This window comes from Dromaius novaehollandiae, chromosome 38 (genome assembly GCF_036370855.1).
Source record: "Dromaius novaehollandiae isolate bDroNov1 chromosome 38, bDroNov1.hap1, whole genome shotgun sequence".
Taxonomy (NCBI): domain Eukaryota; kingdom Metazoa; phylum Chordata; class Aves; order Casuariiformes; family Dromaiidae; genus Dromaius; species Dromaius novaehollandiae.
Genome location: NC_088137.1, coordinates 1 through 65,268, shown reverse-complemented (window position 1 = coordinate 65,268; position 65,268 = coordinate 1). Strand labels below are relative to the sequence as shown.

General features: G+C 60.0%; 4 protein-coding genes and 4 long non-coding RNA genes across 10 annotated transcripts in view; 7 read left to right on the top strand and 1 right to left on the bottom strand.

Moving 5' to 3' along the window:
• Positions 1-305, top strand: part of NECTIN2 (nectin cell adhesion molecule 2) — a 7,918-nt gene extending 7,613 nt beyond the window's left edge. For both annotated transcript variants that reach the window (XM_064503519.1, XM_064503518.1), the window contains one exon: positions 1-305. This exon is cut by the window's left edge and continues 594 nt beyond it. The gene's annotated coding sequence lies outside the window, so the exon portion shown is untranslated.
• Positions 306-1,320: 1,015 nt separating this feature from the next.
• Positions 1,321-5,469, top strand: TOMM40 (translocase of outer mitochondrial membrane 40). 2 transcript variants are annotated; one of them, XM_064503531.1, is made up of 10 exons: positions 1,321-1,401; positions 1,945-2,168; positions 2,743-2,810; positions 3,071-3,163; positions 3,618-3,719; positions 3,797-3,902; positions 3,979-4,101; positions 4,188-4,264; positions 4,362-4,464; positions 5,006-5,469. In XM_064503531.1, the coding sequence occupies exons 2-10, from the start codon at positions 1,964-1,966 to the stop codon at positions 5,143-5,145; spliced, it is 1,017 nt and encodes a 338-aa protein (XP_064359601.1). In that variant the 5' UTR covers positions 1,321-1,401; positions 1,945-1,963; the 3' UTR covers positions 5,146-5,469. The 2 variants fall into 2 exon arrangements, with proteins under 2 accessions (XP_064359601.1, XP_064359600.1); XM_064503530.1 differs by having other exon boundaries at positions 2,650-2,810.
• A 1,428-nt stretch (positions 5,470-6,897) lies between these two features.
• APOE (apolipoprotein E) lies at positions 6,898-8,843 on the top strand. The gene is made up of 4 exons (XM_064503517.1): positions 6,898-7,039; positions 7,289-7,345; positions 7,736-7,883; positions 8,236-8,843. The coding sequence occupies exons 2-4, from the start codon at positions 7,303-7,305 to the stop codon at positions 8,777-8,779; spliced, it is 735 nt and encodes a 244-aa protein (XP_064359587.1). The 5' UTR covers positions 6,898-7,039; positions 7,289-7,302; the 3' UTR covers positions 8,780-8,843.
• Positions 8,844-14,008: 5,165 nt separating this feature from the next.
• On the bottom strand, positions 14,009-17,131 carry CXCR3 (C-X-C motif chemokine receptor 3). Its single transcript, XM_064503532.1, has 2 exons — positions 17,105-17,131; positions 14,009-15,136 (listed from the first exon to the last, which is right to left on the bottom strand). The coding sequence occupies exons 1-2, from the start codon at positions 17,129-17,131 to the stop codon at positions 14,009-14,011; spliced, it is 1,155 nt and encodes a 384-aa protein (XP_064359602.1).
• A 5,187-nt stretch (positions 17,132-22,318) lies between these two features.
• Positions 22,319-29,159, top strand: LOC112997039 (uncharacterized). Its single transcript, XR_010386425.1, has 4 exons — positions 22,319-23,993; positions 24,444-24,544; positions 24,654-25,643; positions 27,863-29,159. It is a non-coding gene; the product is annotated as an uncharacterized LOC112997039 (long non-coding RNA).
• Positions 29,160-32,262: 3,103 nt separating this feature from the next.
• Positions 32,263-49,803, top strand: LOC135325448 (uncharacterized). The gene is made up of 3 exons (XR_010386428.1): positions 32,263-32,402; positions 48,936-49,652; positions 49,751-49,803. It is a non-coding gene; the product is annotated as an uncharacterized LOC135325448 (long non-coding RNA).
• A 3,461-nt stretch (positions 49,804-53,264) lies between these two features.
• Positions 53,265-53,884, top strand: LOC135325463 (uncharacterized). Its single transcript, XR_010386430.1, has 3 exons — positions 53,265-53,447; positions 53,531-53,575; positions 53,675-53,884. It is a non-coding gene; the product is annotated as an uncharacterized LOC135325463 (long non-coding RNA).
• Positions 53,885-54,457: 573 nt separating this feature from the next.
• LOC135325462 (uncharacterized) lies at positions 54,458-55,303 on the top strand. Its single transcript, XR_010386429.1, has 4 exons — positions 54,458-54,734; positions 54,826-54,866; positions 54,950-54,994; positions 55,094-55,303. It is a non-coding gene; the product is annotated as an uncharacterized LOC135325462 (long non-coding RNA).
• Positions 55,304-65,268: the final 9,965 nt, after the last annotated feature.

The following is a 65,268-nucleotide window of genomic DNA, read 5'->3' as shown; positions in this document are numbered from 1 at the left end:
CAGGTTCGGGCCCCACGGCTAGTTGTGGCCCCACGGCCGGTGGTGACTCTGGCACGCTGGACCCCGCCAGCGCTGTGGGGCCGGGTCGGAGTTTGGGATCCGGCCATGGGGTTGGGACAGGGGAGGGCTTGAGCCAGGTTTGGGGTTGGACTTTGGGTTGGGGGCCAGGTTTGAGGGGTTGGGGCTGGGTTTGGGGCTGGGTTTGAGCTCAGATTTGGGGGGGCTTGGGCTCAGGTTTGGGCTCAGGCTTGGGGCTCTCGCGGTTCCTCCCAATAAAGTTCTTGACGGCGCTGCCGCGTCTGGGATGTCAGCGTGAGGTGCCTCCCTCGTCAGCCGGGGACCCTGTGGGGCCCTATAGGCGCTATGTGCGTTTTGGGGGGGGGGGGGGGGGGGGCTGTGGCGTGGGAACGGGGCTCTCTTGTGCTGCTATATGAGGCCTTATGGGGCCCCCCTATAGTGTGTGGGGGGGGTCACAAGTGTCCCCTATAGGGCTGTATAGGGTCACAGGGGCTCCATAAGGCCATGGGGGATTCCCTGTACAATCCATAGGGGTGCGTGTGTGTTTGGGGGGGTCCCTATACACCACCCATAGGGCTGAGTGTGATGCCTTGTTGACACCCCATAGGGCCGGGGGAGGGCCCTATAGACACACTATAGGGCCAAGTATCCCTATAGACACCCTATAGGGCTGGGGGGGTGTCTCCTATAGACACCCTATAGGGTCAGGGTCCCCTATAGATCCCCCCATAGAGCCAAGGGGAGCCCCTACAGACGCCCTATAGGGTCGGGGGTCCCTATAGACGCCCCATAGAGCCGGGGCGGGCCGTTGCCATGGAGAGATGCGCCCGCTGGGGGCGGAGCCTGCTCCCCCGCCGCCCCAATATGGCGGCGCCCGGGGCGGCCACTCTGGCCCCGGCGCCCTTGCCGTCTCTATGGCCGCGCGGCGCGCGCCGGCGCCCTGACCTTGCGCGCCTCGCAACCGAACCTGCTGCGGGCGCCGGCCCCGCTCCGCCCCCGGCGTCCCTGGCCAATGGGAGCAGGGCTGGCGCGCTAGGGGGCGGGGCGCTGTCAAAGAGTAGCCAGTAGCAACGCGGAGCCAGGGACAGGGCGGAGTCTGGCCAATGAAACTCTCAATAAGGGGGTGGGGTTCGTGGTGACGACAGCCAATAGGGGCCCGGCAGCGGCCGGAAGGGGCGGGCCCGGAGGGTGCTGCGGCACGGGCGGGAGTGCGCCCCGCGGAAGTGGGCGGTGCTCGGCGCGGCAGCCGCCAATAGCGGCGCGCGGCGGGCCGAACGGGGGCGGGGCGGGCGCCGCGCCGTCCAATAGGCCCGCGGGGGGCGGGCCCGAGGCAGCAGGCGGGTTCGGGTGTGCCCCGGCTCCTGGCGCTGCCGCCGCCGCCGCGTGAGTGCGGCGTGGGGGGGGGGGGGAACGACATGTCGCGACAGGCGGGGGGAGGGAGGGGGGAGCAGAGCTGGGGGGCGGCGGGAGCGGGGCCCGGGGCAGTTATGCGGCGGGAGCGGGGCCTGGGGGGCAGTTGTGGGGCGGGAGCGGGGCCTGAGGCAGTTATGAGGAGGCAGCGGGGCCCGGGGAGCAGTTATGGGGCGGGAGCAGGGCTGGGGGCCCTTATGGGGGGCAGGAGCGGGGCCCGGGGCAGTTATGGGGGGCGGGAAAGGGGCCTGGGGGCCATTATGGGGTGGGCAGGAGCGGGGCCCGGGGCAGTTATGGGGGGCGGGAAAGGGGCCTGGGGGCAGCTCTGGAGGGCAGGAGCGGGGCCCGGGGGCAGTTAGGGGGTGGGAGAGGGGCTCTAGGGTAGTTATGGGAGGCAGCTATGGGTCAGGGTCAGTAACGGGCAGCTGTGCGGCCCGGGGCAGTTATCGGGGACAGCTATGGGGCAGGGGCAGTTCTGGAGGCAGTTGCAGGAGACGCCGCATCGCTGCCCCACAGCCGCCGCTCCACAGCCGCCATGGGGAACGCGCTGGCCGCCAGCTCCCCGCCGCCCCCCGGCCCCGGGCTGCTGCCAGCACCCCCGGGGCTGCCGCTGCCCCCCGGCAGCACCCCGCTGCGCCCCCCGGCCCTGCCCCCCGGCACCCCCGCCGCATCCCCCGGCGCCGCTGCCGAGCCGCTGCCCAACCCCGGCACCTTCGAGGAGTGCCACCGCCGCTGCAAAGGTGGGGACACGGGGGGGACACGGCAGGTTGGGGGGGACAGCGGTGCCCCACGGCACTGCCCCACAGCGCTGCCTAACCTGGCGCCTTTGAGGAGTGCCACCGCCACTGCAAAGGGGGGTCACGGCGGGGGGGACATGGGGGGACACTGGTGCCCCACGACGCCCCACAGGCCTGTGCTGTGCCCCACAGCCCTATTCTGCATCCCATGGGCCCCATGGTCTTGCTCTGTGCCCCACGGCCCCGCTGTGTGCCCCACAGCCCTGCCCTGCGCCCCGCGGCCCCATGCTGCACCCGCTCTGTGCCCCACGGCCCCACACTACACCCCTCAGCCCTGCCCTGCGCACCATGGCCCCATGCTGCACCCACTCTGTGCCCCACGGCCCCACGCTACGCCCCACAGCCCTGCCCTGCGCCCCATGGCCCCATGCTGCACCCACTCTGTGCCCCACGGCCCCACGCTACGCCCCACAGCGCCCCACAGTGCCCCATGGTCCCCCTGCCTTGTTGTGCATCCCACCACGCCGTGAGGCTTGCTGTGGGGCTCGCCATGGGGCTGACACCGCGCTGCCCGCAGAGCTGTTCCCGGTGCAGATGGAGGGGGTGAAGCTGACGGTCAACAAGGGGCTCAGCAATCACTTCCAGGTGGGGACGCGGCGTGTGGGGATGGGGGGATGTGGCACCGTGGCAACAGGGACGGGGGACACATCCCCTCCTCGTTGCCCATCCCTGTGGCGTTGGGGACCGGGGGGACGTGGCACCATGGCATGGGGGGGATGGGGGACACATCCCCTCCTCGTTGCCCGTCCCCGTGGCGTTGGGGACCGGGGGGACGTGGCACCATGGCATGGGGGGGGATGGGGGACACGTCCCCTCCTCGCTGCCCGTGCCGCTGCCCTCCCCAGGTGAACCACACCGTGGCACTCAGCACCGTCGGCGACTCCAACTACCACTTCGGGGCCACCTACGTAGGCACCAAGCAGCTCAGCCCCACGGAGGTGAGTGTGGGGTGGCCCGGGGGGGCACCGCTCCTCCTCCCCACGTCCCCCTGTCCCCACATCCTCTGTTTGCGCATCCCCATTCCCTCATGTCCCTGTATCCTCGTGTCCTCATATTCCTGTGTCCCTTTGTTCCTGTGTCCCTGCATCCCCATATCCCCCCCTCCCCGTGTCCCTCTGTCCCTGTGTCCACTGTCCCCTCATCCCTGCATCCCCACATTCCCCCATATCCCCCACATGCCCCCCATCCCCGTGTCCCTCCGTCCTCGTGTCCCCATGCTCCCATGTCCTCGGGTCCCTCTGTACTCATGTCCTTGTGTCTCCGTGCCCCATGTCCCCCCCCCATCCCCACATCCTTGTGTCTCCCTGTCCCCCATCCCTCTGTCCTCCTGTCCCCGTGTTCCCCCTGCCCCCACATCCCCACATCCTTGTGTCCCCTGCATCCCCCCTCCAGGCCTTCCCGGTGCTGGTCGGCGACATGGACAACAGCGGTAGCCTCAACGCCCAGGTCATCCACCAGCTCACAGCGCGCCTCCGCTCCAAGGTGGCCTTCCAGGTGGGTCTGCGCGCGCCGGGGGGGGCCTGGTGCCAGGGCGGCCCCCCCGCCCACCCGTCCCCTCCGTGTCCCCGCAGACGCAGCAGGCCAAGTTCGTGAACTGGCAGGTGGACGGCGAGTACCGGGGCGCCGACTTCACGGCCGCCGTGACGCTGGGCAACCCTGACGTGCTGGTGGGCTCCGGTGAGACCCTGCCCGGCCCCGGGGCGCCGCCGTGGCCCCGCGCGCCCCTCACGTCCCCTCGCGTCCCCTCTCGCAGGCATCCTGGTGGCCCACTACCTGCAGAGCGTCACGCCAGCCCTGGCACTGGGCGGCGAGCTGGTCTACCACCGCCGGCCAGGGGAGGAGGGCACCGTCGTCTCCTTGGCCGGGAAATACACAGGTACCGGGGACACGGGGGCGTGGATGGGGACACAGAGGGGGACAGGGGGCCCAGCTGTGACGCTCAGCTCTGCCACTGCCCCACAGCGCCCAACTGGATCGGGACCCTGACGGTGGGGCAGGCGGGAGCCCACGCCACCTACTACCACAAGGCCAACGAGCAGGTAGGGCCGGCGCGGGGCTGGCGCGAGGGGTCGGGGGCCGGGGCTTGTCCTCGGGGCGTCCCGCCGGAGTGCCGCCTCCCACCGCCCCCTCCCGCAGCTCCAGGTGGGCGTCGAGTTCGAGGCCAGCACCCGCATGCAGGACACCAGCGTCTCCTTCGGCTACCAGCTTGACCTGCCCAAGGCCAACCTGCTCTTCAGAGGTGGGCACCGGCCCCGCGGTGGCCCCAGTGTCCCCTGCAACATCCCCACGGTGTCCCCGACATCCCCACGGCACCCCCATGGTGTCCTCTGCAGCATCCCCCGTGATGTCCCCCACGACGTCCCTACAGCATCCCCTGCGGCGTCCTCCACGGCCTCCCCTGTGCCGTCCCTGACCGTCCCCCGCAACATCCCCACCACGTCCCCATGGCGTCCCCAACCTCCCCACCACGTCCCCCACGACGTCCCTACAGCATCCCCTGCGGCGTCCTCCATGGCCTCCCCTGTGGCGTCCCTGGTGGCCCCATGGCGTCGCTGATGTCCCCCACAACATCCCCACGGTGTCCTCGACATCTCCGCAATGTCCCCCATGACGTCCCCCAGTGTCCCCCACAGCGTCCCCATGGTGTGTCCCTGACATCCTCCATGGCATCCCCCATGGTGTCCCTGATGACATTCTCACAGCGTCCCCCACGACGTCCCCCCCAGTGTCCCTGATGTCCCCCGCGGTGGCGTTCCCGACGTCCCCGCTCTGCCCCACAGGCTCGGTGGACAGTAACTGGGTCGTGGGCGCCGTGCTGGAGAAGAAGCTGCTGCCGCTGCCACTGACGCTGGCCATGGGCGCCTTCCTCAACCACCGCAAGAACAAGTTCCAATGCGGCTTCGGCCTCACCATCGGCTAGAGCTGCTTCCTCTTCCGCCGCCTCCTCCTCCTCCTGCTGCTGCTGCTGCTGCTCCCCGGCCCGGCCTCGGCGTGAGACCCAGCTCCTCCTGCCCAGCCCCACAGGGCGGCTTGGGGGTCAGAGCCCCGGGGGGCACCCGGCACTGCCCCGGGGGCCGTGGGCGTGCGTGGCCTCGCGCGCGGGGCGGGATGCGCTGCCGGAGGGGGCCGGACCCCCGCTCCCGCCCCGGCTCCCGGGACCCAGAGCCGCCCCGCGGGGGGGGCGGCCGGAAGCCCCGCGCTGTCCCCCTCGCCGCTCTCCGCCGAATAAACAGCCGGCAGCGGGCCCACGCCTGGTCCTTCCCCGCGCGTCCAGCCATCTGTCCGTCCGGCCCCCTCATCTCCCCCGCGTGCGGCAGCGGGGCCAGTCTCGACCGCGCGCCCGGGCCGGGCTGCCCAGAGGTGACCCCGCCGCGCTGCCGCCCCATGCCTGTGGGGCTGGGAATCACCGCTGGCAGGGAAAGGGGAAGTGCCGGGGCTGCGGGGAGCCCGGCCCGGGGCTGCTGGAGCCTCCGACGCCGGCCTGCCCAGCGATGCTGGGGCCCCCAACGCCAGCCTGCCCAGTGGCCCTGGGCCCCAACTCTGACCCACTGAGGAGGCCAGGGCCCCCAGCACCAATGCAACCTGCCTGGGGACGCCGGGGCCCTGAGCCGGCCTGGCTCCTGCCCCCAGGCCCAGCCGTGGCAGAACAAAGCGGCGCCGCCGCGGTGCCCCAGCCGGTGCGGCCGGTGCGGCCGGTGCGGCTGGTCGGGGCCTTCGGCACCGCCGCCGGCCCCGCAGCCCAAACAGGGTCAGGTGCCCCCAAAGCAGGGTCCCACGGCCTCAAAACAGCCCCAAAAGGGCCTCATGTACCCCAAACCGGCCTCACGCGCCCCAGAACCGGCACTGCGGCCCCGAGCTGGCTCACGCAGCCCAGAAGCGGCACCGCGGCCCTGAACCAGCGCCATGGCCGAGTCCCTGGTCCCCAGCCCGGCTGGGACGGGTTTCTCCTGGTGGTGGCCCTGGGGATGGGGATGAGTTTGGGGACACGGGGCTGGTGACAGTCCCAGTCCCAGCTCCAGGGGGGCACTGGGAATGGGGACAAGTTTAGAAACATGGATGAATTTGGGGACACGGAGCCGGCAGTGGTGGAGCCCTGATGGGGATGAGTCTGGGCACGCAGGCGAGTCTGGGGGCATGGATGAGTTTGGGGGACACAGGGCTGGTGGTGGCAGAGCTGGAATGGGGATGAGTTTGGGGACACGGGGCTGGCGGAGGTGGGACAGGGATGAGTTTGGGGACACGGGGCAGGCGGCAACCTCGGCTCCAGGCAGGCGTTGGGACCCTGGGTGCCTGCGGCATCCCCGTCCCCGCGGCACAGGCATGGACGAGGGCATGGCAGGACGTGGTGCGACACAGACGCGGCCAGGACTGACGTCCCCGCAGCCGCCTGGACTTTCCCCCCGCCGCCAACCCGGTCCCCGGGAGCGGGGCCAAGTCCGCGGGGCCGCGCCGCGCTGGCACCGCCGGGGACGAGGACGAGGACGGGGCTGCGCCGGGGATGGGGACAGCAGCCGGGGGGGGGGGGGGGACGCGGTGCCCTGGGTGGGGGGAGGGAGCGCAGGGGATTTTTGCGCCGTTGGGGGGTTTTGCGGGCGCGGGGATGCGGGTGCCATGTGCCGTGTCCCGTGTCCCGGCATGACGGCGCGCCGCAGCCGCCGGGGCGGGGGGGACCTTTGCCCCAGCCCAGCCCCGGCCCCGGGGTATTTACGGCCCCGCGCAGAGCCGCCACCGCCAAACATCCCCGACCGTCCCCGAGCGACACCGTCCCTGTCCCCGACCGTCCCCGACGCCGACGCCATCCCAACGCCCTGCAGGTGCCGGGATGGGGCAGCTTTGGGGACAGAAGGGGCAGTTTTGGGGCCGGGCAGATGGGGGACAGGGGCAGTTTTGGGGACAGAAGGAGCAGTTTGGGGGCAGTTTGGGGGCCAAGTAGACTGGGGATGGGGCAGTTTGGGGTGGTTTTGAGACTGGGCAGATGAGGGATGGGGCAGGGTTGGGATGCCGGGGGGGGGTACTGGGGGGGGGCAGGTGCTGTCACCCCGTTTCACCCTTTTTCACTCCAGGTGAAGGCACCGCCATGAAGCTCTGGGTTGCGCTGCTGGGAGCTGCCCTGCTTGCGGGTGAGCGCCAAACCCTGTGCAAACCCCCCCCCCCGGGGTAAATCCCCGTGCAAATACCCCCCCCACTGGAAAATCCCCGTGCAAACACACCCCTGGGGCAAATCCCTGTGCAAACACCCCCCCCTCCCCAAAAATCCCTGTGCAAATACCCACGCCCGGGGCAAATCTCCATGCAAACACCCCTCCCGGGGCAAATCCCCATGCAGCCCCCCCCCCGAGGCATATCTCTGTGCACCCCCACACACACTTGGGGCAAGTCCTCCTGCCAACCCCCCCCCGCCAAGCAAATACCCCCCCCCGTGTGAATCCCTGTGCATGGGGGTGGGGTGCGGGTGGCCAGGACCCACGGGTGCACAAGGGGCCGAGACCCACGCGGCTGGGCCGCCGCAGGCTGCAGGGCTGAGCAGGGCCCCGAGGAGCCGCGGGCCGGGTGGGAAGCGGCCGTCGACAGCTTCTGGGAGTACGTGGCCCAGCTGGGGCAGGCGGTGGAGAACGGCACCGCACGCGTGAAGAGCTCCGAGATCGGCCGCCAGCTCGAGTGAGTGCGGGGCGCTGGCGCTGCGCAGGGCATGGGGCTGCGTTGCTCCCGGGGCGGGGGGGGGGGGGGTGAGGGCTGCATTGCACCCCAGGGCGGGTGCAGGGGCTGCATTGCACCAAAGGGGCGGGGGGGACGTGGGGGCTGCATTGCACCCAAGAGGGGACGTGGGGGGGGGGGTTAGACACAGACTGCATTGCACCCCAGGGCAGGCGCAGGGGCTGCATTGCACCCCGGGGGGGGGGGGGGGATGTGGGGGTTGCATTGCACCAAAGGGGGGGGGGGAGTGGAGGCTGCGTTGCACCCACGGGGGTGCTCCGCAGCCCTGGCGGTAGCATGCATCCCCGCCCCGCAGCGGCCTCATCGCAGAGACCATGGAGGAGCTGGAGGCGCAGGTGGCAGAGCTGCAGGCCAAGCTGGGCCCCAGCGGCGAGGCGGGCGCGGGGCTGCGTCGCGACGTGGAGGAGCTGGGCGGGCGGCTGCGGGCCGAGCTGGTGGAGGCACGGGGCCGGGCAGCGCAGTACGGGGCCGAGGCGCGGGCCGTGCTGCAGCAGGGCGCCGAGGACCTGCGGAGCCGCCTGGCCGCCTACGCCCGCAAGCTGCGCAAGCGCCTGGCCAAGGACGCCGAGGAGCTGCGGAGCCGCCTGGCCGCCGCGGCCGGCGAGGTGCGGGCCCGGGCGGCGGCGCTGCACGAGGGGCTGCCGGTGCTGCGGGCGCCGCCGCGGCTGGCGGCGCTGGGACAGGCGCTGGGCGAGCAGGGCCGCCGGGTGCAGCGGGGGCTGCGGGAGGCGGTGCAGGAGCTGTGGGCCTCGGTGGACGGCGTCCTGCAGGGGCTCCTGGGCTGGCTGACGATGCTGCTGCCCAGCTCCCCAGCACTGCGCGACGCCCCCAAGCCTTGAGCCGTGCCCCACACGGGGCATGAGCTGCAAACCCCCCCCCCCCAATAAACCGCTTTGGGCATCGCTGGCACGTGCCTGTCTGCTGCATGGGTTCAGTTATGCCGGCGCTGCCGGGTGCCCGGCCAGCGGGGTTTGGGGGCACTGCGGCTGGCTGCAGAGTTGGGTTGGGGGGGGGCACAGTGTGTGCAGCACCACCGGGTGCAAGCCACGATGCTGCAACAGGCTGCAAAGCTCAGCACTGCAGTGGGCTGCAACGCTCCATGCATGAGGCATCTGCACTGCAGCCAGCTGCAAAGCTCAGCGCTGTGACAGGCTGCAAAATGGGGTACTGCAGCTTGTGCCCCACCGCCAGGTGCGATCCATGCAGAGCCCAGCACCATGGCCGGCTGCGAGCTCAGCACCACGACGGGACGCAAAGCTCAGCAGCTCACACACCATAGCCAGCTGCAGAGCTCAGCACCGTGACGGGATGCAAAGCCTGGGGCTGTGTCCCCGTGCCGCATCCCTGTGCGCCTGTGTCCCGTCCAGGGACAGGGCCCGCAGCGGGCCTCCTCGGGCTGGCGGGGAGCGGTGGCAGCAGAATCCACTGCAGCCCAGCGGCTCCAGGCCTTGCTGGCACTTGCTGCAGGGGTCCCGGCTGCGTGGTGCGCTCAGGCCGTGGTGGGGGGGAAGCGGGGGGAAGCGGGGGGGGGGGGGGTCGCGGGGTCACTCCCGGGCGCCCCAGGCCCAGCTGGGCCCCGGCGGCGAAGGGTTACTGCCGGGCACCCGGCCCCGCCCATTCGGCCCCGCCCCCGCCCCGCCCAACGGGCGCGGCCCCGCCCACCAGCGAGCGGCACCCCGGGAGCCCCCGCCCCGCCCCCCGGCCCCGCCCCCTCAGCGCGAGGTTACTCCCGGGCGCCCCCGGCCTGGCCCCGCCCCCTCGGTCCAGCCCCGCCCCCCGTCGCGGTCACTCGCGGTCGCGGCGGCCCCTCCGCCCCCCCCCCGCAGCCGCAGCTGAGGCCGGAGCCCCCCCGCGAGGGGGGGGGCCAGGGCGGGGGAGTCCGGGGGGGGCGGGCGGGGGCGGCCGTTTATACCCGCGCGGCCGCGGGCGGCTCCAGCAGCCCGTGGTGGAGCGTGAGGCTGGTAGGGGCGGGGGGGTCCCCTGGGCTGGGGGGTGTTTGCTCCGAGGGGTCCCTGTGCCGGGGGGGGGCCCTATGGCGTGGGGGAGGGGATGTTCTTGCACCAAGGAGGAGTCCCTGCCCCGGTGGGGGGGGGGGCCATGCGGGGGGGGGTCCTTTCACCGGGAGGTTTCCCATGCTGGGGGGGGGGGGTCCTTGCACCGGGGGGTCCCCATGCTGGGGGGGGGGGGTCCCTGCAGTGCGGGGGTCCCCGTGGCGAGGGGGGCCCCTGTGCCGTGGGGGTCCCATGCTGCCCCGCAGGGCCGGGGGCCGGGTGAGTGCGGCGGCTCCTCACAGCCGCCGTCCCGCGGCCCCGCAAGCAGCGCCCGTCGGGGCGGGGCGGCCCCCGGTGGCCCTGGCGACGCCGGTCGTGCTGGCGGGTGGGGGCTGCGGGGGGGTCTGGAGCCATCGGCGGGGGCCGGGCGGGGCCGGGCGCACCGGGGGCGGGTGGAGGCGGGGGGCTGCCCGCCCCCGCGGCGCGGAGGAGGCGGTGGCGCCGGGGCTGCTGCAGCGGCCGGAGGGGCTCCAGGGCCGGGCGCAGGCCCGAGCCGAGCGCCTGGAGCGGCGCCCCGGAGCCGCCCTCGCCGGGCTGCGCGGCAGCGAGCTGGGCACCGAGGCTGGGTGAGGCGCTGGCACCGCCGGCACGGGGCTCGTGGCGAGCGGCTGCTGTGGGATGGGTAAATGCAGGTGGCCACGATGGGGCAGGTTAATGGCGGCAGCTGCAGTGGGGAAGGTTGATGCAGGTGGCTGCAATGAGGCGGCTGCAATAGGGTAATTGCTGTGGGGCAGTTGGCAACAGGTGGCTGCAATGGTGCAGGTTAATGCAGATGGCTGCAGTAGGCAGCCGCTGTGGGGCGGTTGCTGCGGGGTGGTTTGCAACAGGCGGCTGCCGTGGGGCAGGCTGCAGTGGGGCAGCTGCAGTGGGGCGATGCGGTAGTGCATTGGTCGGCCTATCCCCAGGGGCCGTGGCTGGGCGTGTGTGGGAGTGCTGGCACTGGCACCGTGGGTCGCAGCCACCCCCTTCCCCCTCCCCGTTGTCCCCAGGAGCTGGCTGATGGAGCACATGGAGATGCTGAAGCAGAAGTTCCGCGGTGCCGAGACGTTCCCCAAGGAGCCGGTGACCCGAGCGGGCGGGACGCCCTGCTGCTTTGCTCCCTGTCGCCCGCAGCCACGGCACCTGCGCTGCCTCCCCGCTGCAGCCCAGCTCTGTCGCTGCCCCCCCTCCCCGGTGCAGTATCCCCCAGTGACTGTGTGGGGTTTGGCACCTGTAGCCGTCCGGACCCCTCGGAGTGCGTGTGAGAGCATGCCGGCGTGCGTGTGTTGTGGGTGTGCAAGCACACACCTGTGTGTGCCTGTGAGCGTGCAGGCCTCCACGTGTGGGGCCATGTGAGGGTGTGCACGTGAGTGTGCAGGCGTGCGTGAGTGCACAGGAGCGTGCAGGAGTGCACACGTATGTGCATGGGTTTGCAGATGAACTGCAGATGTGCATGTGCAAGTGAGCCTGCAGGCACGCACATACGTGTGCATGCATGTGAGTGCATGTGCACGAGCATGCTGGCATCCGCGCGTGGCTGCGCACGTGAGCACACGGGTGTCCATGTGGCTGCACCCGTGAGCGTGCAGGCCTCCACGTGAGCGTGCAGGCCCGTGCTTGCCTGGGAGCGTGTTGACACCCCTGGCAATGTGGTGGTGGCCGATTCCTGCTCGCAAACATTGCGACAGCTGCGGCCCCGCACCCGGCCCGGGGGCAAACAGACCTTTGGCTCCAGCGCTGTGGGGAGAGAGGCAGCGCTGGGGGGGGGACAGCGTCCACCTGGATCAGGGTGGCGGGGGACCCCTGCTCCCCCTGGGGGCCCCAGACATGCACCATGTGCTCATGGGTGTGTGCGCTTGTGCAGGGGGCCGTGTGGGCAGGTGCTTTTGGGTGCCTGTGCACCGGGGCCATGTGAATGGGTGCTTGCAGAGTTGCAGCAAGCGTGCGCCGGGCGCGCCTTGCAAGCAGGGTTGGTCAGGCTGTGTGCACGCGCATGGATGTGCAGGTGTGTGCGTGCATACGCGTGTGCAGCTGCCCCTTGGCCGCGCACCCGGGCTCCACTCGGCTCCTGGGGCTGCAGCGTCCCGCTGCCTCAGTCCGGCTGCCGGGGTTCAGGTGCTGGGTGTAGGCGCTGCGTTAGGGTACCACGTCTGGGTGACGGGGCTGGGTGATGTGTCTGTGTGCCGTCCCCGTGTGCCCCCGGGGGCGGGAGCTGCGGCGCCGAGGGCGCTCGGTGCGGTCAGGGCGGTCAGGGCCGCGGCAGCTCGGCTCTGTTTGCCTGGACTTCGCCCGGGTGCGGGGGCCACGCAGCCGCGCCGCCCCAGGATCCGGCCCCATAAAGCGGCAGTCCAGCCGGGCGCGAGGGAGCCGCCGGCACCAGTGTGAGTCTGGGGATGGGGACAGGGGATGGGATGGGGATGGGGACAGCTGGGCAGCCAGGTCCCCACTCTGCTCCTGCCGTGGCAGGTTCTCTGCGTCCCAGCTGTGAGCGGAGCCGAGCGGAGCGGCGCCGGGCCCAGCCGTCCCGCAGAAGCATGGCCAGGGCGGGTGCCTGGGCGATGGCGGCAGCGCTGCTGCTGCTGCTGCTCTGTGCAGGTGAGTGGTGCCGTCCGGCCCCGCTGCGCTCCGGCCCTGCGGCACCAGCCAGCCCCGCAGCGTTCCCCGGGCATCCAGGGAACGTGGAGCTGCCTTCCCACACGTGCCTGCGGGCTTTGCCCATGCCTGTGTGTGTGTGCGTGTAAGCGTGCAGGTGCATGTGCATATACCTGTGCATGTGCATATAGATGCATGCGTAGTGCTCGTGCATATGCACGCAGGCATATGGGCATGTGTGTGCGCACGCTCACGTGCCCGCTCAGGCAGCCTCTCTGTTGGCAGAGGCCGCCAGCCACCGCCTGCGGAAGCGCGACACCTCGGACGCGTCCCAGCCGCAGACCAAGCCCATGAGCTACGTGGGGAAGGCCAGCTCCATCGCCCAGGAGTGGCTGGAGAAGATCAGCGTCCCCGCCGTGCGGGAGAAAATCAGGTGAGGGGGCAGCGGGGGGCTCGGGGCCGGGGCGGCCGTGGGCCCCGGGCTGTGCCAGCGCTGCAGGGTCACCTTGCTGCCTCCTACAGCAAGAGCTCGGATGTGGTGGTGACCTACATGGGGATCTTCGCGGACCAGCTCTACCACTGGTGGTGCGGGGAGCAGTGAGCGTCCAGCACCCTGTCCCCAATAAATCCAAGGTGCTGCCGCAGCCGCTGCTTGTGCCGCTCCCTGCGCCCCACGGTGCCCGTGCCCCGGCTCTGCCGCCGCCGTCAGGCTCTGGCTGGGAAACCTGCTCAGCTCTGGAGGTGGGAGCAGGTGGTGCCCAGGTCTGCCCCGGTGCAGCGTGTGCGTGTCCACCTGTGTGCACCGTGCGGGGTGCGTGTCCATCCGTCTCTGCCCTGCGCACCGTGCAGCATGTGCACGTCTGTCTGCGTCCACCCCTGTGCAGCGTGTGCATGTCCACCCGTGTGCCTACGTGCACCGTGTGGCACGTGCGTGTGCTCCCACGTGCACGGCGCGGTGTGTGCGTGTCTGTGCCTGCCTGCGGCGTGTGCGCGTCCCCCGCACGGGGGGCTCCCGGGCCGTGTGCTGCGTGCAGTGGACGCCCATGTTATTTTTGCTGCAGCGGCCCCAGGATGTTGCAGGGTTATTTTAGTCCTCGTCCCCGTGCTTCGTTTTCTTTTTTGTTTCTTTTGCAAACCACCGCTCTGCTGGTCCGGGCCCGGGGGGAGCCGCGGCAGCGCCGTGTCCGGGCGGGCGGGGAGGAAGGGAAAGGCCGGGGGCGCTGGAGAGTGGAGAGAGCCGGTGGAGCGGGGCCCCCCGGTGCCTTTATTGGAGGGGAAACGGGGCCCCGGGGCTTCTCCGGGGGGGGCGGGGGGCGATGGGGTGCGGCGAGGCCGGGTCGGTCCCCGGGGAGGGGGGCGGTGGGTGCGGTGCGTCCCGGCCTGGTGCAGCCCCTCGGCGCGGCGCGGCTCGGCTCGGCTCCAGTGCAGCCCCGCGCCGCCGCCGCCCTAGAGCCCGGTGTAGGTGGCCTCGGTGCTGTCGGAGCCGCCGCCGCCGCCGCCCCCTGCGCCGCCGCGGCGCCGCGCGCACCCCGAGCCCGCGCCCGCGGCGGCCCCGGCCCCGGCGGCGGCGCCGCGCAGCATCTCGCGCAGGCGGCGGCGGAAGCGCACCCCGACGAAGCCGTAGAGCAGCGGGTTGAGGCAGCAGTGGAAGTAGCCCAGCGCCGTGGCCGCCGCCGTGGCCGCCGCCAGCCGCTCCTCGGCGGCGCAGTCGCGCGGCAGCAGCCCCGCGTCGCGCAGCGCCGCCGCCAGCAGCGCCCCGTGCAGCGGCGCCCAGCACAGCGCGAAGGCGCCCAGCACGCAGCCCACCAGCCGCGCCGCCCGCAGCCGCCGCGGCCCGCCGCGCGCCCGCAGCAGCGCCCGCGCCACGCCGCCGTAGCCCGCCAGCAGCGCGGCCAGCGGCGCCGCGAAGCCCAGCGCCAGCTGCGCCGCCGCCAGCGGCGCCCGCCAGCGCCGCCCGCGCGCGCACAGCACCGCGCCGGCCCGCGCGTCGCCGCGCGCCTCCAGCGCCAGCGCCTCGGGCGCCGCCAGCGCCAGCCCCGCGGCCCAGGCGGCGGCGCAGGCGGCGGCGACGCGGCGGCGGCGGCGGCGGGGGCCGCTGCCCGCGGCGGCGGCGGCGCGGGCCAGCGCGCGGCGGCGCTCGGCGGCGATGCCGGCCAGAAGGAAGAGCCCCGCGTAGAAGTTGAGCCGCAGCAGCGGCCCGAGCAGGCGGCAGGCGGCGGCGCCGAAGACCCAGCCGCGGGCCGCCTGCACGGCCCAGAAGGGCAGCGTCAGCACCAGCAGCCCGTCGGCCGCCGCCAGGTTGAGGGCGAAGAGGTCGGTGGCCGAGAGGCGGCGGCGCGCCCGCAGCAGCACGGCCAGCACCGCGCCGTTGCCCGCCAGCCCCAGCACGAAGGCGACGCCGTAGAGCGCCGGCAGCAGCTGCCGCTCCAGCGCCCGCGCCGCCCCGGGCGTGCACGGCGCCGCGGCGCAGCACGGCTCCGAGCCGTTGTAGTCGCCGCCGTAGCCGTAGCCCGAGCCGTTCTCCAGCAGCGGCGACAGCTCCGGCAGCTCCAGCACCACGTGGCTCGGCAGCTCCTGCGGGGCGGGGGCGTCTCCACCGGCCCCCCCCGCGGCGGGCCCCTGCCTTCTGCCCGCGCCGGGCCCCTGGGCGGGACCCGATCCGCTGCCGCCCCCGACGGGGCGCTGGGCGCGACCCCGAGGTGCCCCCCCGGACTCACCGGGCGGGACCCCCCCCCCAGGTAAGGTGCTGGGTGCAAGTGCGGTCCCTCGCCCGGACCCCCCCCCCTTCGGCAGGACCCTGGTTCCTACCCCGCAACCCCCCCCGGCGGGACCCCCCCCCCCCCCAGGTAAGGTGCTGGGTGCAAGTGCGGTCCCTTCCCCGGCAGGACCCCCTCCCGGTGGGACCCTGGTTCCTCCCCGGAACCTCCCCCGGCAGGACACCCCCCCCCAGGTAAGGTGCTGGGTGCAAGTGCGGTCCCTCGCCCGGACCCCCCCCCTTCGGCAGGACCCTAGTTCCTACCCCGGAACCCCCCCCCCCAGGTAAGGTGCTGGGTGCAAGTGCGGTCCCTACCCCGGAACCCCCCCCCCCCCCCCGGCAGGACCCTGGTTCCTCCCCTGGACCCCCCCGGCAGGACCCCCCCCCCCCCGGGTAAGGTGCTGGGTGCAAGTGCGGTCCCTCCCCCGGACCCCCCCCCCCCTCGGCAGGACCCTGGTTCCTTCCCTGGACCCCCCCGGCGGGACCCCCCTCCAGGTAAGGTGCTGGGTGCAAGTGCGGTCCCTCGCCCGGACCCCCCCCCCTTCGGCAGGACCCTGGTTCCTACCCCGCAACCCCCCCCGGCGGGACCCCCCCCCCCAGGTAAGGTGCTGGGTGCAAGTGCGGTCCCTCGCCCGGACCCCCCCCCTTCGGCAGGACCCTAGTTCCTACCCCGGAACCCCCCCCCCCCCAGGTAAGGTGCTGGGTGCAAGTGCGGTCCCTACCCCGGAACCCCCCCCCCCCGGCAGGACCCTGGTTCCTCCCCTGGACCCCCCCGGCAGGACCCCCCCCCCCCAGGTAAGGTGCTGGGTGCAAGTGCGGTCCCTCCCCCGGACCCCCCCCCCCTCGGCAGGACCCTGGTTCCTTCCCTGGACCCCCCCGGCGGGACCCCCCTCCAGGTAAGGTGCTGGGTGCAAGTGCAGTCCCTTCCCCGGCAGGACCCCCTCCCGGTGGGACCCTGGTTCCTCCCCGGAACCTCCCCCGGCGGGACCCCCCCCCCCCAGTTAAGATGCTGGGTGCAAGTGCGGTCCCTACCCCGGAACCCCCGCCCCCGGCAGGACCCTGGTTCCTCCCCTGGACCCCCCCGGCAGGACCCCCCCCCCAGGTAAGGTGCTGGGTGCAAGTGTGGTCCCTCCCCTGGACCCCCCCCCAGCGGGACCCTGGTTACTCCCCTGGACCCCCCCGGCGGGACCCCCCCCCAGGTAAGGTGCTGGGTGCAAGTGTGGTCCCTCGCCTGGACCCGCCCCCCTCGGCGGGACCCTGGTTCCTCCCCTGGACCCCCCCGGCGGGACCCCCCCCCCCCCAGTTAAGATGCTGGGTGCAAGTGTGGTCCCTCCCCCAGCAGGACCCCCTCCTGGCGGGACCCTGGTTCCTACCTGGGAACCCCCCTGGCAGGACACCCCCCCCCGGTAGGGCGCTGGGTGCAACTCCAAGGTGTCCCCCCCGCCCCCCCCAGCAGGACCTGGTCCCTGCCAGGCCCCCCCCCCCGGCGGGACACCCCCCCACGTAAGGCTTTGGTCGTGACCCCCAGGTGAGAGCCCCCCCCCCGCCCCGTGAAAGCCCTTTCCTGATCCCCTCCCTGCTGAGACCCCTCGGAGTGACCCCTGCGTGTCTCACTGCAGGTGTCCCCCCCCCCCCGCTGTGAGACCCCACCCCAGTGTGACCCCCCCCCAGCATCCCTTTCCCTGGCTCCCACTTGCTGGGGGGTTCCTGGGGCTGAGTCACGGGGTGCAGGGTGAGCGGAGCCTCCCCGGGGCGGGCTGGCAGGGACCCTCTCCGGGGACGCTCACCTCCAGGTTGAAGCCTCCCGGAGCCATGGTGCGGAGCTCAGTGCCGGGTGGCCGTGGCGAGGCTCCGGCACGGGGGCAGCACTGGGCGACTCCGTCACCGGTGCAGCTCCGGGCGGCTGCGACGGGGCTCCGGTGCAGGTGCAGCTCCGGGCGGCTGCGGCGAGGCTCCGGTGCGGGTGCAGCTCCACGTGGCTGTGGCGAGGCTCCGGCACGGGTGCAGCTCCGGGTGGCTGCGGCAGGGCTCCGGTGTGAGCGCAGCTCTTGGTGGCAACAAGGCTCCGGCACGGCCGCAGCGCGGGTGCAGCTCCGGCACGGTGCAGCACGGGGCGGCCGCAGCGCGGGTGCAGCTCCGGCACAGGTGCAGCACGGGGCGGCCGCAGCGCGGGTGCAGCTCCGGCACGGTGCAGCACGGGGCGGCCGCAGCGCGGGTGCCGCTCCGGCACGGTGCAGCACGGGGCGGCGGCGGCGAGGCTCTGGTGCAGGTGCAGCGCCGTGCTCAGGTCTCTGTGGTTTCGGTGGCGTGGAGGGGAAGCGGGGGGGCCCCGCCAGTCGGGGCTGCAGCAGACCCGTTCCCGTCTCCTCCCCGGCACCTGGGGGGCCGGGCCAGGTTTGGGGAACCGAGCGCTGCCGCGCGATGACGGCAAGCAGTGAAACTCGGGCAGAGGAGAAGTGAAATGCCATCCCGGCGAGTGCCGGTTCCTGGCCCTGCTGGCGCGAGGCTCTGTTTGAGTCAGGGCTGGCCCCGGGTTTCTCCCACCCGAGCTCCATGGAGCCGAGAGGGTCCTGTGCTGGCACAGCTGGGACGCCGCAGGGGTGGGAGTGACCCGCCGCAGGATGCTGCCAGCGCTTGCCGCCGGCTTGGCCAGCGGCTTTCCCGGCCCCAGGAGGTAAATGCACGGGAGACGAGGACATGGGAGACGAGGATGTAGGAGATGAGACTGTGGGCGATGAGGTCACAGGTGATGAAAACTCAGGTGATGAGGGGGGAGATGAGATTGTGGGAGACGAGGACATGGGCGATGAGGACGTGGGTGAGGATGCAGGCCGTGAGGACATAGGCGATAACGTGGGTGATGACATGGGAGATGATGCGGATGACGACGCGGGTGATGAGGACACGGGCGATGGTGATGACGTGGACAGTGAGGACACGGGTGATGGTGATGAGGATGCGGGTGTTGGTGAGGACATGGGCAGTGAGGATGCAGGAGATGGTGAGGATGCAGGTGATGGTGACGAGGAGGCGGGAGACGACCCAGCTAGACAAGGAGGTGGGAGACAAGCATGTGGGAGACGAGGGTGCAGGTGATGGGGACACTGGCGGCAGGCACCGTGGGAGCAGGAGTGGACAGAGCGGGACAGCCGCAGTGCTCTTGGGCGCAGGGGGGACAGTGCTGTGTCCCTGCCGGGCGCTGGGATGTCCCGTGGGGACGGGGCCGCTGCGGCAGCGTGGACGCCGCTCAGGCACAGCGGTGCTCAAAAGGGGGTTCCTTTTTCTTTTTCTTTTTTCTTTTTCTTCTTCTGCCATTTCCCGGAGCTGGGGCTGCGGGTGGTGCTGGGGGCGGGTGTGAGTTTCGGGTTGACAGGGGCTGCCGCGCCACGCCGCGCCTCCCCGCACCGTGCGGCTTCCAGGAATCCTGCGCGCGCCTGATCAAAGGGGAGATTTATTTTTACTTCCCTGCCGGCGCGGCAGGTTATCGGCCCATCTCAGTGCTGGGCTCGCTCTTGCTCTCGGTGGCCGCCCGGCAGGAAAGGTGCCGAGGGCGGCACCGGGCCCCATTTTCACACCTTTTGTGCCGACGCAGCGGCAGAGCGGCGCTTTTCCTCCCTGCGGTCTGTGCACAGCAAGCGCGCAGGGGCCAGGTGCCAGCGGGACGGGGCTGGGAGGGGGATGGGGCCGGGGGGGGACAGCATGGACGGGATGGGACGGATGGGGATGGGACATACGGGAGGGGACAGATGGGACAGGGTTAGGGATGGGGACGGGCCAGCTGCCTCTGGGGCTGCTGCTGGCATTTTTGCAAGCAAGAGGAGAGGCCGGCCCTGGTGCAAGGGACATGCGGTCGTGGGGGCTGTGCGGCCATGGGGGCCAGTGGGGCTGTGGAGGCCGTGGGGCCGTGGGGGCCATTGGGTTGTGGAGGCTTTGGGGGCCGAGGGGGCCATAGGGCCAGTGGGGCTGCTGGGGAATGGGACTGTGGGGCTATAGGGCTGTGGGAGTTGTGGGGCACTGGGACCCCCTCCAATCCTCCAGCCCCCCCCCCCCAAATGTGGCTTTGGGGCAAAAATTCCTGTTTTGCATCATGAAAAACCCAGCGCCTCCCGTTCCCTGGCGGCAGCAGTGCTTCCACGCTCGCGCCCTGCCAGCAGCGTGGCTGAACCCGAGGCTGCGAGCGGCTTCCCGCGCCGGGGCACCGCCTCCGAGCCCCGCTGCTGCTCACCCGGGTGGGGGGCTGCTCCCGTAGAGCCTGGCCACGAGCATCCCCCCCCATTATTTTTATCACTCGGTTTGCTGCTCAGGATCTCGCGCATGGGCGTTACGGTTTGTTTATTTTGTGGGGCTCAGTCTGCATCGGTTTGCTCATTTAGCGATCAGGGTGCAGGATCTAAAATCCAGCCTCGGCTGAAAATTTTGAAGCCCCAGCAACTATTTGGTCGCCAAGATTTGTGTTTTGTTGCTTATGGCTTGCTGATAAGCAAAAAGGGCTAGAAAGAGGGCAAAAAGCAACATGGTGGGCCGCTCTGCGCCCTGCTTCATGGAGGGCGGCAGCAGGCACCGCCCGTCCCCCCCCAGGCCAGCCAGTGCTGCCACCGTGGCGACTCTCTGGGTGAGGGGAGCATGCTGGCACCGCACGCCACGGCGGGCTCACTCCCCGACGGAGCGTCTGTGCAGTGAAATAACAAACGTTTGCTTTATTTTTTGCACTCGTGTCTGTGGTTGCTGCCATTCCTCCCAGGGGAGGAGGTTACGCATTGCATCTGGGGGTGGGAGCTGGTCCGCAAGTCCCTGGGACCTTGGGGTCCCTGCGGTTCCCCACGGGGCTGTGGGGGATTCGCCTGGCATGGCCGGGACCTTTGGGGCTGCCAGTGGCCTTTGCCGTCACCCTAGGGGCAGCAAGGTCCCCTCCAGGGCTGTGCGAGGTCCCCAGGCTGCTACCGGGTTTGCTCTCTGCAGCCCGCGATGTCACTTGCGTGCCTGGGGCCAGGAGACAGGGTCTGCATGGGGATGGGGGAGCCCACAGACACCTTCCCGCCAGCCGCGTGGGGCCCTGCGGTGTGCCTCGCAGTCCCTTTAGTGCCCCAACGCCCTTCGTCTGCATTTTGGTGCCCCCTGAGACCCTCTGTCTGCATTTTGGTGCTCCTCCAGACCCTTCGCCTGTGTTCTGGGGCGCCCCCAGACCCCTCCTCTGCATTTTAGGAGGCCTCGAGGCCCAGCGTCCCTCCGGGGGCGGCTCGGAGCCGCCCGGTTCCGGCGCAGACTCCCGCCCCTGCTGCCGGCTGCAGGGTCCGTGGCGGCTTCTCGGTCTCGGGGGCGGGGTGCGACAGCGACGTACGGCAAGTGCGAACGGCTAAACCTCACCGAGGGCGGCGGCCCGAGGCATGCCGGGAGCTGCAGTCCAAGCCAGCCGTCCTCCGGGCGGCCATTTTGGGCGTGGGACCTTGATGATCTGCAGAGCATGCCGGGACCTGGAGTCTTCCGGAACCGGGCTTCTGGGCAGCCATTTTGTTCTCAGAGCACGCCGGGAGGTGTAGTCTGTCTGTGCCGCAAATCTTGCGGCCATGTTGAACGGTAGTCTTTCGGCGCTGCGTTCAGGAAAGTACGGGAGTGTAACGGCCTGGGCTGGGACCTCAGGGACGTGTACCGGGCTCTATAGGCTCATATGGCCCTCTGCGGGCTCATGCAGCACTCTACGGGCTTGCGCAGGCCTCTGCGGGCTCCTACGGGCTTGCACGGGCTTGTACAGGGTTGTGCGGTGCTCTATGGGTTCGTACAGGTTTGCGCAGGCTTGTACAGGGTTGTGCGGTCCTCTACGGGCTCGTATAGGTTTGCACGGGCTTGTACAGGGTTGTGCTGTGCTCTACGGGCTCGTATAGGTTTGCACGGGCTTGTACAGGGTTGCGCGGTGCTCTACAGGCTGGCGTGGGCTCGCATGTGCACTGCATCCCCGTGGGCTCACGGCTGCTGTCGCGTGTCGAAAGGGCAGTGCTGCAGCCACCCCCGCATGCGAAGAACAGTGCAGGCAGCCGTTGCACACACGTGCAGTGCCGGTCGCCATGTTCGCCGCTACTCTGCGCTCTCTCGGGGACGGGTAGGCGAGGGGGCCGCGCTCGTGCCCCCTGCCCGGTGCTCACGGACCGGGAGCGCTTTTCCCGAGAGGGCTTTTCCTTCTCGGTGCTTCCTGGGGGCGTGGGGAAGTCTCGGAGCTGCTCCACGGCACTCTCTCCCCGGGGCAGCCCCAGCGCCTGCTCGCTGATGCCCGCCGCTCTCTCGGGCGCGGGCAGAGCAGCCTCGGGGCGCTCGCTGCTCGGCCTGAGCGCCGGGGTGGCGCGGCGGGCTGCGGTTCGCGCGCGGGAGCCGGCCGGCTGCAGCGCCGCGCTGCGACCACGCGAGGGCGCCATTGCGGGTCTGGCCTGCCTCCCGCTCCCCCTGGTGCACCCGCCTGTCCCGCGCAGTCCGCGGCCGGCGCATGCGCGGTGCTCGAGCGCCGGCCCCGCCCACTGCGGCCGCGCGCACTTCTCGGGCGGCGCATGCGCAGCGGCGGGGAGCAAGATGGCGGCGAGCAGGGAGGGCGTTTTCGCTCGGCGGCGGCGAGTGAGGGCTGAGGCCGCTGGAGTCGAGCTATGGGGGGGCTCCGGTGAGGCGAGGCGAGGCGAGCGCGTGCCTTCGGGTGGCCGCGGGCGTGGGGCTGTGTCCTGGCCGGTGGGGCCGTCCCTGCTTGGCGGTGGCGGTGCGGGGCGAGGGGAGGGGAGGGGAGGGGGGGCTCGGGCTCGGGCCCGGGCCCGGGCCCGGCGCCCGGCGCCGCGCCGGGAGCACGGGGCAGGGTCTGCCGGAGCGCGGGTCTGACTCTCCCTTTTCCGTGTGTCGCCTGTAGGGCCCCGGTTCCTCCCCAGCGCGGGCTGGGGTGTGCGCTCGCCCCTGCGGGCACAGCCTGGAGGAGTGGGGGGGGGGGGGCGGAGGGGGGACAGGCGGGCCCCGGAGCGGGATTGGGGCACGGTGTCGGTGGGGGGACGGCTCCTGTTGCGGCAGGCGTGCCCGGGCGTGCTGGTAAGTCACGAGGAAGTTTAAAATCCCAAGGACCAAACAGGGTTAAGGTTAACTTGAGTCGGGTACGATTAGTGCAGCCCTAAGTTATTTACTTGAGAACTGCGGCTAGGTGAGCAAGAAGATGGATAGAAGGCAGACACTCCCAGGCAGCGTGAGGCCTGCCCCACCCGCGGGCACAGACTGCGGGCACCAGCTGACCCAAGCACCAACTGATCGAACCCCCCGCTGAGCCCTGCTCCCTCCTGTACAGCTGCCCCAAAGCCATGGGCTTCCCTGGTGCAGCATGTGTCGATGGGTCCTCCGTTGCCTCTGACGTCTCCCCAGGCACTTGTATGCTGCGCAGGGGTCTGGATGTGTCCAGCAGCGGCACAGCAGCCGGATGCCTCCTCTTGTCTGGGACACGGGGTCCTTCGCAGCTCTTCTGGGATGCGGGGCCCTTGGTGAGTTCCCTGCCGCCTCTTCTGGCGTTCCCTGTGAGCTTGTAGATCGCTCCTCCTCCTGCTCTCCTCTGGTGGGGTGGGAGACCAGTGGCTCCCTGCGCAAAGCTGACGGCCACGTGCGGCACTCCTATGCACTTACTGTGCATCTGGGATGGCACCCCTGCCCTGAGGGCCCTGCAGAGTCCCACCTTTCCTGCAGCCACCCCCCCCCAAAGCCATTAAGACACCCACAAATCCTGCCCCAACAGCCCCAGAGGCCCCAAAATGCCTCCAAACCCTGCTGCAACATTGTCACTGACTCTAGACCTTCCCCTAAACTCTGTCCAAAGCCCCAAACATTCATAAAACCACTCCCAGACGCGGTTCCTGCAGCAGTGAGGCATTTTAACAAAGATGGGGTGTGATCTGCATCTCTGCCTCGACTCAGTCCCACTTTAGAGAAACGGGAGCTTACAGCACTTCCTGGTGAAGAGTGTTGACGGGTGGATGCGCAGATGACAAAGAGATTTTCTCTCTTTTTTTCTGAGGCGCCTCTCAGAAGCCTCTGTACGTGCGAGATGTGGCTGGTCTGGGATAATCATGCTGTGCGCAGTGCTTAAGGAGAACATTACCGTAAAATGGCGGGCTAAGGAATAGCCTAAAAAACCTAAAAGGCTTGGGAAAAGCTTAAGAGAACACCGATGGGCTCTGGGAAGCCCCAGTGATGCTACAGAAAACAGTGTGACTTTTAGGCACCTCCTCAGAGCAGCAGCAGTCTTTCTCCAGCCTATAGGGCAAGGGATACTATTAATTACCACCTTTAATTACTGAGCGTCGTGAAAGCAGAAGGAACTCGAGGGGATGCATGGCAGGTCATGGACTATACGTAAAGTTTAAACAAGCAACAATCCCCTTTTCAAATAGAAACCGTTTAGTCCTAAGTAATAGATGAAGGTAGCTTTGAGTAACGTGGAGAGAAGCGGTTATGTCAGTCACCCTGAAAGCCTCGGAGAAGCGGTCCAAAAATCTGATAACCTCGCGGCCTCAGCAGTCTTTGGTTTGTTTGGCAGGGTAGCTCACTGAAAGGGGACGTCTTGAAGAGAAGCAGCTAGACCTAGGGATCCGGTTGTTCCTTTTGGTCATCACCTGTGAGGCCAGCATCCAAGCATAAGAGGAATCTAGGAGTTGTGCCAAAAAGAGTGTCACGGTGAGTGCTAATCTTAATGAGGGAGGGGTTACTGTGCAAGCGTTACAAGAAGTGGATCTTCTTGTGCATGTCTGAATTGACTGAGGGGCAAAGCATGGTTGTGCCAAAAATGTGGACTCAGAAGGTTTCTGAAAGAATAATCTCTAGCAGCTACTTAGTCTAACTTCCCTTTCACGGCAAGCCCAGCCATCGTCATAGCTTCCAAAACAGGGGTTGGGGGAAGCGGGATTTGTGGCTTGTGTCTTCTCACTTACCTTGCTTGTGTGTGTATTAGGTCCACTTTTGTGCTTATAAACAACTTTGGATTCTTACGATTTTCTGCAGAGCTTTGAATTTATTTTTGGGTGTTTTTTTGCTTTTTGCTTTGCTTTGCTCTACACTTTTGTAGGGCGATGGATTTTACTATGCCTCCATCGAGCCCTGGCTGACAAAGTTGTTGTGTCCCAACAGAGACTCTTGGGCAAGACGGAGGAGTTCAGATTTGCAGCCCGCCAGAAGAATGTCGCCCTGGAGGGGTTGCTAGCCTCGAGCTATAGGTGCTGGCGCGTATGGTGCGTTCTGTCAGACGCAAAGAGGTTTTATTTGGTTGCAGAAATTTTAGCTTGGCTTTACGCCCTGTAGCGGTAGTATTTTTGTATTGATAAACCGTGTTAATCCTAGGCATTCAGAACCTCAGGGAACGACTGTATGCTGCCATGAAGAACTACAGGCTACCGCTGCCCTCGGACCTTTGTAAGTTGTCACGTGTCAAGAGCAGCCTGGAGAATCCAAACGGCGGCGGAAAGGTTCTCTGCCTGGTCTTGATGAGGAGCCTTCGGCCGTAGGAAGGTTGGCCGCGTCCTTATTGGACTTGTGAGTAATAAGCCGCAGTGCGTGGACCAGCAAAGGAGGGGGGCAATAGTGACTGGTAGCCCGGTCAGCGGGCGTTGCTGTTGCTGGCAGGGCCACGAGGTCTGTGTGAAGCCTCACCTGCCTGTTTGGAGCTCTGTTTTGGTCTGTTTACCTGGAATGACCAGTGAGGCCTAAAATAGGAATTTTTGTGGCTAGATGGGTAAGCCGTGAGCCCACCTGTCTTTGCCTTGCTTTGCTGCTTAATGTCCTAACAGTGACTTGAGACCCCAGAATAAAAACTGCTACAGCGCTTAAGGGAGGATCTGCATTTGCCCAGGTTAGGGAACCATCATTAAAGCTTTGGGGGGGGGGGGGGGGAAAGCTCTAAAATGAGAATCTCCCAGTGACCTTGGTGGTTTGATTCACTTGCAGGATGCTGTTCTGAGGGCCGGCAACTCAAAGAGGAGCAGCTCAGTCCATTTTGTTGATACTGTTTTGAGCACAGAAGGGGTCTGGCAGGGTTTTCAAAGAAGACAGGGAAGAGCAAGGAAGACTTGAGGGTGTGGAAAAACTAGGTGCTGCGGGTACTTAATTTGTTAAGGGCTGAGGGCATTTGGGGTTAAGCATCTGAAAGGGGCTAATGCACGAGGAATAGTAAAATACTGTGACTGAACACAGGATTCCTCCCCAGCCTGGGCCCGTGCGTGCACCCTCGCTCTTGCAGACGCAGACACCCTGGAGCCATAGGGAAACAGGCAAGCAGGCCCACGAGCGGACTTTGGGCACAGCGGCGTGCAGCGAGCTGTGTGTGCTTGGCAGGTGAGTAGGGTTGGAGCATGGCAAGGACTGTTCCAGGCTGTTGAGATCCATCTGGTTCCACCCCCTGTCCCTCTGTCCAGCGCTCCATCCTTCTCTTTCTTTCCCCGTGGCTCCGTCTGGTGCCCCATCCCTTTGTTTAGCTACTCATTCCTCTACCCAGCTCCCCCATCCCTCTGTACTCTTTCCATCCCTCTGCCAATATCTCCATTCCTCTAACTGGCTCCCTATCGCTCTGTCCAGGTCTTCATCGTCCTCTTCTTCTCCCTATCCCGCTACCTGCCCGCTGTCCTTCTGTCCTGCTCCCCGTCCCTCTGCCGCTCTCTTCTGTCTCTCCATACTTCTCTTTGCCTTCCCAGCTCTCTGTCCACCCCTCCAGCCTTCTCTTTCTATTTCCATCCCTCTGTTCAGCTCCTCATCCATCTATTTGCCTCCCTCTCCCTTTTTTCTCCTATTCTGTCCCATCTCTCTATCTGAATTCCCCTCCCTCTTTTTCTCTCCCCACCTTTCTGGCCAGCTCTTCATCATTCCCATTCTCTTCCCATTGCTCTGACCGGCTCCCTGTCGCTGTCTTCCCATCCCCATTCCTCTGCCTGGTTCTCCCCCCTTCTCTTTTGCTTCCTGTCCCTCTGCCCACCTCTCCTTCCCTCCTCGCCCCTCTCTATTCTTTTGCCCACCTCCCCTTCCCTCTTTTTCTCTCTTCTGCTCCCTGGTCCTCTGTGCAGCCCTCCCTCCATCTGTGTGGCCCTCTCTCCCTCTCTTTCTATTCCTTTGTCCAGTGCCCTGACCCTGGGGCCAGATCCTTCTCTTTCTTTCTCCATCCCTCTGCCAAGCTCTCTACCCCTCTTTTCTTCTGTTCTGCCCCCTGTCCCCGTGTCCAGGTGGAGGTCTGTCATCGCTGTGTGTTTGGGCTGGTGCGGCGGGTGCCGAGAGGCGGTTGGCGCTCAGCAGAGCTGGTGATTGGCAGCGCCCAGAGGGTGCCGTCGATCGGCCTGGTTTGGGTCACGGACACCTCCGCGGTGGCTCTGCCTGCGGAGGCGCGGGGCTGCGGGTGTGCAGTGGGGGAGCACTAGTGGGCTAGAGATGCCGTGGGGTGTGTAGTCGACAGCGAAGAGGCTCCCGGGAAAGGTGTCGCGGAGGCAGAGAGCAGCAGAGGCTCCGAGTCCTTGGGCGTTAGGACAGGCGCTCGCAGTAGGACGGTCTGGAGCTGCTGCTGCTGTCTGTCCTACTCGTCAGCGCGGTCTGCAGTTACGGCCTCTTGTCTGCCTGCGCGCAGTCAGGGCTGCTGCGCGGTGCAGCTTGACTTGCGATCGCAACGCTGGCATCGAGCCCACTTTTCTGTCAGGTCTGCCTTTATGCAAAGTAGTGTCTTCCCTATGTCTACAGCTCAACCCGTGTTGTTGATTTAGTGCTTCCTGAGGGGTGATGCTGTGCTGTCAGCACCCCCCCCCCTCCACTGTCGCTTCCTGATGAAGGATGCTTTGAGTTTATCTTAGTAAGTGCAGTCGTTTATGTAGCTTCTGGCTCGTTTCTTTCCTTGGAACTCCTTGCTCTTTGCTGTTCTGGTCCCTCCAAACAATTTCTGCTTCTAGTATTATTAATGCTGGGCCGTAAACCTTCCAGAGCTTCCTCCTTTGAAGTCCAGGAGTTCAAGGAGTTCCAGTATTGTTTGCACTTTGAGAGTAAAGGTACTTCACAGCTGATGTCTTAAGTATGCAACTGTCTTACCTGGGATTTTTGTTTTTGCAAGTTACTGTTTCTTTCAGGAGCCAGCTACAACAGTAACTTCTCTGCTATAGCAGAGAAATGGGGTTACGTGTGTATGAGCAACAGTGTCGTAGTACACAGCAAAACCATAATCTACAGTACTGGTAGCATGAATCAGTTTCCCATCAGCTCCGTCTCTCTGGAGTTTGGAGTTTTTGGAGGCCTTAGTTTTATCCTGCCTTGGCTGGACAGTGCTTTCTCAGAATGTCTGTCGGAGGCAGAGTTTCCCTGCGGAGGACCATCTACGGAAGGCTGGAGGTGGCCGGGTGCCTGAGCGAGCCTGCCTGTCCGTGAGAGCTGCTGTGACATCTTTGCGATGAAATTGAGCCAGAGAGGGTGACTGAAGCAGCACAGAGGGTCAGTCATAATTGTGGGAACAATTACGGGCCTTGGACTAGGGAGTAGTTCTAGGAGGGCCGTGCAGTTGCCTGGCCTCTCAGTTCTGGCCTCTGCAGGTGCTGAAGCCCAGTCGGGCAGTCAAAGGAGCCTCGTCGCAGCCGGGAGCTCTGCGGAGATGCGCGGCTGGCCGTGGAGGGTGAGCTCTGACTTGCAGCAGGGACACAGCTAAGTCCTGGGCTGCTGCATCATATGCGAGCAGCACTGGAAGGTGCAAGGTGGTTGTCCCCTAAGTGGTTACTGGTGTCGCTGGCTGTGGATGTTTGCCCACGGAGCTGAGAGGACCAAAAATATGAATTGTCTGACACAGAGATGAATTAGTGCTTGCAGGCTTTCAGGTAGGTTCAGTGCAAGTGCAGCTTAGTGCAGTCCCGTGGAGTGACGCTTGCACATGCTCACATTTGAATGGTGGCTAAAACCAAGCCTCTAAACAGCAACTGTAATGTGATTCTGGTGCATGTCTTCCTGTTCTGCTGTGCTTCTAAATGAAGGGAAAACTTAAGCTGTGGGCAAAACTCCTTGGCTTCTCTTTACTGTTTTCATGCGCATGGGTGCTTTGGTGTTTGTCGCTTAAAGCTGAGGGTTTGGAATTTTTCACTTAAGGTTTATTGTTTAGTTTGTTGTTGAGGGTCTCTCACTCGGGAGTTATTGTTTATTCCTTTCTTTTGTGGGGCTCAGTCTTTATCAGTCAGTGTTTACAGTTTGCTCATGTAGCGATCAGGGCACAGGATTTAAAATCCAACCTCATCCATAAATTTTAAAGCCTCGGCAACCACTGGCGTTCCAAGACTTGCAGTTTGTCACTTAGTGTTCAGGGCTTATGACCTGCTGAGCAATGAGAAGGGCTAAATCCTTAGATAATAAACTGTAAGCCCTGAAGCCTAAGCAGCAGGCTGCAAACCCTCCTTTGGGCTTTGTAACCTTCCCCTGTACCCAGCGTTCAGCTCTGCGCGCTGACCTGAGCTCTGGATTTGATATGGCGCAGGCCCATCACACTGAGACTGGCAATGTGACAGGCGAGCTGAGAGCTGTGGAAGTGTCTTGCAGGGCTCTAGTCTGGGGTAGGGCAGAAGTGCAGACAGGCGAGATCAGGCATTTTCCTCTCATCTCTGAGCTGAATCCTAGCCCTGAAGGAAAAAGCAGAGGAGTAGGCTGTCGGCTACTCAGACACCTGCCACGTGAAGGGCAGCGGCAAGAGCTGACCCTTTCCGACGGACGGATGGACGCTGGTGTGGCGATGACTCTTCAGGCATCGCAGGTAAGGGGAAGCATGCTAGCGCTGAGCTCCATGGCAGACTCGCTTCCAGGTGTTGTTTCTGCGCAGTAAAACAATAAACAGTTGCTTTATTCTTTGCACTCATGTCTGTGGCTCCTGCTGTCGGTTTGCCTGAAGATGTGTCCGGGGCTGGGAGCTGGTCCCCGAGTCCCTTGTACTCTGGAGTCCCTGTGGTTCCCAGGGAGCCCGGTGCTGTTCCCAGAGCTGCGGGGAATTTCCCTTGCATTGCTTGGACCCCCGGGGCTCTTGGGGGTGTTTCCCATCATTGTGGAGGCAGCCAGGGCCCTTCCAGGGCTGCGTGAGGTCCCCAGACTGCTCCCAGATGTGCTTTCAGCACTCCCCAGTGTCCCTCGTGTGTCTGGGGCCAGGGCCCGTGTGCCTGGAGCTGAGAGAGAGTTTCTGGGGGGATGGAGGAAGCCTGCAGGCACCATCGTGTCAGCTGCACTGAGCCCTGTGACATGCCTTATGACCCCTCTGGTGTGCACTAAGGCCCTTCATTTGTATTTTGGTTTGCCCCAGAGCCCTGCATTTGCCCTCTGATGCCCTCAGGACCCCTCAATTCACATTTTGGGTTGCCCCTGAGCCCTCTGCGTGCCTTTCAGGCTGCCCCGGGGCCCCGTGTGTGTTTTGCGGCACGGCGCAGAGGTCTCTGTTTAGCTTTTTCTCCTGCCCTGGAGTTTTCTGGGTGCTTCTCGGTGTGCCCCAGGGCCCTCCTTTTGGTGCCCCCAGAGTCACTCTGCTCTGTCATTGCTTTTTTGCCTTTTTTTTTTTTTTTTTGACTTGTGTTGCACCCAGAGCTCTCGATTTGTTCTCTTGTCCTCTGCATACTCCCCTTTCCTCTCTCTACCCCCCAGGGCTCTCCCTTCAGCTTTCAGGAAGCTGCTGGCAGGAGAGTGGGGGTGCCTCTGCTGCCCTGGCAGCCCCAGCTGTCCCTGAAGGGGCTGATGGCCAGGCCCCCTGCCCAGTTCCTGCAGGACCACAGCTGCGGGCCCTGGGGCTGGGATGAATGCCAGGGGGAGCTGGGTGGCAGGACGAGCCCCAGGTGGGGCTGAGGGCAAGGGCGGGCATGCGCTGGGGCTGCAGCCGCGTTTGGGGGAAGCTTGCATTGAGGCCGGACCTGGACAATGGAGCTGCCGCGGAGCACCGCCCACTGGGACCGGCCCGGCGGCCGCCCCGCGGAGGAGGTGAGCGGGGCCGGGGGAGGCGCGCTGCAGGCTGCGGATCCCGCATGTGCCGGGGGTCCCGGTGGCTGGGAGCGTCCCGGGCAGCGCAGCGCAACCGGGGCCAGGGATAGCAGTGGGGGCCGAGGACGTGGTGGGGAAGAGGGGTGCCCTGGGGCCACGGAGGCGGGGGGAGGAAGGGGGTGCGCCGGGGCTGTCGTGCAGTTTATTGCGCGGTCGGAGGAGCGCGGGGGGGGGGGGGGTCTCCTGTGTCAGCTCGGGAGCTTGTCGGGGAGCGGGGGGAAGGAGGGATCGCAGCGGAAGCCCCAGGGAGGGTCGCGGGGGGTCGGGGGCAGTGTCGCAGCTGAGCCGGGGCCGGTCGCGGGGGTGGCGGGGGAGCCCCGGGCCGGTGCTGGGGATCGCGGGGCCGCGCTCGGGGCTCTGCGGCGGTTTCCGGGGGGAAGGGGAACGGGGGCGGGACGGAACGGAATCTCCACGGAGTCAAACCTCACCGAGCGCTGCGGCCCCCAGCATGCCGGGAGCAGCAGTCTTCCGGCACTGGGCTTCCGGGCGGCCATGTTGTTTTGTGCGGCATGCCGGGAGCGGTAGTCTTCTGGCACTGGGCTTCCGGGAGGCCATGTTGGTTTGCGCGGCATGCCGGGAGCGGTAGTCTTCTGGCACTGGGCTTCCGGGAGGCCATGTTGTTTTGCGCGGCATGCCGGGAGCGGTAGTCTTCTGGCACTGGGCTTCCGGGAGGCCATGTTGTTTTGCGCGGCATGCCGGGAGCGGTAGTCTTCTGGCACTGGGCTTCCGGGAGGCCATGTTGGTTTGCGCGGCATGCCGGGAGTGGTAGTCTTCCGGCACTGGGCTTCTGGGCAGCCATGTTGTGCCTCTCGAGGTGGGCGGGGGGGGGCAGGTCTCTGCTAGCGGGGTTCCCACCAGCCAGCCGTGTTTTGCTCTGTGGCAGGCCAGGAGCTGTAGTTCCAGGTGCCGGTACCTTCTCAGCCCTGCAGCAGTGGCCCGCTGGGTCTGTTCCTTACTGGACATGTGCCGCTCGCGCAAGAGTCCCCGTAGGTCACTGGGCACAGTGGAATTTCCCTGTTTTTTCCCGGTACAGGGCAGGAAGCGTTTTCCATCTCTGGTGTGACCAGGCAGGCTTGTCCCCAGGGGCTGGGGCTGTCCCTCTTGGAAATGGGGAGGGCAGGGAGAGTAGGAGGGGTGCTGTGGGCTCCTGGTGGTTGTAGCTTTGCTCAAAATTGGGGCCAATTAGGCAGCAGCTATGAGGAGTGGCAGTGCTGGGAGGGCACGGTGCAGAGCTGTCCTGCTGTGCAGCGCAAGGGAAAGTCCTCAAGGAAATGTGAACAGCACTGTCTCTGTCCAAGAACCCCAAAACAGCCTGAGAGACCCTGGAACAGCCACCCCACAGCAGTACCGGGGACACCATGTCACTGCCTCCCAAGGGCACTGCGTTCAGCTACCTTTAACTGTGTGGAAAGAGCCTGCAGAGGAAGGAGCCCTGGCCACAGGTACAGAGAATCCCCGGTAGCCTGGAACTATATCTCTTTTCTTTACAAAGATGCCATCTCTTTGATGCCTTGCTGCTGCTTCCATCTTGCTCGGTGCCCAAGTCTACTACATTCAGATCCACCTTTCTTGCTGCCCTCTGCTCTGTCTGAGCTACTTGCCAGATCAAAAGGCGTGTGCGGCTAAGAATTAGGCCAAGGTGTCTCAACTGCTTGCTATAGGACAACCGGGGGGTGAATCGGCAACAGGACAGGAAAGTACCTGTGGATGAGAAACAGCTGCTTTAGAGATCTAAGACGCAGGGGCAACTGAGAGGAGTGAAAGGAGCAGGGGAAAATGGTGATGAGGAAGGTGTGCTGTTAGAGGCAGTACAGTGCAGAAGAGAGGGAAAGCTTGCTCCTATGATGAAATAAAAACTGACCTTAAGAGAGATTTGCTTTTTGCTCTTCAGGTTATGAGTACGCGTGACTTCCTGAGAACTGTTCTGAGCATGCAGTGTTGCAGGTCACGACTGCCTGGGCAGCGATCCCCAACTTGTCTGCCGAGACTACGCAACAGCTCACAGCTGCCTGTGCAATGAAAGCAAAGGCCAACTTCTCAGAGGGAAGAAGCAGGCTCCACACAGGAAGATTATGGCAGGTGAGCTAATGCCCCAGAACCTTCAGTTTTCCTCCGCGTCCCCCCCAGGACTCACCCATTTGCTCCCTAGTTCCCTCAGGACCAATCCATTTGCTTTTAGGTATGCTCCAAGGCACTCCATTTGTTCTCTTGTCCCTTCAAAATTCTTTGCTTCTTTCTAGTTCCTGCAAGGTTATTCTGACATTTGGTGTCTGTAGGCCCTCTGGTAGCATCAAGACTCCTATGTTTGTCCTCTTGTCCTATTAAGTCCCCCCTCTTTTCCCTCTAGTCTCCTCAAAACCTCTCCGTTTGCCATTGGTGCATCTCGGCGCCTTTGCTTTTCCCTCTAGTCCTCTCAGGATGCCTCTCTTTGCCCTCTGAGCCCCTTAGGGTCCATCTCCTAGCCCTTTAGCCCCATCAGAACCCCTCTGAGTGCCACACGCTCCCCTCAGGACGCCTTGGTTTGCCTTGGGGGTACCTCAGAACCCTATGCATTCATTGCACCCTTTCAGTATGCCCTACGGCCCTTCTTTTCCATTGGCTGCACTGTAGAGTCCTCTCTATGCCCTATCGCTATGACCATTCCATGTGCCCTCTATCCCATCAGATGCCCTTTCCTTCCGCTCCCCTTTCCTTCCAGTCCCCTTAAGGCTCCTCTGTCTTCCTTGGTTGTGCCTCACATACCCCTATGCGTCCCCTAGTCTGCTCAAAATCCATCCCCTCCTGTCCCCTCAGAGCACCTCCTGAGGTCTTCCTTGTTAGCCAGTTCTCCTATTTTGGCTGTTTAGGCCCCTTAGGACCCCTCTGCTCTGCTGAGCATGCCTCCTGGGGTGCTGGTATGGCCCCAGAGCTGTTCTCCGGACCCCAGGCCTCCTAGAGAACAGCTGGTCTCCTCAGAAACCTTTCATATTTCGTCCTGGTTCCCCACAGTTGGGTTTTTGGCCACCTAGTCAACTTAAAACTCCTCGCCTGCTCAGAACACCCCTACTGGGGTGCTTGCTGTGACCTGGAGCTGTCTTCGGGCCCCCCAGGCGCCTTAGACAGCCTCTAGTCTCCTCGCAACCCCTCCAGATTTCTCCCTTCTTCCCCAGAGGCATTTCTTGACAGTGTAGACCCCTTAGCACCCCTGTAGTGCGCTCTGGACCCCTCTTATCCACAGAATAGGGTCCCCAGCTCTCTTTGGTCCCCCCAGACCTCTTAGACACCCTCTAGTCTCCTCGCAACCCCTCCAGATTTCTCCCTTCTTCCCCAGAGGTATTTCTGGACCATGTAGATGTCTTAGCACTCCTCTAGTGTGCTCTGGATTCCTCTTTTCCACAGAGTGGGGCCCCCCACCCCTCCTGTGGCACCCCAGACCCCTTAGAGAGCCTGTAGTCTCCTCGCAACCCCTCCATATTTCTCCCTTCTTCCCCAGAGGCATTTCTGGACCATGTAGACACCTTACTACCTCTCTAGTGCACTCTGGATTCCTCTTTTCCACAGAGTGGGGCCCCCTAGCTCTCTTGTGGCCCCCCAGGCCCCTTAGACACCCTCTAGTCTCCTCGGAACCCCTCAAGATTTCTCCCTTCTTCCCCAGAGGCATTTCTTCACAGCGTAGACACCTTAGCACCCCTCTAGCGCTCTGGACCCCTCTTTTCCACAGAATGGGGCCCCCCAGCTCTCATCTGGCCCCCCAGACCCCTTACACACCCTCTAGTCTCTTCGCAACCCCCTCCAGATTTCTCCCTTCTTGCCCAGAGGCATTTCTTGACCATGTAGACGCCTTAGCACCCCTCTAGTGCGCTCTGGACCCCTCTTTCCCACAGAATGGGGCTCCCCAGCTCTCTTCTGGCCCCCCAGACTCTTAGACACCCTCTAATCTCCTTGCAAACCCTCCAGATTTCTCCCTTCTTGCCCAGAGGCATTTCTGGACCATGCAGACAGCTTAGCACCCCTCTAGTGCAAGCTGGACCCCTCCTTTGTACAGAATTGGGCCCCCCAGCTCTCTTCTGGCCCCCCAGACACCTTAGACACCCTCTAGTCTCCTCGCAACCCCTCCAGATTTCTTCCTGCTTTCCCAGAGGCATTTCTTGACCATGTAGATGCACTAGCACCCCTCTAGTGCACTCTGGACCTCTCCTCTGTACAGAATGCGGCCCCCGATCTCTCTGCTGGCCCTCAGACCCCTTAGACACCCTCTCGTCTCCTCGGAACCCCTCCAGATTTCTCCCTTCTTGCCCAGAGGCATTTCTGGACCATGTAGACGCCTTAGCACCCCTCTAGTGCGCTCTGGACCCCTCTTTTCCACAGGATTGGGTCCCCCAGGTCTCTTCTGGCAACCCAGACCCCTTAGACACTCTCTCGTCTCCTCGCAACCCCTCCAGATTTCTCCCTTCTTGCCCAGAGGCATTTCTGGACCATGTAGATGCCTTAGCACCCCTCTAGTACGCTCTGGACCCCTCTTTTCCACAGAATTGGGCCCCCCAGCTCTGTTAAGGACCCCAGGCCCCTTAGACAGCCTGTAGTCTCCTCGGAACCCCTCCAGATTTCTCCCTTCTTCCCCAGAGGCATTTCTGGACCATGTAGACGCCTTAGCCTCCCTCTAGTGTGCTCTGGACCCCTCTTTTCCACAGAATTGGGCCCCCCAGCTCTCTTTGCTGACCCCCAGACCCCTCAGACACCCTGTAGTCTCCTCGCAACCCCTCCAGATTTCTCCCTTCTTCCCCAGAGGCATTTCTTGACCGTGTAGATGTCTTAGCACCCCTCTAGTGCACTCTGGACTTCTGCTTTGTACAGAAGTGGGCCCCCAGCCCTCTTCGGGACCCCCAGACCCCTTAGACACCCTGTAGTCTTCTCACAACCCCTCCAGATTTTTCCCTTCTTCTCCAGGGGCATTTCTGGACCATGTAGATGCCTGAGGAAACCTCTACTGCAATCTGGAACACTCCTTTCCACAGAATTGGGTCCCCCAGCTCTCTTGTGGCCCCCCAGACCCCTTAGACACCCTCTCGTCTCCTCGGAACCCCTCCAGATTTCTCCCTTCTTCCCCAGAGGCATTTCTTGACCATGTAGATGCCTTAGCACTCCTCTAGGGTGCTCTGGACCTCTCCTCTGTACAGAATGTGGCCCCCGATCTCTCTGCTGGCAACCCAGACCCCTTAGACACCCTCTCGTCTCCTCGGAACCCCTCCAGATTTCTCCCTTCTTCCCCAGAGGCATTTCTGGACCATGCAGACGCCTTAGCACCCCTCTAGTGCGCTCTGGATCCCTCTTTCCCACAGAATGGGGCCCCCCAGCTCTCTTTGGGACCCCCAGACCCCTCAGACACCTTCTAGTCTCCTCGCAACCCCTCCACATTTGTTCCTCCTTCCCCAGAGGCATTTTTTGACAGTGTAGACGTCTTAGCACCCCTCTAGTGCACTCTGGACCCCTCCTTCCCACGAATTTGGCCCCCCAGACCCCTCAGACACCTTCTAGTCTCCTTGCAACCCCTCCAGATTTCTCCCTTCTTGCCCAGAGGCATTTCTTGACAGTGTAGACGCATTAGCACCCCTCTAGCGCACTCTGGAGCCCTCTTTTCCACAGAATTGGCTCCCCAGCTCTCTTTTGGGCCCCCAGGCCCCTCAGACACACTCTCGTCTCGTCACAACCCCTCCAGATTTCTCCCTTCTTCTCCGGGGGCATTTCTGGACCATGTAGATGCCTTAGCCTCCCTCTAGTGCACTCTGGAGCCCTCCTGTGTACAGAATTGGGCCCCCCCCAGCTCTCTTGTGGCTCCCCAAGACCCCCTAGACAGTCTCTAGTCTTTTCCTAACTCCTCCAGATTATTGCCTTCTTCCCCAGAAGCATTTCTGGACCATGTAGACGCCTTAGCACCCCTCTACTGCATTCTGGACCCCTCCTTTGTACAGAATTGGGCCCCCCAGCTCTCTTGTGGCCCCCCAGACCCCTTAGACAGCCTGTAGTCTCCTCGCAACCCCTCCAGATTTCTCCCTTCTTCCCCAGAGGCATTTCTTGACAGTGTAGATGCCCTAGCACCCCTCTAGTGTGCCCTGGACCCCTCTTTTCCACAGAATGGGGCTCCCCAGCTCTCTTCTGGCCCCCCAGACTCTTAGACACCCTCTAATCTCCTTGCAACCCCTCCAGATTTCTCCCTTCTTCTCCAGAGGCATTTCTGGACCATGCAGACAGCTTAGCACCCCTCTAGTGCAAGCTGGACCCCTCCTTTGTACAGAATTGGGCCCCCCAGCTCTCTTCTGGCCCCCTAGACCCCATAGACACCCTCTGCTCTCCTCGCAACCCCTCCAGATTTCTCCCTTCTTCCCCCAAAGCATTTCTGGACCATGTAGACGCCTTAGCAGCCCTCTAGTACGCTCTGGACCCCTCTTTCCCACAGAATTTGGGCCCCAGCTCTCTTTGGAACCCCCAGACCCCTTAGGCACTCTCTAGTCTCCTCGCAACCCCTCCAGATTTCTCCCTTCTTCCCCAGAGGCATTTCTGGACCATGTAGACGCCTTAGCACCCCTCTAGTGCGCTCTGGACCCCTCTTTTCCACAGGATTGGGTCCCCCAGGTCTCTTCTGGCAACCCAGACCCCTTAGACACTCTCTCGTCTCCTCGCAACCCCTCCAGATTTCTCCCTTCTTGCCCAGAGGCATTTCTGGACCATGTAGATGCCTTAGCACCCCTCTAGTGCGCTCTGGACCCCTCTTTTCCACAGAATTGGGCCCCCCAGCTCTGTTAAGGACCCCAGGCCCCTTAGACAGCCTGTAGTCTCCTCGGAACCACTCCAGATTTCTCCCTTCTTCCCCAGAGGCATTTCTGGACCATGTAGATGCCTTAACACCCCTCTAGTGCACTCTGGAGCCCTCTTTTCCACAGAATTGGCTCCTCAGCTCTCTTTTGGGCCCCCAGACCCCTCAGACACCCTCTCGTCTCCTCAGAACCCCTCCAGATTTCTCCCTTCTTGCCCAGAGGCATTTCTGGACCATGTAGACGCCTTAGCACCCCTCTAGTGCGCTCTGGACCCCTCTTTCCCACAGAATGGGGCCCCCCAGCTGTCTTCTGGCCCCCCAGACCCCTTAGACACCCTCTCGTCTCCTTGCAACCCCTCCAGATTTCTCCCTTCTTGCCCAGAGGCATTTCTGGACCATGTAGACGTCTTAGCACCCCTCTAGTGCACTCTGGACCCCTCCTTCCCACAGAATTTGGCCCCCCAGACCCCTCAGATACATTCTAGTCTCCTCGCAACCCCTCCAGATTTCTCCCTTCTTCCCCAGAGGCATTTCTTGACCGTGTAGATGCCCTAGCACCCCTCTAGTGTGCCCTGGACCCCTCTTTTCCACAGAATGCGGCTCCCCAGCTCTCTTCTGGCCCCCCAGACTCTTAGGCACCCTCTAATCTCCTTGCAAACCCTCCAGATTTCTCCCTTCTTGCCCAGAGGCATTTCTGGACCATGCAGACAGCTTAGCACCCCTCTAGTGCAAGCTGGACCCCTCCTTTGTACAGAATTGGGCCCCCCAGCTCTCTTCTGGCCCCCTAGACCCCATAGACACCCTCTGCTCTCCTCGCAACCCCTCCAGATTTCTCCCTTCTTCCCCCAAAGCATTTCTGGACCATGTAGACGCCTTAGCAGCCCTCTAGTATGCTCTGGACCCCTCTTTCCCACAGAATTTGGGCCCCAGCTCTCTTCTGGCCCCCCAGACCCCTTAGACACCCTCTGCTCTCCTCGCAACCCCTCCAGATTTCTCCCTTCTTTCCCAGAGGCACTTCTTGAGCATGTAAATGCCCTAGCACCCCTCTAGCGCACTCTGGACGACTCTTTCCCACAGAATGGGGCCCCCCAGCTCTCTTCTGGCCCCCCCAGACCCCTTAGACACCCTTTAGTCTCCTCGCAACCCCTCCAGATTTCTCCCTTCTTCCCCAGAGGCATTTCTTGAGCATGTAGACACCTTAGCGCCCCTATAGTGCGCTCTGAACCCCTCTTTTCCACAGAATGGGGCCCCGCAGCTCTCTTCTGGCCCCCCAGACCCCTTAGACACCCTCTAGTCTCCTTGCAACCCCTCCAGATTTCTCCCTTCTTCCCCAGAGGCACTTCTTGAGCATGTAGATGCCCTAGCACCCCTCTAGTGCACTCTGGACCCCTCCTGTGTACAGAATTGGCCCCCCGCAGCTCTCTTCTGGCCCCCCAGACTCCTTAGACACTCTCTAGTCTCCTCGCAACCCCTCCAGATTTCTTCCTGCTTCCCCAGAGGCATTTCTGGACCATGTAGATGCCTTAGCATCCCTCTAGTGTGCTCTGGACCCCTCTTTTCCACAGAATGGGGCCCCCCAGCTCTCTTCTGGCCCCCCAGACCCCTTAGACACCCTCTAGTCTCCTCGCAACCCCTCCAGATTTCTCCCTTCTTGCCCAGAGGCATTTCTGGACCATGTAGATGCCTTAGCACCCATCTAGTGCGCTCTGGACCCCTCTTTTCCACAGGATTGGGCCCCCCAGGTCTCTTCTGGCAACCCAGACCCCTTAGACGCTCTCGTCTCCTCGCAACCCCTCCAGATTTCTCCCTTCTTGCCCAGAGGCATTTCTGGACCATGTAGATGCCTTAGCACCCATCTAGTGCGCTCTGGACCCCTCTTTTCCACAGAATTGGGCCCCCCAGCTCTGTTAAGGACCCCAGGCCGCTTAGACAGCCTGTAGTCTCCTCGGAACCCCTCCAGATTTCTCCCTTCTTCCCCAGAGGCATTTCTAGACCATGTAGATGCCTTAGCCTCCCTCTAGTGTGCTCTGGACCCCTCTTTTCCACAGAATTGGGCCCCCCAGCTCTCTTCTGGCCCCCCAGACCCCTCAGACACCCTGTAGTCTCCTCGCAACCCCTCCAGATTTCTCCCTTCTTCCCCAGAGATATTTCTTGACCGTGTAGACGCCATAGCACCCCTCTAGTGCGCTCTGGACTCCTCTTTTCTACAGAATTGGGCCCCCCAGCTCTCTTCTGGCCCCCCAGACCCCTCAGACACCCTGTAGTCTCCTCGCAACCCCTCCAGATTTCTCCCTTCTTCCCCAGAGATATTTCTTGACCGTGTAGACGCCATAGCACCCCTCTAGTGCGCTCTGGACTCCTCTTTTCTACAGAATTGGCCCCCCAGCTCTCTGCGGGCCCTCCAGTCCCCTTAGACACCCTCTAGTCTCCTCGCAACCCCTCCAGATTTCTCCCTTCTTCCCCAGAGGCATTTCTTGACCATGTAGATGCCTTAGCACCCCTCTAGTGCGCTCTGGACCCCTCTTTCTCACAGAATGGGGCCCCCAGCTGTCTTCGGGAACCCCAGACCCCTTAGACCCTCTAGTCTCCTTGCAACCCCTCCAGATTTCTCCCTTCTTTCCCAGAGGCACTTCTTGAGCATGTAGATGCCCTAGCACCCCTCTAGTGCACTCTGGACCCCTCCTGTGTACAGAATTGGCCCCCCGCAGCTCTCTTCTGGCCCCCCAGACCCCTTAGACAGCCTGTAGTCTCCTCGCAACCCCTCCAGATTTCTCCCTTCTTCCCCAGAGGCATTTCTTGACAGTGTAGATGCCCTAGCACCCCTCTAGTGTGCCCTGGACCCCTCTTTTCCACAGAATGGGGCTCCCCAGCTCTCTTCTGGCCCCCCAGACTCTTAGACACCCTCTAATCTCCTTGCAAACCCTCCAGATTTCTCCCTTCTTCTCCAGAGGCATTTCTGGACCATGTAGACAGCTTAGCACCCCTCTAGTGCAAGCTGGACCCCTCCTTTGTACAGAATTGGGCCCCCCAGCTCTCTTCTGGCCCCCTAGACCCCATAGACACCCTCTGCTCTCCTCGCAACCCCTCCAGATTTCTCCCTTCTTCCCCCAAAGCATTTCTGGACCATGTAGACGCCTTAGCAGCCCTCTAGTACGCTCTGGACCCCTCTTTCCCACAGAATTTGGGCCCCAGCTCTCTTTGGAACCCCCAGACCCCTTAGGCACTCTCTAGTCTCCTCGCAACCCCTCCAGATTTCTCCCTTCTTCCCCAGAGGCATTTCTGGACCATGTAGATGCCTTAACACCCCTCTAGTGCACTCTGGAGCCCTCTTTTCCACAGAATTGGCTCCTCAGCTCTCTTTTGGGCCCCCAGACCCCTCAGACACCCTCTCGTCTCCTCAGAACCCCTCCAGATTTCTCCCTTCTTGCCCAGAGGCATTTCTGGACCATGTAGACGCCTTAGCACCCCTCTAGTGCGCTCTGGACCCCTCTTTCCCACAGAATGGGGCTCCCCAGCTCTCTTCTGGCCCCCCAGACTCTTAGACACCCTCTAATCTCCTTGCAAACCCTCCAGATTTCTCCCTTCTTGCCCAGAGGCATTTCTGGACCATGCAGACAGCTTAGCACCCCTCTAGTGCAAGCTGGACCCCTCCTTTGTACAGAATTGGGCCCCCCAGCTCTCTTCTGGCCCCCCAGACACCTTAGACACCCTCTAGTCTCCTCGCAACCCCTCCAGATTTCTTCCTGCTTTCCCAGAGGCATTTCTTGACCATGTAGATGCACTAGCACCCCTCTAGTGCACTCTGGACCTCTCCTCTGTACAGAATGCGGCCCCCGATCTCTCTGCTGGCCCTCAGACGCCTTAGACACCCTCTCGTCTCCTCGGAACCCCTCCAGATTTCTCCCTTCTTGCCCAGAGGCATTTCTGGACCATGTAGACGCCTTAGCACCCCTCTAGTGCGCTCTGGACCCCCCTTTTCCACAGGATTGGGTCCCCCAGGTCTCTTCTGGCAACCCAGACCCCTTAGACACTCTCTCGTCTCCTTGCAACCCCTCCAGATTTCTCCTTTCTTCCCCAGAGGCATTTCTGGACCATGTAGATGCCTTAGCACCCCTCTAGTGCGCTCTGGACTCCTCTTTTCCACAGAATTGGGCCCCCCAGCTCTGTTAAGGACCCCAGGCCCCTTAGACAGCCTGTAGTCTCCTCGGAACCACTCCAGATTTCTCCCTTCTTCCCCAGAGGCATTTCTGGACCATGTAGATGCCTTAACACCCCTGTAGTGCACTCTGGAGCCCTCTTTTCCACATAATTGGCTCCTCAGCTCTCTTTTGGGCCCCCAGACCCCTTAGACACCCTCTCGTCTCCTCGCAACCCCTCCAGATTTCTCCCTTCTTCCCCAGAGGCATTTCTGGACCATGTAGACGCCTTAGCACCCCTCTAGTGCGCTCTGGACCCCTCTTTCCCACAGAATGGGGCTCCCCAGCTCTCTTCTGGCCCCCCAGACCCCTTAGACACCCTCTCGTCTCCTTGCAACCCCTCCAGATTTCTCCCTTCTTCCCCAGAGGCATTTCTGGACCATGTAGACATCTTAGCACCCCTCTAGTGCGCTCTGGACCCCTCCTTCCCACAGAATTTGGCCCCCCAGACCCCTCAGATACATTCTAGTCTCCTCGCAACCCCTCCAGATTTCTCCCTTCTTCCCCAGAGGCATTTCTTGACCGTGTAGATGCCCTAGCACCCCTCTAGTGTGCCCTGGACCCCTCTTTTCCACAGAATGCGGCTCCCCAGCTCTCTTCTGGCCCCCCAGACTCTTAGGCACCCTCTAATCTCCTTGCAAACCCTCCAGATTTCTCCCTTCTTGCCCAGAGGCATTTCTGGACCATGCAGACAGCTTAGCACCCCTCTAGTGCAAGCTGGACCCCTCCTTTGTACAGAATTGGGCCCCCCAGCTCTCTTCTGGCCCCCTAGACCCCATAGACACCCTCTGCTCTCCTCGCAACCCCTCCAGATTTCTCCCTTCTTCCCCCAAAGCATTTCTGGACCATGTAGACGCCTTAGCAGCCCTCTAGTACGCTCTGGACCCCTCTTTCCCACAGAATTTGGGCCCCAGCTCTCTTCTGGCCCCCCAGACCCCTTAGACACCCTCTGCTCTCCTCGCAACCCCTCCAGATTTCTCCCTTCTTTCCCAGAGGCACTTCTTGAGCATGTAAATGCCCTAGCACCCCTCTAGCGCACTCTGGACGACTCTTTCCCACAGAATGGGGCCCCCCAGCTCTCTTCTGGCCCCCCCAGACCCCTTAGACACCCTTTAGTCTCCTCGCAACCCCTCCAGATTTCTCCCTTCTTCCCCAGAGGCATTTCTTGAGCATGTAGACACCTTAGCGCCCCTATAGTGCGCTCTGAACCCCTCTTTTCCACAGAATGGGGCCCCGCAGCTCTCTTCTGGCCCCCCAGACCCCTTAGACACTCTCTAGTCTCCTTGCAACCCCTCCAGATTTCTCCCTTCTTCCCCAGAGGCACTTCTTGAGCATGTAGATGCCCTAGCACCCCTCTAGTGCACTCTGGACCCCTCCTGTGTACAGAGTTGGCCCCCCGCAGCTCTCTTCTGGCCCCCCAGACCCCTTAGACACTCTCTAGTCTCCTCGCAACCCCTCCAGATTTCTTCCTGCTTCCCCAGAGGCATTTCTGGACCATGTAGATGCCTTAGCACCCCTCTAGTGTGCTCTGGACCCCTCTTTTCCACAGAGTGGGGCCCCCGCAGCTCTCTTCTGGCCCCCCAGACACCTTAGACACCCTCTAGTCTCCTCGCAACCCCTCCAGATTTCTCCCTTCTTGCCCAGAGGCATTTCTGGACCATGTAGACGCCTTAGCACCCCTCTAGTGCGCTCTGGACCCCTCTTTTCCACAGAATTGGGCCCCCCAGGTCTCTTCTGGCAACCCAGACCCCTTAGACGCTCTCGTCTCCTCGCAACCCCTCCAGATTTCTCCCTTCTTGCCCAGAGGCATTTCTGGACCATGTAGACGCCTTAGCACCCCTCTAGTGCGCTCTGGACCCCTCTTTTCCACAGAATTGGGCCCCCCAGCTCTGTTAAGGACCCCAGGCCGCTTAGACAGCCTGTAGTCTCCTCGGAACCCCTCCAGATTTCTCCCTTCTTCCCCAGAGGCATTTCTAGACCATGTAGATGCCTTAGCCTCCCTCTAGTGTGCTCTGGACCCCTCTTTTCCACAGAATTGGGCCCCCCAGCTCTCTTCTGGCCCCCCAGACCCCTCAGACACCCTGTAGTCTCCTCGCAACCCCTCCAGATTTCTCCCTTCTTCCCCAGAGATATTTCTTGACCGTGTAGACGCCATAGCACCCCTCTAGTGCGCTCTGGACTCCTCTTTTCTACAGAATTGGCTCCCCAGCTCTCTTTTGGGCCCCCAGGCCCCTCAGACACACTCTCGTCTCGTCACAACCCCTCCAGATTTCTCCCTTCTTCTCCAGGGGCATTTCTGGACCATGTAGATGCCTTAGCCTCCCTCTAGTGCACTCTGGAGCCCTCCTGTGTACAGAATTGGGCCCCCCCCAGCTCTCTTGTGGCTCCCCAAGACCCCCTAGACAGTCTCTAGTCTTTTCCTAACTCCTCCAGATTATTGCGTTCTTCCCCAGAAGCATTTCTGGACCATGTAGACGCCTTAGCACCCCTCTACTACATTCTGGACCCCTCCTTTGTACAGAATTGGGCCCCCCAGCTCTCTTGTGGCCCCCCAGACCCCTTAGACACCCTCTAGTCTCCTCATAGCCCCTCCAGATTTCTCCCTTCTTCCCCAGAGGCATTTCTTGACCATGTAGATGCCTTAGCACCCCTCTAGTGCGCTCTGGACCCCTCTTTCTCACAGAATGGGGCCCCCAGCTGTCTTCGGGAACCCCAGACCCCTTAGACCCTCTAGTCTCCTTGCAACCCCTCCAGATTTCTCCCTTCTTCCCCAGAGGCACTTCTTGAGCATGTAGATGCCCTAGCACCCCTCTAGTGCACTCTGGACCCCTCCTGTGTACAGAATTGGCCCCCTGCAGCTCTCTTCTGGCCCCCAGACCCCTTAGACAGCCTGTAGTCTCCTCGCAACCCCTCCAGATTTCTCCCTTCTTCCCCAGAGGCATTTCTTGACAGTGTAGATGCCCTAGCACCCCTCTAGTGTGCCCTGGACCCCTCTTTTCCACAGAATGGGGCTCCCCAGCTCTCTTCTGGCCCCCCAGACTCCTAGACACCCTCTAATCTCCTTGCAAACCCTCCAGATTTCTCCCTTCTTGCCCAGAGGCATTTCTGGACCATGTAGACAGCTTAGCACCCCTCTAGTGCAAGCTGGACCCCTCCTTTGTACAGAATTGGGCCCCCCAGCTCTCTTCTGGCCCCCTAGACCCCATAGACACCCTCTGCTCTCCTCGCAACCCCTCCAGATTTCTCCCTTCTTCCCCCAAAGCATTTCTGGACCATGTAGACGCCTTAGCAGCCCTCTAGTGCACTCTGGACCCCTCCTGTGTACAGAATTGGGCCCCCGCAGCTCTCTCCTGGCCCCCCAGACACCTTAGACACCCTCTAGTCTCCTCGGAACCCCTCCAGATTTCTTCCTGCTTCCCCAGAGGCATTTCTTGACCATGTGGATGCCTTAGCACCCCTCTAGTGCACTCTGGACCTCTCCTCTGTACAGAATGTGGCCCCCGATCTCTCTGCTGGCCCCCAGACCCCTTAGACACTCTCTCGTCTCCTCGGAACCCCTCCAGATTTCTCCCTTCTTCCCCAGAGGCATTTCTGGACCATGTAGATGCCTTAGCACCCCTCTAGTGCGCTCTGGACCCCTCTTTTCCACAGGATTGGGCCCCCCAGGTCTCTTCTGGCAACCCAGACCCCTTAGACGCTCTCGTCTCCTCGCAACCCCTCCAGATTTCTCCCTTCTTCCCCAGAGGCATTTCTGGACCATGTAGATGCCTTAGCCTCCCTCTAGTGTGCTCTGGACCCCTCTTTTCCACAGAATTGGGCCCCCCAGCTCTCTTGTGGCCCCCCAGACCCCTCAGACACCCTGTAGTCTCCTCGCAACCCCTCCAGATTTCTTCCTGCTTCCCCAGAGGCATTTCTTGACCGTGTAGATGCCTTAGCCTCCCTCTAGTGCACTCTGGACCCCTCCTGTGTACAGAATTGGGCCCCCCCCAGCTCTCTTGTGGCTCCCCAAGACCCCCTAGACACTCTCTAGTCTTTTCCTAACTCCTCCAGATTATTGCGTTCTTCCCCAGAAGCATTTCTGGACCATGTAGACGCCTTAGCACCCCTCTACTACATTCTGGACCCCTCCTTTGTACAGAATTGGGCCCCCCAACTCTCTTGTGGCCCCCCAGACCCCTTAGACACCCTCTAGTCTCCTCATAACCCCTCCAGATTTCTCCCTTCTTGCCCAGAGGCATTTCTGGACCATGTAGACAGCTTAGCACCCCTCTAGTGCAAGCTGGACCCCTCCTTTCTACAGAATTGGGCCCCCCAGCTCTCTTCTGGCCCCCTAGACCCCATAGACACCCTCTGCTCTCCTCGCAACCCCTCCAGATTTCTCCTTTCTTCCCCAGAGGCATTTCTGGACCATGTAGATGCCTTAGCACCCCTCTAGTGCGCTCTGGACCCCTCTTTCTCACAGAATTGGGCCCCCAGCTGTCTTCGGGAACCCCAGACCCCTTAGAAGCTCTAGTCTCCTCGCAACCCCTCCAGATTTCTCCCTTCTTCCCCAGAGGCATTTCTTGACCGTGTAGATGCCCTAGCACCCCTCTAGTGTGCCCTGGACCCCTCTTTTCCACAGAATGCGGCTCCCCAGCTCTCTTCTGCCCCCCCAGACTCCTAGACACCCTCTAATCTCCTTGCAAACCCTCCAGATTTCTCCCTTCTTGCCCAGAGGCATTTCTGGACCATGTAGACAGCTTAGCACCCCTCTAGTGCAAGCTGGACCCCTCCTTTGTACAGAATTGGGCCCCCCAGCTCTCTTCTGGCCCCCTAGACCCCATAGACACCCTCTGCTCTCCTCGCAACCCCTCCAGATTTCTCCCTTCTTCCCCAGAGGCATTTCTTGAAAGTGTAGATGCCTTAGCACCCCTCTAGTGTGCTCTGGACCCCTCCTTTGTACAGAATTTGGCCCCCCAGACCCCTCAGGCACCTTCTAGTCTCCTCGCAACCCCTCCAGATTTCTCTCTTCTTCCCCAGAGGCATTTCTTGAAAGTGTAGATGCCTTAGCACCCCTCTAGTGTGCTCTGGACCCCTCTTTTCCACAGAATTTGGCCCCCGCAGCTCTCTTCTGGCCCCCCAGACTCTTAGACACCCTCTAGTCTTCTCCTAACTCGTCCAGATTTCTCCCTTCTTCCCCAGACGCATTTCTTGACAGTGTAGATGCCTTAGCACCCCTCTAGTGTGCTCTGGAGCCCTCTTTTGCACAGAATGCGCCCCCCCAGCTCTCTTGTGGCCCCCCAGATCCCTTAGACACCCTCTAGTCTCTTTGGAACCCCTCCAGATTTCTCCCTTCTTCCCCAGAGGCATTTCTTGACCATGGAGATGTCTTAGCATCCCTCTAGCGCGCTCTGGACTACTGTTTCCCACCAAATGGGGCCCCCCAGCTGTCTTCTGGCCCCCAGGCCCCTTAGACACCCTCTTGTCTCCTTGCAACCCCTCCAGATTTCTCCCTTCTTCCCCAGAGGCATTTCTTGAGCATATAGACACCTTAGCACTCCTCTAGTGCAGTCTGGAATCTTCTGTCAGCCTTCTTTTTGCCTGAGAGTTGTGTTTGGGATTTCTAGAGCACTTTAGGGCTCTGGTAGATCTCTCAGAATTTCTGTGGAGCCTTTCTTTATGCTGTGGAGCCATCTTTTTGCCCTCTAGCACACTTATCAGCCTTCTATTCTGCTTTGGCCTCATCTTTTGACCTTTTATTTTCCCCCTGCAGAGCTTTCTTGGCCCTGCAGACCCCTCAGCACCCCTCTAGTCCCCCTCAGCTGGCTTGTGAAGGCCTTTGTCATGCTCCAAAGCTTTGTTTTGGATCTCGAGTTTCCTTAGGACCCCTGTAGTGCACTGAGAACCCCTCTGGAGGTCTTCGTTGTGCCCCAGAGCCCTCTTTTGGTCATATGCATCCCAGAAGAGCCTTCCTGTCCCCTCAGAGCACCTCCTGAGGTCAGTCACGTTAGCCAGTTTTTGCCATTTAGTCCCCTTAGAAGTCCTCTGGTCTGCTCAGAACCACTCCTGGGGTGGGGTGCTTGTTGTGCACCAGAGGTGTCCTGTGGCTGCACAGCCCCCTTTGGAACTCTCTAGTCTCCTCAGAAGCCCTCCAGCTTTCTTCCTTGTTCTCTAGAGTCATTCCTTGGCCATATGGGCCCCTTAGTACGTCTGTAGTGCCCTCTGGACTACTCTTTTGGCCTTCCTTGTTCCCTAGCGCTGTCTTTTGGCTCTCTAGCTCCTTTAGGAGTTCTTCAGTGGTCTCAGAACTCTTCCTGAGCCCTCTCTTATGCCCTAGAGTGCTCTTTTCATCATTCAGCTGCCTGAGTACCCGTGTTTTCTTCTGAACCCCTTTGGAGGCTTTACTTATTCTCTTCTGGCTTCTTTTAGTTGCTCTCTAGTCTGCATAAGAGACATCTAATCTGCTCTGGATTCCTCTTTAGAGCTTTGTTGTGCTGCATAGACCTCTGTTGGTCCTGTAGAGCCCTGAGGAACCCCTTTATTTTATTCTGGACTACTCTGTCAGCCTTCCTTTTGTGCCTGAGCTCTGTTTTGGCCCTTTAGTCCTTGTACGACCCCTGTCATCCATTCATAACTGCTTCTGGAAGGCTTTGTTGCGCCCCAGAGCCCTGCGTGGGTTCTCCAGCCCTCTTAGCATTCCTCTTCCCTCCTTGTGCAAGTCCTCCACTTAGGCATACAGAGGTAGTATTGCCCCGGGGAACTCTCCATTCCGCCCACTGGCCCCTTTTTCTAAGCGCTCTATGTACTATACAGGAAATACCCCTCTTTGGAAGTACTCACATTACAGAAGCAGCCTTGTTCCGGGGGGTTATTTGGATATCTTGGTTTGCCCTAGAGGAAATGCTGTCTTCCTACAACAGCTGTACTAAATGCAGGTGTGAACCAATTAGAGCAGTGTGGTGTAGGGTTCCCTTTATAGGTTATGTGGAATCTTGTAGTTTTCCTTCTAAGCCTAAGCAGAACTGATTTCTAGTTTTCAGTGTAAAGGCTAGTGCTAGTTAGGGTAAAAGAATTTAATAACAGACCTCCTGATATTATGGATACAGTATACGAAGTCTTAGTAACAAAGAAGATGGTCCATTTTATCCAAGAGGTCTGTTTAGCCTTTTTGTGCTCTGCAGCCTAGCTATGGAGTGGAAGCAAAAGCCTTGCTCCCGCCCAGCCCTCTGTCTTTATGGCTGGCAGTGCTTTGCCCCTCCCCTTCCCAGGGCTTGTGGGTAGGGCAGTGGGCGGGGCTAGGGGTACATAAAGCGAGGGCCTGGTGGCAGGGAGTTCATTCTGCGTTTGCTGTCCTTTGGGGTTAGTGTTGTGGACTTGTCTCGGTGAATAGCAGCATTTGCAGAAGCAAAGGTATCCAGGAAGAGCTATTGCTGCATTTGGAGATGTAAAGGCCCTTCCTTAAGGTTAGAGCAACGGGATGGCTGAAGGTGGAGTCATAAGCCTGCCAGAAAATCGCTTAAAGCAGGCAGTTTCAGTTTTGCGTCAGTATCTCGGCACGGGGAGTTCAGGAGTGGAAGAGGGCTTCCGAGTCTGCAATCGTATCTTCTGTTAACAGTGAGTATTGTTTTCTGGCATTTATTGCGGAAGGGACCCAGCTTCGTCGCTCGGCTCTTTGAAGATGGTGACGCTCGAAGAATTGTTTGTCCCTCACCTGGACTGTAGAGAAAAGGACAGAACAGGGGTCTCAGGAAAACATTTCCATCTACGTTTCCACTCTACGTGGTGCTTGTGTGCCTTATGTCCAGTATTGTGGATGCATGTCAGATGTCATTCTCATCAGCTACTCTGGTTTCCGGCTTGCTTGCTGGATGTTCTACTGCTCCTCAGAAATATTGTCAGCCCTGTTCCAAGAGGAATTGAGTAAGTTTTTTTGTAGTATGCAGAGTCACGGAAGAGTCTAGACTTTATGTGAAGAATGTGAAGAGCAAAGCGAGTATTCTTTCTGTCTGGAAGTACAGTATGATGAGAAAGGAAGTCACGTCTTTGGAAACCAAGTGCAACTGTGAGTAAGTCCATGTGTCTGAAGGAGTCAAAAAGCAACCTCCCCCAAGCTAACGAATCATCTCTTTTCTTGCCCAAGCCTCAGTGCTGAGAGAGGAAAAGAACTGCTGGACCTCTCTGGACCAGCAGGAATCAATTTGCAGTCTCGCCTGGCAGCTCTTTTCTTACATCTGTGCCTGCGAACCCACTGCCATCTGCTGTTTTGCGGCTCTCCTTCTGACTCCTACCGTGGCTTCTGGGGCTGTCCATTTTGCTTTCTCAGGCACCGTGTGGGCCTTTTCCAGGCATGCCTGAGGATTTGAGGTGAGGTAGAATGGGTGAGTATAATGGCGTGTCAGTTGTTGTAGGGCTAGTCCGCAGTGCCTAGCAGAAGAATAATTTTGTTGTTTTGTTTTTTCCAGGTGCCATGGGACTACTGTCAGTCAGGATGTGGGAGTATCGCTTTGGGGCGGCGTGGGCGAGTGGAGCGACAACGGCGGTTCGGAGAGGTGCGCTCTTGCAGATGAGCGTGGAGGTGCCCAGCACGGGGGGTGACCGCTCGCGCTCTGTTTTGGCAGGTGATGAAGGCGAGTAAAGGAAGATCAGAGAGGATGCGGCTTCCATTGAGCGATGCCTCTTAAGGACCAACAGTGACCTGATCCCCCCCCGACCCCCCAGCCCTGGAAAAGGTAAGGTGAGGGGCAAAGGGTGTTGGGGTTGTCTTCATTCTGTGCATGCGTGCTGATATTCAGTGTAGTGTGGAGGGAGGGCTGCTCTGGATGAGTGGTGTGTGAGGCAGAGGCGGTGGGGTGTGCATGGCAGAAAGTGAGGGTGTGGTAGGCAGGGCAGCTCCAGCCTGTGTCTGTGTTGTTGTGTAGTCTGTGGTGTGTGTTGTAGCTGTGCTATCTTTTGCTCAGGTCTTGATGTTGCTCTTGCTCTTTGTGCTCAAGGAGCACAGCCCACGCTCCACAGCGCCATCGCGGCAGGCATCTGCCGTCTTTTGTCCGGCCTCAGTCATCGGTATCGCTCCAGCGGATCACGTCTCGTCCCGTGCAGGCAGCCGAAAGGGGCGGTCCGTCGCTCCGGCTTTGCATCGCGGCCATTTGCGGCCGCTCATCTTCGGGGCCGTTGTCGAGGCCTTTTTGCCTGCCCCTCTTCTGGTTCTGCTCTTGTTTTTCATGTTCTTGGTATCCTTTCAGGGTTTTTCCTGTATTGCCGCAGCCTCGGGTCTTCCCGGCCACGTGCTTCGGCATCGGTCGTCCCGGCTTTTCGGGCCGCTCTCCATCCCGGGCCGTGGCGTTTGACTCTTTTCTGGGCTCATCCGGAGCATCAGAGCCACACGGTCGTGGTGTCGTAGGGCTTTCTGGCTGGCAGCATCTTATGCGTGGGAATAGTTCTTTTTGCATAGGGCTTTCCTCCATGTTTATGTCTGATGCTTGTACCTATATGTGTTTGTTTTGTGTCTAATGCTTGTCTGTGTGTGTGGGGCTGGAGCTGCTTTGCCTGTGGTTATTAGCAATGGTAGCATATGGAGCGTGGCAGCGATGGCCTGGAATGGCAATTGGTCAGTGTCTGTGTGCTCCAGTTTATGTTGCTTTTTGCAGATGCAGAGCAGTGTTCCGAGTGGGCCCAAGGGAGCTGGAGGAAGGAAGGGGCATGCCCCAAGAAGGTGAGCTAGAGATTTGGTGTTGGAAGGAGAGTGTTGTGGTCAGTGGGTTGCTCGGTTAACTTTTGCTTTGTGCTTGTAGGCGTGGAGCCTTGCGGGGAGCAGGTCGCTCACATCCAGGAGGAGCAGGGAGAGGTGAGCGTCAGTCTGGGTGAGGACGTAGAGCCCGGCGTAGGGCTTTCATCTCGTCGGCGCCGTCCCCGGCGCCCGGCGCCGTTCCTGTCTTACAGGTGTGTGGCGGACCTCGGCGTGGGGAGCCATAGCCCAGCAGTCGGGATGGGAGAGCGGAGCAGGTAAAGGTATTGTAGCGAGGTCATGTTGTGCATGGGGTGTGGTTTTTGGCATGACCTCAAGGTGTGGTCTTCTCTCTGGTTTTGCAGGCATTACAGGAAGTTTTGGAGAGGAGAGGCTGAGTGGCAACAAGGAGCCTGAGCAGGTGAGAAGGGGAGCTTGTTTGGCCTGAGTTTTATTGTGTGGTAGGGTGCTGCTGGGCTGCCTCTCAGTGATGTGTTTTGCTCTGCTTTTTCAGGTACGGTGCGGGCCTTTCCCAGGCGTGGCTGAGGATTTGAGGTGAGAGTATAATGGTGTGGCAGTAGTTGTAGGGCTAGTCCGCACTGCCTAGCAGAAGAGTAATTTTGTTTTGCTTTTTCCAGATGCCATGGGCAGCCTTACAGCCACAGTGCTGGAGCGTGGCTTTGGCACAGTACAGGTGAGTGCGATGACAATGGTGGTTTGGAGGAGGGTGCTCTCGCAGATGTGGCTGGAGCTGACTGGCAAGGGGGGGGGTCACTGCTTGTGCTCTGGTTTGGCAGGTGATAAAGGCAACTGTGGTGACTGAAGGGAGATCAGTGCAGATGCGGCTGCCACTGAGGATGGCTCTTGAGGACCGATGGTGATGCCCAGCATTTGAACAGTAAAGTTGAGGGGCAAAGGGTATCAGGGGTGTCTTAACTCTGTGTGCGTGCACGCTGATGTTCAGTGTAGAGCGGGGGGCTGTTCTGGATGAGTGGGGTATGTGTGAGGCAGAGGCAGTGGGGTGTGCATGGCAGAAAGTGAGGGTGCGGTAGGCAGGGCAGCTCCGGCCTGTGTCTGTGTTGTTGTGTAGTCTATGTGGTGTGTGTTGTAGCTGTGCTATCTTTTGCTCAGGTTTTCATGTTGCTCTTGCTCTTTGTGCTCAAGGAGCACAGTCTACACTGTGGAGCGCTAGCATTGTAGGCCTCTGTCATGTTTTGCTGGCTTGACTCATCAGCATCGCACCCACAGATGGTGTCTCATCCCGTGCAGGCAGCCGAAGGGGGCGGTCCGTGCCTCCGGCTTTGCATCGTGCCCATCGATCTTTGTGGCCACCGTCGAGGCCTCGTCGGCCGCTCTCGTTCCGAGGCCGCTCTTGTTTTGCGTCTTACCGGTGCCCTTTCAGGGTTTTCTTCCCTGCGTCATCACGGCTTCGGATCTTCCTCGCCGGCCTCTTCCGCATCGCCATTCCTCGCTTTGCCGGCCGCTTTCCATCCCGGGCGTTGACATCTTACTCTTTTCTGGGCTCGTCCAGAGCATCAGAGCTGCAGGGTTGTGGTGTCATCAGATACCATGTGGAATGCATTGGAATAGTTCTTTTTGCATAGGGCTTTCCTTCATGTTTGTGTCTAATGTGTTTTTTGGGTTTTTTTTTTTTTTTTTTTTGGTCTGTCTGTGTGTGTTTGGAGCTGCCTTGCTTGTGGGTGTTAGGAATGGTGGTGTGCGGAGTGTGTCAGTGATGGACTGGAATGGTGATTTGTCAATGTCTGTGTGCTCCACTTTATGTTGTTTTGTTTTGTTGTTTTTTGCAGATGCTGAGCAGTGTTCTGAGTGGGCCCAAGGGAGCTGGAGGAAGAAAGGGGCATGCCCCAAGAAGGTGAGCTAGAGATTTGGTGTTGGAAGGAGAGTGTTGCGGTCAGTGGGTTGCGCGGTTAATTTTTGCTTTGTGCTTGTAGGCGTGGAGCCTTGCGGGGAGCAGGTTGCTCACATCCAGGAGGAGCAGGGTGAGGTGAGCATCAGTCCGGGAGCGGACGTAGAGCCCGGCGTAGGGCCATCACCTCGTCGGCGCTGTCCCCGTCGCCCAGCGCCGTTCCTGTTTTACAGGTGTGTGGCGGACCTCGGTGTGGGGAGCTATAGCCCAGCAGTTGGGATGGGAGAGCGGAGCAGGAAAAGGTGTGGGAGCGAATGCCTGATGTGGATGGGCTGTGGTGTTGCGGGCATCGCCTGAGCACGTGATTTCTCTCTGTGCTTGCAGGTTTTGCGGGAAGTTGTGGAGAGAAGCAGCTGAGTGCTGAGAAGAGCCTGAGCAGGTGAGCGGGGGAGCTTGTTGGGTCTGATTTTATTGTGGTGTGGGTGGTGTTGGGCTGCCTGTCGGTGATGCCTTTTTCTCTGTTTTTTCAGGTCTGCTGTGGGCCTTTCCCAGGCGTGGCTGAGACTTTCAGGTGAGTGGATTGGAGCTGGATGTTGTAGGGCTGGTGAGTGCTGCCTGGCAGAAGAGTCACTTTGTTATTTTGTTTTCTTCCAGGTGCCACGGGCTTCCTCCCCAGGCATTGGAGTTGTTGTGGTGCAGGTGAGTGGAGTGCCGGTGGTGCTTTGGTGGAGGGTGCCCTTGCAGATGGGGATGGAGCTGACTGGCAAGAGAGTGACTGCTTGTGCTCTGGTTTTGCAGGTGATGAAGGCAAATGTGGTGAGCAAAGGAAGATCAGTGTGGATGCGGCTGCTGCTGAGGATGGCTCTTGAGGACCGGTGACCTACAGCACTGCCACAGTTAAGTTGAGGGGCAAAGGGTGTTGGGGCATCCTCAGTTTCTGTGTATGTGTGTGTGCGTGCTGATGTTCAGTGTAGAGTGGAGGGTTGTTCTGGATGAGTGGTGTGTGTGAGGCAGAGGCAGTGGGGTGTGCATGGCCGAAAGCGAGGGTGGGTGTCAGGCAGGGCAGCTCCAGCCTGTGTCTGTGTTGTTGTGTAGTCTATGTGGTGTGTGTTGTAGCTGTGCTATCTTTTGCTCAGGTCTTGATGTTGCTCTTGCTCTTTGTGCTCAAAGAGCACAGCCTATGCTCTGCAGTGGTAGCGTGGCAGGCATCCATTGTCTTTTGCCTGGCCAGACTCATCAGCATTGCTCCAATGGACTACATCTTGTTCTGCACAGGCAGCTGAAAGGGGCAGTCTGTCACTGTGACTCTGCATTGTGGCCGTTTGCAGTGTAGTCATAGTCGTGGCCATCGTCGAGGCCTCCTCGGCCGCACCTCTTCCGGGGCCGCTCTTGTTTTGCGTCTCGCTGGCGCCCTTTCAGGGTTTCCTTCCCTGTGTCATCATGGCCTCGGGTCTTTCTCGCCGGCCTCCTCTGCGTCAGTCTTCTGAGCTTTGCCGGTGCCTTTCCATCCTGGGCATTGACGTTTGACTCTTTTCTGGGCTCGTCCAGAGCCTAGGCCCTACGATGCCACCACCGTGTGGCTCTTCCTGGCCAGTAGTGTCTTATGTGTGGGAACAGGTTTTTTTTGTGTAGGGCTGTCCTCTGTGTTTGTGTCTGCTGTTTGTTTGTCTGTGTGTTTTTGGGGCTGGAGCTGCCTTGCCTGTGGGTGTTAGCCATGGTGGTGTGTGGAGTGTGTCCGTGATGGACTGGAGTGGTGGTGTTGCAGGCATCGTCTGAGTGTGTGATTTCTCTCTGTGCTTGCAGGTTTTGCGGGAAGTTGTGGAGAGAAGCAGCTGAGTGCTGAGAAGAGCCTGAGCAGGTGAGCGGGGGAGCTTGTTGGGTCTGATTTTATTGTGGTGTGGGTGGTGTTGGGCTGCCTGTCGGTGATGCCTTTTTCTCTGTTTTTTCAGGTCTGCTGTGGGCCTTTCCCAGGCGTGGCTGAGACTTTCAGGTGAGTGGATTGGAGCTGGATGTTGTAGGGCTGGTGAGTGCTGCCTGGCAGAAGAGTCACTTTGTTATTTTGTTTTCTTCCAGGTGCCACGGGCTTCCTCCCCAGGCATTGGAGTTGTTGTGGTGCAGGTGAGTGGAGTGCCGATGGTGCTTTGGTGGAGGGTGCCCTTGCAGATGGGGATGGAGCTGACTGGCAAGGGGGTGACTGCTTGTGCTCTGGTTTTGCAGGTGATGAAGGCAAATGTGGTGAGCAAAGGAAGATCAGTGTGGATGCGGCTGCTGCTGAGGATGGCTCTTGAGGACCGGTGACCTACAGCACTGCCACAGTTAAGTTGAGGGGCAAAGGGTGTTGGGGCATCCTCAGTTTCTGTGTATGTGTGTGTGCGTGCTGATGTTCAGTGTAGAGTGGAGGGTTGTTCTGGATGAGTGGTGTGTGTGAGGCAGAGGCAGTGGGGTGTGCATGGCCGAAAGCGAGGGTGGGTGTCAGGCAGGGCAGCTCCAGCCTGTGTCTGTGTTGTTGTGTAGTCTATGTGGTGTGTGTTGTAGCTGTGCTATCTTTTGCTCAGGTCTTGATGTTGCTCTTGCTCTTTGTGCTCAAAGAGCACAGCCTATGCTCTGCAGTGGTAGCGTGGCAGGCATCCATTGTCTTTTGCCTGGCCAGACTCATCAGCATTGCTCCAATGGACTACGTCTTGTTCTGCATAGGCAGCTGAAAGGGGTGGTCTGTGACTCTGACTGTGCATCGTGGCCGTTTGCGGTCCGTCATAGTCGTGGCCACCGTTGAGGCCTCATCGGCCACACCTCTTCCGGGGCCGCTCTTGTCTTGCGTCTCGCTGGCGCCCTTTCAGGGTTTCCTTCCCTGCGTCATCATGGCCTCGGGTCTTTCTCGCCGGCCTCCTCTGCATCACTCTTCTGAGCTTTGCCGGTGCCTTTCCATCCTGGGCATTGACGTTTGACTCTTTTCTGGGCTCGTCCAGAGCCTCGGCCCTACGACGCCACGACCGTGCGGCTCTTTCTGGCCGGCAGTCTTATGTGTGGGAATAGGGTTTTTTTTGTGTAGGGCTGTCCTCTGTGTTTGTGTCTGCTGTTTGTTTGTCTGTGTGTTTTTGGGGCTGGAGCTGCCTTGCCTGTGGGTGTTAGCCATGGTGGTGTGTGGAGTGTGTCCGTGATGGACTGGAGTGGTGGTGTTGCGGGCATTGCCTGAGTGTGTGACTTCTCTCTGTGCTTGCAGGTTTTGCGGGAAGTTGTGGAGAGAAGCAGCTGAGTGCTGAGAAGAGCCTGAGCAGGTGAGTGGGGCAGCCTGTTGGGTCTGATTTTATTGTGGGGTGGGTGGTGTTGGGCTGCCTCTCAGTGATGCCTTTTTCTCTGTTTTTTCAGGTCTGCTGTGGGCCTTTCCCAGGCGTGGCTGAGACTTTCAGGTGAGAGGATTGGAGCTGGATGTTGTAGGGCTGGTGAGCGCTGCCTGGCAGAAGGGTCACTTTGTTATTTTGTTTTTTTCCAGGCGCCACGGGCTTCCCCCCAGGCAGGATGTTGGCGTTTGGAGTTGTTGTGGTGCAGGTGAGTGGAGCGCCGATGGCGCTTTGGTGGAGGCTGCCCTTGCAGATGGGGATGGAGCTGACTGGCAAGGGGGTGACTGCTTGTGCTCTGGTTTGGCAGATGATGAAGGCAAATGTGGTGAGCAAAAGAAGATCAGAGGGTGTGGCTGCTGCAGAGGATGTGTCTGCTGTTGAGGATGCCTCTTGAGGAGCAACAGTGATGCAGAGCACTGCAAAAGCGAAGTGCATGGGCAAAGGGTGTTGCGGGGTGTGTGTGTGTGTGTGTTGGTGTGTGTGTGTTGGTGTGTGTGAGGCAGAGGCAGTGGGGTGTGCATGGCAGAAAGTGAGGGTGGGTGTCAGGCAGGGCAGCTCCAGCCTGTGTCTGTGTTGTTGTGTAGTCTATGTGGTGTGTGTTGTAGCTGTGCTATCTTTTGCTCAGGTCTTGATGTTGCCCTTGCTCTTTGTGCTCAAGGAGCACAGCATATGCTTTGTAGTGCTAGTGCAACAGGCATCTGCTGTCTTTTGTCTGGTCTTGACCGACTCATCTGTGTTGCTCCAATGATCATCTTGTTCTGTGCAGGCAGCTGAAAGCAGCAGTCTGTCACTGTGATTCTGCATTGTTTCTGGCCAATCATCTTGGCAGCCATCATTCAGGTCTTGTTGGTTGTGTGTTTTCTGAGGCCTCTCTTATTTTGCATCCTCCTGGTGCCCTTTCAGGGTTTTCTTCCCTGTGTCATCAGAGCCTCGGGTCTTTCTTGCTGGCCTCTTCCGCATGGCCGTTCCTCGCTTTGCCGGCCCCTTTCCATCACAGATGGTGGCATCTGACTCTTTTCTGGTCTCGTGGAGAGCACCAGAGCCGCACGGTCGTGGCATTGTAGGGCTTTCTGGCTGGCAGCATCTTCTGTGCTGGCATTGTTTTTTGCATGGAGGGTGTGTGTACGTGTCTGTGTGTATGTGTCTGTGTGTATGTGTCTGTGTGTATGTGTCTGTGTGTATGTGTCTGTGTGTATGTGTCTGTGTGTATGTGTCTGTGTGTACGTGTCTGTGTGTACGTGTCTGTGTGTACGTGTCTGTGTGTACGTGTCTGTGTGTACGTGTCTGTGTGTACGTGTCTGTGTGTGTGTTTGGAGCTGCCTTGCCTGTGGGTGTAGTAATGGTAGTTGCCAGAGCAGAATAATGTATCTATGAAACACTTATTTTGTTTTTTCTTTTTTTTTGGGGGGGGGGGGGGTTGTGTCAGTAAGAGATAAAAGTAGGTTTTTTTCTTTAATTTTTTTTATTGGGATGGCCATTTTGGGGGCGGGGGGGGGGGTTCTATTCATGCCAGGATAGTGTTATCTTTAAATAAGGATGGAAGCATGTGGTTTTGTTAGTAGCTGTGATGACTGTCTGTGGTGGGAGTGTGTGGGCAGTTGGGTGGGCTTGGTGGTGAGTGTGTCTAATCTTGTATGCATGTGTTTTTCTTTTTCCAGGTTGTAGTTAGAATTTATTTTAAAATAATTTAAAAAAAAACCCCAGCTGGGGGATTTTTTTTTTTTCCCCCGGCTGGGTTTTTTTTCCCCCGGTCCCGGCCGCTCTGCGAGGCGATGATCATCGCCAATGTTGGTGCGGAGCTGTGGCTGGGGACTGGGGGTTTTGTAGGCAGGGCAGTTTTTGGAGGTGTCCAGTAATGCTGTTACTGGGAGCTGTCCAAAAGACTGGAGGCGCTTGCCTGTTACTGTAGGGAGGTAGAATGATTGTGGTGGGAGTGAGTGGGCAGCTGTGTGGTTGTTGGGTGGGCTTGGTGGTGAGTGTGTCTAACTTTGTATGCATGTGTTTTTCTTTTTCCAGGTTGTAGTTAGAATTTATTTTAAAATAATTAAAAAAAACCCCAGCTGGGGGATTTTTTTTTTTTCCCCTGGCTGGGTTTTTTTTCCCCCGGTCCCGGCCGCTCTGCGAGGCGATGATCATCGCCAATGTTGGTGCGGAGCTTTGGCTGGGGACCGGGGGTTTTGTAGGCAGGGCAGTTTTTGGAGGTGTCCAGTAACGTTGTTACTGGGAGCTGTCCAAAGGACTGGAGGCGCTTGCCGACTGATGAGAGTAGTAGCGGTGAGAATGTAGAGGTGAATGCTGAAGAGTGTGTGCAGCTCTTGTAGAGTGTGGGCTTGTTATGTTTTGTATGTTGTGATGATGATTTTTTTTTTGTGCAATAAAACAATAAAGATGGTGGTGTGTGTGTCTCCTTTCAAATAAAGATGGTTTTGCTGTTTGTTTCTGTTGTCTTATTTGAACTGCATGCGCCACACATTTGCTCTTACCCTTTTCCTCTTTGCTCTTGCTCTTTTGACCTTTTAAAATAAGAAGAAGGCAGAAGTTTTTGTCTTGTTCTTATTTTAATTTTTTGGTCCTCTGTTCTGTTTCCTATTCTTTTTTTCTTTGTCTGTCTCTTATGCCTTTTTCTTCTCCTTTTCCCTGATTGTCTATGTTCACTTTGTCCAGGTTTCTCTCTACCTTTCTCTGTCTTTACTATTTACTCTTTCAGTCTGCCTGCACTGTGGTGCTCTGCTCTCTGTGCTTTTCTCTGTATTCTGTGCTCTGCCCTCAGCTTTGTGTTTTCTGCTTTGCTCTCTGTGTTCTGCTGTGTTCTGCTTTGCTCTGTATTTTCTGTTTTGCTGTGCTCTTTGCTGTGCTTTTTGCTTTGTTCTGTTCTCTGTGTTCTGCTCTTTTCTCTGTTCTGCTCTCTCAGCTCTCCTGTGTGTGCTTTTTGCTCTGTTCTCTGTTTTCTCTGTTGTTTTCTGTGCTTTCTGTCTTCTCTGTGGTTGTCTTTGTTCTCTCTGGTTGTCTTCTCTGTTGTCTTTTTTCTGTTTGTTGTCTCTGTTGTTCTGTGTTTGTCCTCTGTTGTCTTTGTCTTTGTTTGTTGTCTTTGTCCTCTGTTGTTCTGTCTTTGTCCTGTGTTTGTCTTTTGTTGTTTGTCTTGTCTCTCTTTGTCTTTGTCTTGTCTCTCTTTGTCTTTGTCTTGTCTCTCTTTGTCTTTGTCTTGTCTCTCTTTGTCTTTGTCTTGTCTCTCCTTGTCTTTGTCTCTCCTTGTCTTTGTCTCTCCTTGTCTTTGTCTTGTCTCTCCTTGTCTTTGTCTTGTCTCTCTTTGTCTTGGTCTTGGTCTTGTCTCTCTTTGTCTTGGTCTTGGTCTTGTCTCTCTTTGTCTTGGTCTTGGTCTTGTCTCTCTTTGTCTTGGTCTTGGTCTTGTCTCTCTTTGTCTTGGTCTTGGTCTTGTCTCTCTTTGTCTTTGTCTCTCTTCCTCTTTGTCTTTGTCTCTCTTCCTCTTTGTCTTTCTCTTTGACTCTCTTTGTCTTTGTCTCTCTTTGTCTTTGTCTCTCTTTGTCTTTGTCTCTCTTTGTCTTTGTCTCTCTGTCTTTGTCTTTGTCTCTCTTCCTCTTTGTCTTTGACTCTCTTTGTCTTTGACTCTCTTTGTCTTTGACTCTCTTTGTCTTTGACTCTCTTTGTCTTTGTCTCTCTTCCTCTTTGTCTCTCTTTGTCTTTGTCTCTCTTTGTCTTTGTCTCTCTTTGTCTTTCTCTTTGTCTCTCTTCCTCTTTGTCTTTGTCTTTGTCTCTCTTCCTCTTTGTCTTTGTCTCTCTTCCTCTGTCTTTGTCTTTGTCTCTCTTTGTCTTTGTCTCTCTTTGTCTTTGTCTCTCTTTGTCTTTGTCTCTCTTTGTCTTTGTCTCTCTTTGTCTTTGTCTCTCTTTGTCTTTGTCTCTCTTTGTCTTTGTCTCTGTCTTCTGTTTCCTCTTCCTCTTCTCCTCTCTTCCTCTTCTCCTCTCTTCCTCTTCTCCTCTCTTCCTCTTCTCCTCTCTTCCTCTTCTCCTCTCTTCCTCTTCTCCTCTCTTCCTCTTCTCCTCTCTTCCTCTTCTCCTCTCTTCCTCTTCTCCTCTCTTCCTCTTCTCCTCTCTTCCTCTTCTCCTCTCTTCCTCCTCTTTTTTCTAGCATACTGGCTGGGAGCAAATAATAATAATTTCACCATTTAAAAAAAAAATTATTTGCTCCCAGCCAGTATCCTACCCCTGCTACTGAATTCATTAAATATGCAAATTAAGCCTTTCTATACTTATTATTTTTTCTTTCTTTTTATATATACTATATACACACTATACATACCACATGCACACACTGTACATGCACACTATACACACATACTACACAGTCTATGCATGCATATATACACAAAAACTGCACATACACAAATAATATACATAGTGTATATACACAGTGCATATACCCTCCATGCACCACAACATACACTACACAAAAACAGAGGGTGGACCACATGCAAACAGCAGTCACAGCAAAAGCAATTCACCACATATAAGCAATTAGGGGAGCCATACACACTTGTCAGGTACCCACCCAACAGCATACACATCCACCTGGTCCCACCCCCCCCCAAGAATCACACACTAGGGCAATAGTGCACCTGTACACTACAGCTAACAATCTGACACCAAATACAATTACCATTAGGTAGCCCCCTGCTGTTAGCATTGGAGCTACTCCACACCCCTTATTATTAGACTTTGACTGCCCCCTGGTGGTCAGTCACAGTAACACTTTTAGGGTTACACATGAGCACCTGGGACTTAGGGGTAGGGCCTACAGGGCACTAGGGGTAGGGGGGGACTCCGGGAGGGGGGGCTAGGAGCAGGGGGGGAGGCTAGGGCTAGAGGGGGGCTAGGGCTGGGGGCAGTGGCTATGGGCATGGGGGGGGCTAGGGGTAGCAGGGGGCTAGGAGTGGGGGGGGGTTAGGCGTTGAGGTTCGGGGTTAGGGTTAGGGTTAGGGGTTCGGGTTAGGGTTAGGGTTAGAGGGTTCAGGTTAGGATTAGGGTTAGAGGGTTAGAAGGGTTAGGGGTTAGGCGTTAGGATGAGGGTGAGGGGTGAGGGTGAGGGTTATGGGTTAGAGGGTTAGAGGGTTAGAGGGTTAGGGTTAAGGGTTAGGGTTAAGGGTTAGGGTTAAGGGTTAGGGTTAAGGGTTAGGGTTAAGGGTTAGGGTTAAGGGTTAGGGTTAAGGGTTAGGGTTAGGGTTAGGGGTTAGGGTTAGGGGTTAGGGTTAGGGTTAGGGTTAGGGTTAGGGTTAGGGTTAGGGTTAGGGTTAGGGTTAGGGTTAGGGTTAGGGTTAGGGTTAGGGTTAGGGTTAGGGTTAGGGTTAGGGTTAGGGTTAGGGTTAGGGTTAGGGTTAGGGTTAGGGTTAGGGTTAGGGTTAGGGTTAGGGTTAGGGTTAGGGTTAGGGTTAGGGTTAGGGTTAGGGTTAGGGTTAGGGTTAGGGTTAGGGTTAGGGTTAGGGTTAGGGTTAGGGTTAGGGTTAGGGTTAGGGTTAGGGTTAGGGTTAGGGTTAGGGTTAGGGTTAGGGTTAGGGTTAGGGTTAGGGTTAGGGTTAGGGTTAGGGTTAGGGTTAGGGTTAGGGTTAGGGTTAGGGTTAGGGTTAGGGTTAGGGTTAGGGTTAGGGTTAGGGTTAGGGTTAGGGTTAGGGTTAGGGTTAGGGTTAGGGTTAGGGTTAGGGTTAGGGTTAGGGTTAGGGTTAGGGTTAGGGTTAGGGTTAGGGTTAGGGTTAGGGTTAGGGTTAGGGTTAGGGTTAGGGTTAGGGTTAGGGTTAGGGTTAGGGTTAGGGTTAGGGTTAGGGTTAGGGTTAGGGTTAGGGTTAGGGTTAGGGTTAGGGTTAGGGTTAGGGTTAGGGTTAGGGTTAGGGTTAGGGTTAGGGTTAGGGTTAGGGTTAGGGTTAGGGTTAGGGTTAGGGTTAGGGTTAGGGTTAGGGTTAGGGTTAGGGTTAGGGTTAGGGTTAGGGTTAGGGTTAGGGTTAGGGTTAGGGTTAGGGTTAGGGTTAGGGTTAGGGTTAGGGTTAGGGTTAGGGTTAGGGTTAGGGTTAGGGTTAGGGTTAGGGTTAGGGTTAGGGTTAGGGTTAGGGTTAGGGTTAGGGTTAGGGTTAGGGTTAGGGTTAGGGTTAGGGTTAGGGTTAGGGTTAGGGTTAGGGTTAGGGTTAGGGTTAGGGTTAGGGTTAGGGTTAGGGTTAGGGTTAGGGTTAGGGTTAGGGTTAGGGTTAGGGTTAGGGTTAGGGTTAGGGTTAGGGTTAGGGTTAGGGTTAGGGTTAGGGTTAGGGTTAGGGTTAGGGTTAGGGTTAGGGTTAGGGTTAGGGTTAGGGTTAGGGTTAGGGTTAGGGTTAGGGTTAGGGTTAGGGTTAGGGTTAGGGTTAGGGTTAGGGTTAGGGTTAGGGTTAGGGTTAGGGTTAGGGTTAGGGTTAGGGTTAGGGTTAGGGTTAGGGTTAGGGTTAGGGTTAGGGTTAGGGTTAGGGTTAGGGTTAGGGTTAGGGTTAGGGTTAGGGTTAGGGTTAGGGTTAGGGTTAGGGTTAGGGTTAGGGTTAGGGTTAGGGTTAGGGTTAGGGTTAGGGTTAGGGTTAGGGTTAGGGTTAGGGTTAGGGTTAGGGTTAGGGTTAGGGTTAGGGTTAGGGTTAGGGTTAGGGTTAGGGTTAGGGTTAGGGTTAGGGTTAGGGTTAGGGTTAGGGTTAGGGTTAGGGTTAGGGTTAGGGTTAGGGTTAGGGTTAGGGTTAGGGTTAGGGTTAGGGTTAGGGTTAGGGTTAGGGTTAGGGTTAGGGTTAGGGTTAGGGTTAGGGTTAGGGTTAGGGTTAGGGTTAGGGTTAGGGTTAGGGTTAGGGTTAGGGTTAGGGTTAGGGTTAGGGTTAGGGTTAGGGTTAGGGTTAGGGTTAGGGTTAGGGTTAGGGTTAGGGTTAGGGTTAGGGTTAGGGTTAGGGTTAGGTTAGGGTTAGGGTTAGGGTTAGGGTTAGGGTTAGGGTTAGGGTTAGGGTTAGGGTTAGGGTTAGGGTTAGGGTTAGGGTTAGGGTTAGGGTTAGGGTTAGGGTTAGGGTTAGGGTTAGGGTTAGGGTTAGGGTTAGGGTTAGGGTTAGGGTTAGGGTTAGGGTTAGGGTTAGGGTTAGGGTTAGGGTTAGGGTTAGGTTAGGGTTAGGGTTAGGGTTAGGGTTAGGGTTAGGGTTAGGGTTAGGGTTAGGGTTAGGGTTAGGGTTTTAGGGTTAGGGTTAGGGTTAGGGTTAGGGTTAGGGTTAGGGTTAGGGTTAGGGTTAGGGTTAGGGTTAGGGTTAGGGTTAGGGTTAGGGTTAGGGTTAGGGTTAGGGTTAGGGTTAGGGTTAGGGTTAGGGTTAGGGTTAGGGTTAGGGTTAGGGTTAGGGTTAGGGTTAGGGTTAGGGTTAGGGTTAGGGTTAGGGTTAGGGTTAGGGTTAGGGTTAGGGTTAGGGTTAGGGTTAGGGTTAGGGTTAGGGTTAGGGTTAGGGTTAGGGTTAGGGTTAGGGTTAGGGTTAGGGTTAGGGTTAGGGTTAGGGTTAGGGTTAGGGTTAGGGTTAGGGTTAGGGTTAGGGTTAGGGTTAGGGTTAGGGTTAGGGTTAGGGTTAGGGTTAGGGTTAGGGTTAGGGTTAGGGTTAGGGTTAGGGTTAGGGTTAGGGTTAGGGTTAGGGTTAGGGTTAGGGTTAGGGTTAGGGTTAGGGTTAGGGTTAGGGTTAGGGTTAGGGTTAGGGTTAGGGTTAGGGTTAGGGTTAGGGTTAGGGTTAGGGTTAGGGTTAGGGTTAGGGTTAGGGTTAGGGTTAGGGTTAGGGTTAGGGTTAGGGTTAGGGTTAGGGTTAGGGTTAGGGTTAGGGTTAGGGTTAGGGTTAGGGTTAGGGTTAGGGTTAGGGTTAGGGTTAGGGTTAGGGTTAGGGTTAGGGTTAGGGTTAGGGTTAGGGTTAGGGTTAGGGTTAGGGTTAGGGTTAGGGTTAGGGTTAGGGTTAGGGTTAGGGTTAGGGTTAGGGTTAGGGTTAGGGTTAGGGTTAGGGTTAGGGTTAGGGTTAGGGTTAGGGTTAGGGTTAGGGTTAGGGTTAGGGTTAGGGTTAGGGTTAGGGTTAGGGTTAGGGTTAGGGTTAGGGTTAGGGTTAGGGTTAGGGTTAGGGTTAGGGTTAGGGTTAGGGTTAGGGTTAGGGTTAGGGTTAGGGTTAGGGTTAGGGTTAGGGTTAGGGTTAGGGTTAGGGTTAGGGTTAGGGTTAGGGTTAGGGTTAGGGTTAGGGTTAGGGTTAGGGTTAGGGTTAGGGTTAGGGTTAGGGTTAGGGTTAGGGTTAGGGTTAGGGTTAGGGTTAGGGTTAGGGTTAGGGTTAGGGTTAGGGTTAGGGTTAGGGTTAGGGTTAGGGTTAGGGTTAGGGTTAGGGTTAGGGTTAGGGTTAGGGTTAGGGTTAGGGTTAGGGTTAGGGTTAGGGTTAGGGTTAGGGTTAGGGTTAGGGTTAGGGTTAGGGTTAGGGTTAGGGTTAGGGTTAGGGTTAGGGTTAGGGTTAGGGTTAGGGTTAGGGTTAGGGTTAGGGTTAGGGTTAGGGTTAGGGTTAGGGTTAGGGTTAGGGTTAGGGTTAGGGTTAGGGTTAGGGTTAGGGTTAGGGTTAGGGTTAGGGTTAGGGTTAGGGTTAGGGTTAGGGTTAGGGTTAGGGTTAGGGTTAGGGTTAGGGTTAGGGTTAGGGTTAGGGTTAGGGTTAGGGTTAGGGTTAGGGTTAGGGTTAGGGTTAGGGTTAGGGTTAGGGTTAGGGTTAGGGTTAGGGTTAGGGTTAGGGTTAGGGTTAGGGTTAGGGTTAGGGTTAGGGTTAGGGTTAGGGTTAGGGTTAGGGTTAGGGTTAGGGTTAGGGTTAGGGTTAGGGTTAGGGTTAGGGTTAGGGTTAGGGTTAGGGTTAGGGTTAGGGTTAGGGTTAGGGTTAGGGTTAGGGTTAGGGTTAGGGTTAGGGTTAGGGTTAGGGTTAGGGTTAGGGTTAGGGTTAGGGTTAGGGTTAGGGTTAGGGTTAGGGTTAGGGTTAGGGTTAGGGTTAGGGTTAGGGTTAGGGTTAGGGTTAGGGT

Excerpts from the sequence above, each read along its gene's own strand:
- TOMM40 (XM_064503530.1), top strand. The coding sequence starts at position 1,964 with ATGGGGAACGCGCTGGCCGCCAGCTCCCCGCCGCCCCCCGGCCCCGGG. Across the intron at positions 3,164-3,617 it reads AGCAGCTCAGCCCCACGGAG|GCCTTCCCGGTGCTGGTCGG; the intron begins GTGAGTGTGGGG and ends TCCCCCCTCCAG. Across the intron at positions 3,903-3,978 it reads TGACGTGCTGGTGGGCTCCG|GCATCCTGGTGGCCCACTAC; the intron begins GTGAGACCCTGC and ends CCCCTCTCGCAG.
- APOE (XM_064503517.1), top strand. The coding sequence starts at position 7,303 with ATGAAGCTCTGGGTTGCGCTGCTGGGAGCTGCCCTGCTTGCGG. Across the intron at positions 7,346-7,735 it reads GGGAGCTGCCCTGCTTGCGG|GCTGCAGGGCTGAGCAGGGC; the intron begins GTGAGCGCCAAA and ends GGGCCGCCGCAG. Across the intron at positions 7,884-8,235 it reads GAGATCGGCCGCCAGCTCGA|CGGCCTCATCGCAGAGACCA; the intron begins GTGAGTGCGGGG and ends CCCGCCCCGCAG.
- CXCR3 (XM_064503532.1), bottom strand. The coding sequence starts at position 17,131 with ATGGCTCCGGGAGGCTTCAACCTGGAG. Across the intron at positions 15,137-17,104 it reads CGGGAGGCTTCAACCTGGAG|GAGCTGCCGAGCCACGTGGT; the intron begins GTGAGCGTCCCC and ends CCCGCCCCGCAG.